This window comes from Onychomys torridus, chromosome 15 (genome assembly GCF_903995425.1).
Source record: "Onychomys torridus chromosome 15, mOncTor1.1, whole genome shotgun sequence".
Lineage (NCBI taxonomy): Eukaryota > Metazoa > Chordata > Mammalia > Rodentia > Cricetidae > Onychomys > Onychomys torridus.
The window spans coordinates 29542973-29615061 of NC_050457.1; the positions used below are offsets into that span (position 1 = coordinate 29542973).

General features: G+C 36.8%; 2 pseudogenes; both read left to right on the top strand.

Annotated features, from left to right (window-relative positions):
• Positions 1-17641: 17641 nt before the first annotated feature.
• Positions 17642-32395, top strand: LOC118596145 (annotated as a pseudogene).
• A 34420-nt stretch (positions 32396-66815) lies between these two features.
• Positions 66816-66927, top strand: LOC118596628 (annotated as a pseudogene).
• Positions 66928-72089: the final 5162 nt, after the last annotated feature.

The following is a 72089-nucleotide window of genomic DNA, read 5'->3' on the forward strand; positions in this document are numbered from 1 at the left end:
AATTTTACATATTTTACTATAATAAAAATTGGTGTGTTTTTCTTTTACCTTCCGTGTGTGTGTGTGTGTGTGTGTGTGTGTGTGTGTGTGAGTGAGAGAGAGAGAGAGAGAGAGAGAGAGAGAGAGAGAGAGAGAGAATGACAGACAGACAGACAGAGAGTTGTAAGTGCTAGTTCTCTTTTACTTCTTTTCTAGATCAGTGATGCTGTACAGCTCAGGAACCTCCCATGTCTAAGTCAAGTGAAACTGAAAATCTCAAGTAGAACTTTTATATTTTTCCTACCTCAAAACCAAGGAAAAAAACAGCTATGCCGCTCACCTGACATGAGTGGGTACTTTACTTTGGATGGATTTGGGAGTGGAGTAGCATACCTCCAGACTTTAAAACATGTACGTTTTAGCAGGATGTTGTCTCATGAACTAGCATAACTAGCTCTCCAGACGTTGAGGCAGAAGGACTGTTCATTGAGGATAGCCTGGACTACCTAGTATGATGCTGTCTCAGAGAGAGAGAGGAGGAATGAAGGATATCGTTACAGGTTGTTTCACATATTGCTAAAATAAACTGGAATGTATATTGATCAAGAAATTAGATTCAGAAAATGAAAATATACATAGTTTTTAAAAATGCAAGGAAGACCAGAATATATAAACTCGTTTTCTCTGCTATGATTATCATTCTTCCTACTTACAGCTCTTAAGTCTGTCTCTCACATATGATTTATCTTCTTTCTGACACCCAGTGACTTTAAGCACATAGGCACATCCAGGCATGCATGTACATATACATCATGCCATCGTGTGTGTGTGTGTGTGTGTGTGTGTTTGTGTGTGTGTGTGTGTAAAAAGAGTACACAGTTACTTTCCTCCCTTACCTCAGTCTCTCTTTTTCCTTTGCACATAACCTAAATGAATAACATCAGTTTTGGAACCTTGTTTTCCAAGCAACACAATGAACCACCTTATAATTTCCTTTGAATCTCTTTTGGTCCCTGAAGTCAGATGTTTTGCAGACCTGATCAACCTATACACTGCTCTTTGCCTCTGTTAACAATAGCTTTGCCAGGTGGATGTTTTTACATAACTTTACCATTCACTAGCTCTTCTGAGGGGATTTAAGAACAGAAGACGTTTTCTTTTTCTTTACAGATTATTTTAATATCTTCCTTGCTGCTTGTTGATGTTCTCACAGAGCATGTTTCATTTGCATCGTGGGCTGCCCTGAAAGTTCCTTTGGGTAGACTTGTTGAGAAACAAACTTTACATTCATCCAAGTTTTGCTTCATTTAAAATTAATTTTACACTCATATTAAACTAATATTTTTACAGTTTTATTGAAAGGGAAGTGATAAGAAACTTACTAAATGAAGTCTTCTATCTTTTTTTTTCTTCAAAAAAAGGAAATGCTAAATTATTTGTGTGTGAACATTCAAAAAAGTATCATCTATTCAGGCTAAGTAACCCTGAGGGCAGGAAGCAATCTATTTGCCAACAATATAAACAGATTAATAGTCCTGCCTAGGTCAATTAAGTTTACCCAAGAGCTATATAGAAATAATTTCACATCTTCATTTTAGCATTAGAATGAATTGAAAATGTATTGCTTGTTTAATGAATACTCCAAGCAGCAGTAGTAATTAATGAAACAGGATTAAGGAAGCATTAAAAAAGAGAGGGAGCAAAGTAGACTTAATATTAAAGTGTTGTTCTGTACCGCTGAGTAATTCAGTAAAAACATTTTTAATTGGTCATAAAAAGATACTAAATATTTATGCTTTCATATCATAGTTTCTGTCTCACAAATAATTAGTTGTTGAATGATACCAAAGAAGAATAATCCAGTGGTGCTGATGCTGGACCATAATCGAACCTGAGTCCATCTGACTTGTTCTCAGGTTCTTTATATGACTAGATTCTAAGCTTCTTTTGATTCAGTTGAACATCTATTTAACAGTCCTTCTTAACAATGAGTTTTATTTATGTTATCATTATTAATGATATAAAAATAAGATACATCTTTAAAGCATTTAAACTTTAAGTTTTCCACAAATGTATGTTTTAAGATTTAAATAATGCCATCTAAGAGGCACAGTTTAGATGTTTTTTATCCATTGTTGAATGATCAAATGTTTGAATTTTATCATCAACTATGGTTCTTTAAACCACTCATTAGATGTGAGTTGGAAATCCCAATTTATAAATCTCTATTTGACAAATATTGATATGAGAACTAATTCAATAGTGGGAAGTTTCTAAAAAGAGACATTCAGGAAACCACAAAAACTTGAAATTCACTGGGTGGTGGTGGCACATGCCTGTAATCCCAGCACTCGGGAGGCAGAGGCAGATGGATCTCTGTGAGTTCAAGGCCAGCCTGATCTACAGAGCTAGTCCAGGACAGGCTCCAAAACTACAGAGAAAGCCTGTCTTGAAAAACAAACAAACAACAACAACAAAAAACCCTTGAAATTCTGCAGAAAATAATATCTGGCCTCTGGAGACAAATAATGGTTTCATGTGACTTTAGCAGAAAGATCAATATGGTTAATAATCACATTTAATGGAATTTTTTCACTTACATGGTTGGACACATAAAATCAAACAGTTTCTGTGTTGCCTTAACTTATTTTGTATCCCTGTATTCGGGCTGCCAGCCTCCAGCAGCACAGGATATGCAAAAACATCCGTTGACATCAAAAAGAACTAAACTTTTTCTCTCTGAGGGGGAGGAAATGAACACACACATTCTGTTGGTAACTTTATCGCTGCATCTTGAAATCTCTTCTGTATTTGTCTTTACACAGTTCTATACATTTTTTCCCAACAGAAAACTCTGGACAATATATAAGTTACATTATGAGGGTCACATTACATTTCTTGAATAAACAATAAGAAGCAGAGCCATTCTAGCAACACATGTGAAATCACATGTTTTCCATGGGACTTGGAATGTTGCACTGACCAGGCAGCTGGGGATGCTGGGAGCAAGTAACCATGGCAAGTGAGTAGGCTGTAATGCAAAGATGGGAGGCAGGTAGGCCTGAGTGTTCTGCACTGCACTTTCTCAAGGGACAGTGACCTTAAAAGCATCCCAGGACCTATAAACATAAACAGTTGGCTGAGCCTAGAGTCTTGTATTATAAAACTGAGATTAGGAGTCCTTGCAGAGAGCGAGAATCTGTGCAAGGAGTTACGTCTTTAATGTTATCAGCTAGAGTTTTGCAAGCAAAGAACTGGCACTAAAGTTGACCTTGATTGAACAACCAGATGTCCTTGTGTGATTCATTTGCAGGGGTACCTAGTCTACTTCGAATTTGCTCTAGGGTCTTAAATCAACTAATTGTGTAAAAAGCTGTCTGTGTAGTTGAGAATACTGTTACTTTCCTATGTCAGCCTGAGCTATGAAAAATACCCTAGTATTATTTCTATTCATCAAAATTATATGGCTTAAGAAGAAATCATGTTTAGACAGTCCACAGAATAAATGCCCATAAGATTGAGATGTAGTCATAGATTACATGTACACATTACATGAAAATTCATGGGAATGGGAAGATTCCACAGCTATTTTTGTACAGGTGAAATTATGAACAGAAGCAACCAGTTTTTAGACTTTGTGGTCCCATAAGCCTTGTACGAAAAGAAGTTTCTCCATCAGAGAATCATTCATCTGGTGGGTTGACATCTGAATTATTAATTGCCATCTTCTATAATATGCCATGGACTGTGGCAATTCTGGGAATAAACATAAATGTAAGAACTACTTACTATATACCAGCCCATGGTTACTGACTAGTGGACATCAATTTCACAGGAATTTGTTTGATCAATTGATTATTCTAGGATGACAACCTGACTTTTTGTGGGTTTTTGGTTTCAGCTTATGTTGATAGTCTTCATGAATTTAAGTTGGAAATAAAATGAGTCATTAAGTTCTATTGATTTTCTTCTAGCATATCAGTCTTAGTTGCCCAGTCTTCTATTTCTTACCATGGCTGCTCTAGCTTAGGCTTTGTCATCTCACATCTATACCTCATTTCCTAAATGATATTTTTATGTTCTTTCTTTATTCTTCACATGATAGGAAAAGTGATGTAATAAAATAATTAATGTCAGATTACTACTTATAATTTCAATGTCTTCTCATTGTACTTACTAAATATAAATTCCAGATTTTCAAAGCCATTCATAAAACCATACAAGACTTGACACTGCCATGATTTAATTTCAATCTTATATCTTGTTCTTCATGTAGCTTGGCTTCACCACTCCAAAATACTAAGTCTCTTTTGATTCCTTTAAAAAAGCCATCTTTCTTGCCAATTCCAAGTTTGTGTTTTATATTGTTTTTCACTCTAGATGGTGTTATCAAAGGTTTTTTAATCAAACTAGAAATAATAATATATCTTAGAAATTTTGAAGACATTTAAATCCATCTTCATTCCCTATCTACAGAATTAGTGATTTGATGTTCTTTTAACAAGCTTGTCATGTGAATTCAATGTGTTGCCCCTGTGTTGGAAAATCATTGCTAATATAAGACTTTTCTTATCAATTTCACTTTTCTCAATTCTATAGAGTCAGTATAGGTTTTCTTTGACACATTCTATGCTTTCAGTTCTCAAGAAGATTATCTAATTCCTGGAGTTAGTATTATTCATGAGCTATATGTAGATTATTAGGCCCCCAGAAACCTCTGGTTTCTTTGTTAAGATGGAAGACAGAAATGCAAATAATAAAGTGCACATATTTATAATGTTTGAGTGATCATAGTTATCTGAATTTTAATCCCTGATGCAAATCATGTTTTAGTGTGATTTCTATCCCTGTGACAGTATTTAAAAGAAAAGACTTTTTAAAAGGAAAGAATTAATTGAGCTCATGGTTTCAGATGTTTTAGTCCATGGTCCCCTATATTGTTGCTTTTGGACTTTTGGAAAGGTAGAACACCATGTGGAGAATACATAGTAACTAGGAACCTGATAGGAAGAGGAAACCTTCATGTCCCCATAAACCCATCAAGAGCACATCCCCTAAGATACTCACTTGCTTCTACTATGCCCTACCTCTTAAAAGTTCAACCAGCTAATTGTAGTGCCATCATCTTGAAACTAAGATGTTAACGTATTTGCTTTTGGAGGTCACTTAACATTCAAACATAACAGATGGGTTCCTAAGAAGACTAGCTGTGAAGAGGACAAGAAAAAGAGGCCTCAATGTCAGGGGGAGGAAAAGTTTATCGCTATTTCTGTTTGTTCATTTGCTTGTTTGTTTCATGAGAGAGACTTGTATATGTTTGCATTCTATGATGTAAAAACTAATAGAGATGATGACCATGGAGGTAATTTGATAGGTTAGGGAAAGTTTGTGATAAATTATCAAGGACTACATTAACAGAACAAAGGGAGAAAGGAAGAAGTCATGGTGTATATAACTTCAAGACAAGGAGGGTAGCAAATAAGATTATGATCAAATCTAAGGAATATTTTCCTCCTCCTTTCTCCCTACTCCTACAATTCTTTATAGATCCAGTGGCTGGATTCTCTTCTCTCTTCATTAATACAGTTTTCCTAAATTTTCTTAGCAAGAAAAATCTAGATGTATAAAAGTTTCCAAAACAACTCATAACCCATAAGACAAAACAAGCCAAAGCAAGAAAGATAGGTAGAGAAAAAGGAAAATGACAATCTTTCTGAGCAAAATTACAAGTTCTTTTCTGAACTACACATCCTATATAGAAGAGTAAAAGTGATGTAGAGCAGGGAGCCATCAGTAGCTTAGATTAGAAAACCATTTCCAAAACTGATTTTCCCTGTTGAAGCACACTGGTATTCCTTTTCAAGCTCAGATAAACAATTTAAGTAGACCTATACCCCCTAAAGAAATACAAGTAGTCATTAAAACTTTCCTAGTCATACATGATGGCACAAGCCTTTGATCTTAGCACTCAGAAGACAGAAGCAGGTGGATATTTGTGAGTTTGAGGTCAGCGTGGTCTACAGAGCTAGTTCCAGGATAGTCAGGGCTACACAGAGAAACCATGTCCTGTGAAAAAAAAGTCTCCCAGCCAATAAAAGCCCAGGACCAAATGGTTTCTACCAGAAGAACTAATACCAATACTCCTCAAATTATGCCATAACATAGAAGCAGAATGAACATTGTCAAATTCTTTTTATGAGGTCACAGTCACCCTTATATCCAAACCACACAAAGAATTTAAAAAAAAGGAAAATTACAAACCAATTTTCTCATGAACATAGATGCAAAAATACTCAAAAAATACTTACAAATTGAATCCAAGAACACATCAAAAAGATCATCCACCAAGATCAAGCAGACTTCATTGCAGAGATGTAGGGATAGTTCAACATATGAAAATCAGTCTATGTAATCCATTATATAAACAAAATAAAAAAAAAACCATGATCATACCTTTACATGCTAAAAAAGCCTTTGGCAAAATTCAATACCCCTTCATGATAAAAGTCTTGTTGGAGTGATCAGGGATCCAAGAAACATACCTAAACATAATAAAAGCAACATACAGGAAGCCGACAACCAACATCAAATTAAATAGAGAGAAACTCAAAGCAATTCCACTGAAATCAGGACTAAGACAAGGCTGTCCACTCTCTCCATATCTATTCATTATAGTACTTGAAGCTCTAGCTAGAGCAATAATACAACTAAAAGACATCAAGGGGATAGAAATTGAAAGGAAGAAGTTAAAGTATAGCTATTTGCATATGATATGATAGTAAAAAATAAGTGACCACAAAAAATTATACCAGAGAACTTCTACAGCTGATAAATTGCTTTAGCCAAGTGGCTGGATACAAGATTTACTCAAAAAATAAATCAGTAGTCCTTATATAAAAACAATTTTAAATGGGCTAACAAAAAAACCAGGGACACATCACCCTTCACAATATCCACAAATAATATAAAATATATTGAGATAAGCCTAACCAGGCAAGTGAAAGACCTGTGTGACAAGAACTTCAAGTCTTTGAAGAAAGAAATTGTAGATTTCAAAAGCTGTAAAGATCTCTCATGCTCATTGATCAGTAGAATTAACATAGAAAAATTTGCCATCTTAACAAAAGCAATCTACAGATTTAATACAATCCTCATTAAAATCCCAATACAATTCTTTATAGACCTTAAAAGAGCAATACTCAACATTATATGGAAAAAAACATAGAACTTATGATAACTAAAGCAATCTTGTATAATATAAGAACTTCCAGAGGTATCACCATCCCCAATTTCAAGATCTACTACACAGCTATAGTAAAAAAACAGCATAGTATTTGTATAAAAACAGACAGGCAGATCAATGGAATTGAATCGGAGTTTCAGATGTAAATCCACACACTTATAGACACCTGATTTTTTTTTTTACAAAGACACCAAAATTATACAATGAAAATAATGAAAGATTTTCAGTTAATGGTGCTGGCATAAAGGGATGTCCACATGTAAATGAATGCAAATAGATCCATATCCATATCTATTACCCTGTACATAATTCAAGTACTGATGGATGAAAGAACTCAACAGAAATTCAGTTAGATTGAACCTATAGAAGAGAAAATGGGAAATAACCTTGAATGCACTGGCACAGGAGATTACCTCCTGAATAGAGCACCAGTAGCACAGACACTAAGATTGACAATTAATAAATGGGACTTAATGAAACTGAAAATGTTCTGTAAGACAAAGGACACTGTCAACAGGACAAAACAGCAGCATACAGAATGGGAAAAATCTTCACCAACTGGGTATATGACATAGGGCTGATTTCCAAAATAAATAAGAAATTCAAGAAACTAGACATCAAAGAACCAAATAGCCCAATTAAAAATTGAGGTACAGATCTAAACAGAATTCTCAACAGAAGAATCTCAAATGGCTGAGAAACACTAAGAAATGTTCAACATCCTTAGCTGTGAGGAAAGTGCAAATCAAAATGACTTTTTATACCTGTTAAATTGGCTATGATCAAAAACACTAATGACAGCTTATATTGGGATGGATGTGGAATAAGGGAAACACTCCTCCACTGCTGGTGGGAGTGCAAACTTATACAATCACTTTGGGAGTAATATGGTGGTGTCTCAGAAATTTGGGAATCTACCCAGCTATACCACTCTTGTGCAATACCCAAAGGATGATCAATCATACCACAAAGACACTTGGTCAACTATGTTCATAGTAGCTTTATTTGTAATAGCCAGAACTGGGAAATAACATAGATGTCCCTCTCCCAAAAATGAGTAAAGAAAATGAGGTACATTTACACAATGGGGTATTATATAGCTTTTAAAATAATACCATAATGAAACCAGAAAGCAAATGGATGGAACTAGAAAAAAAAATTATTCTGAGTGAGGTAACCCAGATCCACAAAGACAAACATTGTATGTAATCACTTATAAATAGATATTAGCTATAAAGGAAAGGATTACCATGCTACAATCCATAGACCTAAGGATGGCCCAAGCAGTGGACACATGGATCTCCCTGTGAAGAGAAAAAAGGAGAGAACTTATGGGTGGACTGGGGTCCGGTGGGCATGGTAACATGAGGGATCAGTTAAGGGGTGGATGCATGGGGAGAGTACTGAAAGAGACCACTAGAAGGGGGTGCATCTCCTGGTCAGGGAGAAATCTGGTGCAAAGGAAACTCCCAGGAATCTCCAAGGATGACCCCAGCTAAGACGTCTAGCAGTAACAGATATGTAGCCTGAACTGGCCATCTCCTATGACTAGGCAAGACTTTCAAGTGGAGGAAATGGGACTCCAATCTAGCCACATAACCTTTGCCCTACAGTCTGTCCTGCTTATTGGGTGTGCTGGGGTAAAGGTGACACATAGATTATGGAAGTGACCATCCAATTACTGGTCTAGCCTGAGACCCAAAGAGTGAGCCCATCTTTGACACTGCCTGGAACACCAGGACCCAAAGGCTGGATGGCATAGACTTAGGATAGAACCAAACAAAACTGGAGGAAAAAAAAATGTCAATGTAATGATGCCTAATGATCTAACAATATTCTGCAATACTCATAGATTGGTGACTACCCCAATTGTCATTAGAGATGCTTCATGCAGCAACTAGTGGAAACAGATGTAAAGACCTAAAGCCAAATATTAGGCTGAGCTTAGGGAACCCTGCTGAAGAGAGGGAGGAAGGATTATAGGAGACAGAGGGGTCAAGGACATTACAAGAAAACCCACAGAAACAACTAAACTGGGAGCTCACAAAGTCTGAACCTACAACCAGGGATCCTGAATGGCACTGCTCTAGGCCCTCTACCTATATGTTACAGTTTTGTGGCTTGATCTGCTTGTGGGATTCCTAACAATGGGAGCAGGGACTGTCTAAAGCTTTGGCTAGCTCTTGAGAATCTATTCCTCATACCCGGTCGCCTTGCCCAGCCTTAATACAAGGCAAGGTGCTTAGTCGTACTACAACTTGATATGTCTACTTTGTTGATATTCGTGGGAGGCCTGCCCCTTTCTGAACAGAAAGAGAGGAGGAATGGTTTGGGGGAAGGAGGTGGGAGGAAAGAATGGGAGGAAAAGAGGGAGGTGAAACTGTTTGGGATGTAAAATAAATAATTTTAAAAAGTGAAAAAAAAAATCATTTCCCAAAATTTTACCTGAAAATTACATCACTTTAAAATGCAAGTAATGGCCAGGTGGCGGTGGCGCTCACCTTTATCCCAGCACTCCGGAGGCAGAGGCAAGTGGATCTCTGAGTTTGAGGCCAGCCTGGTCTACAGAGTGAGTTCTAGGAAATGTGCAAAGCTACACAGAAAAACCATGTCTCGAAAAAAAAAATGCAAGTAATGACTAAAGAAATTATATATTCTACATCAGAGGCAAGTATAAGGTTATCATGGTGAGCTTTTAAACATAGCAATAAAAGTCATCTCTCTGGGTAGGTATCTTTCCAACTTGTTTGTGATATCAGTTTAATACCTATTAAGCAATCACCAGATTCATGACATTTTTATAAATTTTGAAATTCATATTTGCCACCTCCACTTAACCAGTCTATTCTAGCATTGTTAACATTGGGTATTACTCATGGTTTCAATTTAATATTTGATGAGAAATTTCTCTTTCATTTCCACCCATTTCAGAACTGTCTTGAAGAGTCTTACACTGACATCCTCATATAAATTTAGGATTACTTTTGTCTTTTCAAATATTTAATTGCAATTTTAGTTGACAATATTTAAATTGGAATAATAATCAATCTCAAGTTGGTTGGGAAATAACTGGCATATAAACACAACCACTGAACTTTGGAGAGTGGACTATCTTACTGAACTTCATATGCCTAAGAAAAGTTGTATTTCTCTGTTGATTCAGGTAGGACATAGAATGCCCTAGGCATTTTCTTTCATTCTTCTATGCACTGTTCCTCCAAATTACAGTAACTGACCTAAAAGAAATCTATAAAATTTTCTCACAAATTCCTATTACTCATTATGGTCTACCTCATTACCTCGCATAGTAATCTAATGTTTTTCAGAGCTACTCTGGTTTTGACAGTGTATTATGTGTAATATTAACTTGGTTTCTTTTTATCTTTCCTTGTGTAACTAAGTAACATAAATAAGACCACTAAGAAAGTGGGGCAGAACTGATAATTGGCTGTTCTCTTGCACACAGCTCTAGGGTTTAGTCATAAAAATTTAAAACTTCATTCAATATGCCTGTGCTTTGGGTGAATGACCACTTTACAAAGTGATTGGTTACATTGTCAAGACAAGAAATTCCTTCAATGGGTAACTCTGTACAGCATGGCATTAATCTATATAACCTGAATTTACTCATTCACCCTTTATAGTAAGCAATGGAATTTTGTTTTAATTTTTCTTTTAAGTGCATGTGAAATATATTGAACTCAACTATGAGTACATATAGTTTGATATATTTTACACAAATTGGCATGGATGTGAGATGAGTGACCAGACAGAGACAATGAAAATAGCTGATACCCACAGAGGTTGCCCTCTGTGGAATAAGCATTATTCTACTTTCCAGTAGAATAAGTTTCGTCCATCTTTTACTTAGATTGAAAGAATTATGTAGTACTTTCTACTTTCTTGGCATGAAAGACAAAACAATAAACTTTGAAGTGGCTTAAGACATTTCAATTAAATATTTAGAGGCTCATGACTTCACCACTGCTCAGGATGAAGCCACAGATCGCAGAGTAGACGCTTCCTAGCAACAGAGCTCCACACCTTGTCTCTCCTTCTGCACTGCATGTTCTTGTTAGTGACTTACAAGTATAATTAGCTGCATACCTGCTCTGATGCTGTAAGTGGCCTCCTTGTGCATGCAGTTAAACTCACTGGCAAATAGAGCCAATCAAGGTTTATAGGGCTTGAATTTGGTCCCAAGCAAATTAGAATTGGAAACGATTGTGAAATACGTGGAGTCAGTTTTAGACTAAAAATGAGGTGTTCATCAATCTACGAGAGTTTGTGGTAATTGCTTAATCCATTCTCATACTTCTAAGTGTCACATTCTGATATGCAATGAAAGCTGTTTCTGTCGGTTCCCTACTTGGAGTGGGTAGGGAGGATAAGCTCCTTGTTTCTACACCCTTCACAGAAGAGCACTTCTGTCTCTACTTATCCAAATCAACAGTAAAGTGAAGCCTCTTTTACCTCTACCTAACCATGCTGAAAATAAAGTACAGAATATCTGCACATGGCTGACATAGCAGATGGCTGTGCTGGTGGCAAAAGGCCCCATCATCGTTACATACAAGGACTCCGTATTGAGAGGCTAGCTGCAAACTACATTTGCTTTTCTGTGGGCAAGCTCTTTACCTCAGTGTTCTCATCTTTAAAATGGAAACGGAGTGCAGTTTTTTTTCTTCTCTCAGAGCTTTGAGTGTGTTTAAAGGTTATTAGGTAAATAAATTTCCTACAGCAATGGCCAGCAAATCATACTTAAAATAAAAAGATTTGATTTGCAGTTAGTGGTACTTGTTTTAATCAGTTGTTTAGTCCACTCGGTAAAGCAGTTCCTGGTGCTCTGCTCTGCCTCCCTCCAAAGCACAGCTTACCTGCAGACTCAGGGTAGCTCTGATGTTCTCACAGCCAGATACACTAGCTGCCATTGTTAGTTACTGCTGTTAGCACCAGAGCTTGTAGTTCTGGTGGTCCTATCAAGCTGGTGCAGTCACACTTCTTCGATAAGCTGATTAAAATAGACTAATTAGTAGTGAAAGTCATAAAAAGGGAGATTTAATCAATGAGACCACAGTGTGAAAGGGGACAAGAGTTCTAGAGGATACCAAATGCCCACTTTCAGGAGCCTGACATGACTTTGCGGTTTAAATGGGGGTTGAGTATTTTCGCTTCTTCCAAGCATGCAGGTCACACCACGTGAGTAGCATGTCTGCGTTGCAGCATGCAGTAATTCTTCTGTTTCTAGCCATTCTTTCTCTCTACCCTCATACCAACAGACATCTTTATATAACTTCCTAAAGTCTCTCTGTACTCCTTCCAACTGCTTACAAAACAGCTTGGAAAACAGAGTCTGAGTTAACCTTTGGGGGGCCTCATGCTATATCTTCCAATCCGTTTAATAAAAGTGGTTGATTATTTGATTTTTTTTTTTTTTTTGAGACAGAGTTTCTCTGTGTAGTTTAGGTGCCTGTCCTGGATCTCGCTCTGTAGACTAGGCTGGCCTTGAACTCACAGAGATCCACCTGCCTCTGCCTCCTGAGTGCTGGGATTAAAGACATGCACCACCGCCACCTCGCTTATTTGATAATTTTAATGGGTTAATAAATGCCTTGGGGATTGATGATGATACCTCTGGGTACATCTCAAAGTGTGATGTTAAGAGCACCTGTAATGCCAGCAATTAGTCTGGGGCTAAAGGATTGTGATTTCAAGGCCAAGCAAGTGATGGGATCCTGATTTTTGTTGTTGTTGGTTTTTTTGTTTTTTTTTTTTTTTTTTTTTTTGAGAGAATAGTGAGAAAGCATGCTTGAAATGCTTTTAGTTCTCCGACAGAACAAAATGGTTTAAACTTTTTTTCTGCAATTCAAAATCTTAAATTTGCCCTTGGCTTCCCAGTACATGTGGTTTTAGTGGAATTTTTAAATAACACAAGCATGTCAAGGACTAGCTTCTGCACACAGATCACGTCGCTTCAAAGCTGTGCCCTAGGGCTCTATGTTTTTCTGCCTTCTTTGATTGACTGGATGAAATGAGGACCAGCATTTTATGACTTTTCTATCTTTTCCATGATTTCTCCAGGCAGAGAAGTCAGGTGAGGCCAAAATCGGAAGTGTGTTCAAACGGTTCAGCTTGGGCCACTCTGGCCTTCTCCATTCTAATGTGGCAACTCATTTGCATCTGATTCAAGGCTAACCTTATAAAAACTCTTTACAGTCTACACAAAGGTGAAATTATTTTCTGTTGTTTTCTTCCTCACATTATTCTTTAATTTTTATGTGCTACATGGTTTTGAATGTTTAATAGAAGGGAATACTAAATGAAATGCCTCCTAGCAAAAGCAGAATAATTTTCCATAATAATATATTTAAAATTCAGTCTTTAATGGGCATCTAGGTTGTTTCCAGGTTCTGGTTATTACAAATAGTGCTGCTAGGGACATTGTTGAGCATGTATCTTTGTGGTATGATTGAGCACTCCTTGGGTATATGCCCAAGAATGGTATAGCTGGGTCTTGAGGGAGATCGATTCCCAATTTTCTGAGAAATCGCCATACTGATTTCCACAGTGGTTGTACAAGTTTGCATTCCCACCAACAGTGGAGGAGTGTTCCCTTTGCTCCACATCCTCTCCAACATTGACTGTCATTAGTAAAAGATTGGTGATGTCTTTTTATTGCATATGCTAAAATTTAAAACTGTCAATTAAATTAATTTTTATTTTTGCAATGATACCAAATAATATTGTCAACAACATATTGAAACGTTTTCTATGAAAAATGTCTTCCAAGCTTCTGATTTTTGCACTATAGTTAAAAGAAGAACACTTGCAACCATTAACTTTAAAATTTTCAGTTTTCCATTTACTTACTATCTCTCATCAACAAAAATTATATTCCATTATTCCCAAATAAACCTTTAATTTTAATTCTTGAAGTCTTTTGACTAAATGTGTCATGTTACTTCCTGAATACTGCTAGTTCTAATATTTTGAATGAGATGGTTATACCATGAACACTATGATGAAGAGTGTGAAAATTCATGATTGTCTCTGTGTTCAGTTTTGGCTGTAGTTGTACATCATTTGGAAGTCAAAAATTTGCCATACATCCTAGTTTCTTTGAAAAGTCAAAATTGTATTTATTCTCATATAGCTTTGTTTGGTTTCTGAAAGAGCTCACAATTAGTAGGTTTCCTATACACAAATGATAACCATACCCAAGAGACAAATCAGGAAAACATTTTCATTAACAACAAACTCAGATATATCTTAGTATAAGTTTAAACTATCAAGAGGAGAGCTTGTACAATTAAACTTTAAAGCACTGAAAAATAAAATTGAGGATGATATCATAAGAAAGAAAGGCACCCCTTGCTTATGTGGTTGCAGTGAAATTGGCCATCCTACCAAAAGCAATTTATAGATTCAACCAATCCCCATCATGATTTAAGCCTAATTACTCACTGAAATTTACAAAAATATATCTTAAATTTAATATGCAAATATAAAAGACCCAGGCTAGCCTTTCTAAGGCTAAGATAGTTCAGCAATTCTGAAATAAAAGAACAGGTGTAGACAACATTATCCCAGATTTTAATTTATGCTACAATTATAGTAATAAAAACAGTATAGTAGTGGCATAAAAAGAAAAAAAATTGATCAAGGAAACAGAATTGAGGACCCACATATAGTTCCATACTCCTAAAGGTACCTTATCTTTTTGACAGGTAGTCCAACAATATACGTTGGAGAAAAAAAAAAAAAACACCCCCAAGAAAAGGCACTGTTCAAACTGGATGAATACTTGTAGAAAAATTAAGTTAGAATCTTATTTCTCACCCTGAACAAAACTCAACCACAAATGGATCAAGAATTTCAACATAAGACATAAAAATCTGATATCATGAATATGATAAAAGAGAAATTAGGGAACATGCTTTGAATCTTCAGATAGGTGTGCTTCATTTAAAATAAACATAGAGATCAAGAAATTAATAAGTAAATTAGTAAATCAAGGTTTAAAAAATTTCCACTTTTCCTCTAGACTGGTAACACCTGGACTTATAAGTAAAAATTAGTAAGGGACGGGACTATAATGGGGAGATTTCAAAGGAGAGAGATTAAATGTAATGCTATAAAAAGTTAAAGGCAAATGATTTCATAGGAAGTGTTCAATAATGTGTGGGATGTGAAGGCAAGGTACAGGAGTGAATGTGGTGAGTGATAACACTAAAGATATTTTGAAAATGTCATATAGAATATATATATACAGAAATAGGAAGAGTAGTTTAAATGGAGTTATCCTATTATCCTATAATGGAAGAACAGTATCCCAACTAGATGACATGGAAGAATGAACAAAAAGCCCAGTGACAGGGAGGTGCTTCCTGGTTTAAAGTTGTTGACAGGTGTGGATTGGGTCATAAATCCCTTAATGTTACAGGCTATTACTGGTGCTCTAGGTTACCTTTCAGAACTTGACAGTAGGACCCTATTGCTGAAGACACCACACACTTGAAAAAACAAGGAGAATTCAAGCTGATATAAACCTGGAATCTTCATCCCTAATGGGTAGCTTTCATGGTAATGGAATGTGCTATGCATGCTACTAGAGGAGAAAAGGAATCACCAATGTTACCTGAATTGGACCTTGGAATCTACAATGACTTGATTGTCAAGAGACATGCCCACTGGTACAATAATGGCACAAGTGGTGTGGGAGCAACCAACCATTTTATGTTGAGTTTATGTCCCATTCCACAATATAAAACCCATACCTGGGGCGCCATTATTGTGGGAAAGAACCTGTAGGTAGAATAGTTCATATGCCCTAGAGAAGAATCTACTACTATTATTCTGCTAAATGTACATAGTATTAAACTTACTCCTAACATCTTAATGTTATACCCTTAGATTAGTTAGTGCATTTGTCAGCTGTCATTAGAGAAACTTCTATTTGCAGTAGGTAATGATCAACACAGAGATACAAGATGGCTAAAAGTTCAGATTATTAGAAACCGTAGAATGTTAAGCCTTAAATGAAACATATGTTTATTGAACCCTTCTTTCCAATTAATCAGGGGATAACATCAAGTAGCAGCAGTGAAGTTTCATATATGAATTCATACCATTTGAGATAGCAGCATGCCAAAGACCTTCACACACTCAAATCAGGCACAATTCTAGCATGGAGACAGGAGTTGAGTATGAAGTTGCACCCTTAACTATAGAGATATTGACAAATGATAGCTACTAGAAGAGGGAGAATACAGCCAGTTTTCTGTAATAGTATGGTCTCCTGTGAGCTGACCATCCTCCATTGAAGGTCAGATGCTCACAATTGTATAGGAAGAACAAATTGGCCTTCATCATTCAAAAGGTCAAATAGGTCACAGTGGTTGGTTTGAGAAGTGGGGATAGATCCAAAAGGAGTGGCGAGAGGGAATGAATACGATACGATCAAAACATGTATCAAATTCTCAAAGAACTACTAAAAATGACAGAAAAATATTTTAATTTAATATTTCATGTGATTTACTAATGAAAAACCACATATTAAAAATTTGAAGAAATTATGCCTTACCATATTATGTATTTTTACATTGATACTTAACTTGTAGAATTTTTAGTTAAATCCATGTTTTTCCAGACTCTTTGTACATTCTTATTTCCCTTTTCCATTATACAATTATTTCCATTTCCTATATACAATCACAAACTTAACTATATACTGGAATTAAAGACTGAAATGTTAAAGAAAATCAAGGTTTAGAAAATTGCCACTTTTCCTCTACACTGGTAACACCTGGACTTATAAGTAGCAATTTATTTTATTGCTCATCATAAAGTAAAATTACAGGGAAGAGTGTGGTACTGAGATAGCACTGATTATAAGTCAAAGAAAATGAAAGACTGAGAAACAATTTAGATGTATGTGTGACCTGAAGGGAATGAGAAAGGTAATATACCTTGGGTAGCTTTTAATATCAGTAATAAAATTTGAACATTATAAAATGACCATTTCATGCGAGCTAATCATGAGAGTTGCATTTAATTCCTGTGTGTGTATGTGTGTGTGTGTGTGTGTGTGTGTGTGTGTGTGTGTGTGTGTGAGTGAGAGAGAGAGAGAGAGAGAGAGAGAGAGAGAGAGAGGGAGGTGGGGAATCTGATGTACTAGTCAGAAAATATCTTCAAATGTTCGCAGAACACATCACACATAAAGGGCATTAAATGTTCTCTAACAAAATGCAACAGAAGAGCTCTAAATAAAAGAGCCATGTTGTTATAGCTAGTCTTCTATTGCTATGACAAAATCAGCACAACCAGGGTGACTTGTAAACAGATAGGTTTATTTGGCTTACGGTTGGTTACAATGGGATTGAACTAGAGTTCCAATTTCATAGTCTGTGCTGCAGGAAAATGTGGCAGCAAGCGGCAGACAGAGTGGCTGGAGAAAACCTGAGGGATCACACTCTACACTGCCAGCAGGAAGTAAAAAGTGAAGTGGGAATGGTGTTGAAACCCCCAACCCTCCCCAGCAAGACTTCACCTTCTAAATCTACCCAAACAGCACCACCAACTGGGGACAATGTATTCAAACGCCTAAGAGGAGGTACAAGGTACCTCTCATTCAGACCAAGATAAAGACTGTAATGGGTAATTTTAAATTACATACCATACGTCAAGCTACCCAGCAATGAAACAGTTTCTCTTCAGAAGCCTGATGGATTTCTAATTTGTAGAGATCTTAAAAGGCATTATTCTCATCACTACACCAAAAAAGAAGATACCAGAGAAAGAGAGCTTATAGATTCCTGTCATTAAATCTTCCATGTAAATATGGCAAAACTCATAGAGGATTGTCACACTGAATTCCCCCGAAATTCTGGTAAGAAAAATGGAAAGTTATTCCATGATGATTAATTAAATGATGCTTATTATTAAAGTGTTAAATCTATAAAACTAACACACACACACACACACACACACACACATACATACATATATATTACAAACTTTAAAAAAGTCACAAGATGAGGGCTGTCAAGCTAAGGTTCACAACCAAAGGACAAAACTCACAAGGTGATTCCAAAATGAATATGTAAAAGCAAATTAAGTAAAAACAGATTTGTAAACAGAGAAAGGTAATTTGGGGTGATGGAAGGTTTAAACAGAGATTGGGATAGAGGAATGGGAGACATGAAGGGGAAGGATGGTTAACCAAAATTAAGGATACATAAAATAAAAGCATATAGAATCTTCTTATTTTTGAAGCCAATTAAAATGTAAGTTTTAAAAGCTATTTATGAGGAAGAGATCCTGCATACCTAGATAACACTAATCTTAAAAGCCAGGAGTAGCATAATACAATCCCACGAGTTGTTGAACAGGGAGTTCTCAGGTCCCCAAGATATAGTCTCCTGCTACCATTCTTTATTTCCACAAGAATTAGTTGAAATTGTCCTATTGTTAGAAATACCATGCACCTTGGCTTCAAGATACAGAGAAATTAAGTTAGAAATGATCTGGAAACTTCTTCCTCTCTGGCTGTCTTTCATAGCACCAAAAATTATTACATGGGTTGCTGAGGGAATAAACAAATCAATGGTCTTACCCAGCCATGAAACTATGATGAGCACCACCAACCTTTTGAGGTAAGACATGCATACCTACAAAATCATGGCATAACTGTTATGGGGCTAACCAACCGATCTTCTCGCTGCACAGAAGGAATTAATATATAGTATAGAAAACATGGTCAAAACCCATGGTTAAAGAGGTCTTTGACCCTACAGGAAAATTTAGTGTTATAACAGGAGAAATTAGTGCTGTTATCCAGATAAAGTATCACAGTTCTGTGTTGCCTTCTAAATATTTGTGTATATCCCTCAACAAATGTTATTTCTGGACTCAATCAAGTACACTTCTCTTTGCACTGAATGTCAGTGAATTCAGAGACAATGGCTGCTTAGGATTCTGAGAGTGAGTGGTAAGAGTTGAGTGCTCAGTCCTAAACAGGGCAGTATACCACTTCCTATGTGGCTCAGGTATCACCATGGATGAGGGTGCAGAAAGAATGTAAGAGTGAGAAGACAGAGAGAAGAATGATGAAATACTGTCTTCTGGACATGTCAGCCAATACTGTCATGCAGTTATGACTTCACAAAACTTACATCTGTATGAAATTGGTATACACACGTCTGCAGACTTTCAACAGTCAATTCTGAATGTATAGTGTTCATAGGACACTACACTGTCTAAGAAACTCAGGCTTCTGATGGATTCAGTAATTGTTTAGAGTTATATACCCACTGAAAATTCTGCGAGTCCTCAATGAACAGCTGCAAACCCATGTTCACAGATTATCCTGGTTAAATTTAGTGGGTCTGAAAAAAAGTTTGAAAGGTAATGGTAGGAAAATAATGGGCTTGAGCATAAAAGGAGTGGGAGGGAGACTAGAAAGAGTGAGGGATTACTGTAAGCATGCACAATATACATATAGGAAAATATTTTTAAAAACTGTGTTGGTTTGAACGGATTGGTAACAAAATCAGCATCATCCATAATGCAGGCATTATGGTATTGCTTTAAGGGAAAGAAATAAAACACACTTTCCCTTGGAGCAATTCAACCAAAGGCCAGTGTAGATTAGAATTCTCTACTCTGAATGCTGTGTCTTCATGGGTCTTCTCTCATTCCTTGTCTGTCTCTATATATGAGTATGAATCTGTGCTGCATGAAGCTGTATTGTGGATCTGTCTCTCTCCCTGTGTAGGTACCTACAAAGGGCTTTTGCTCTGTATTTATTGAAGAGCACAGAAAGCATCACTATTCACACTGAAGTACCACTAAATGACTTTGGACTATAAGCAAGAGAAAAATACATGCATTGCACTAAGTCAACCCTTAAAAGTTATTTTCAGAGTAGCTAAACCTGTCTAAACAGAACTAAACATATTTTTAAAACAGAACTCTCAAAAGATATAAATTCCAGAACACTAAGGCTATTAGGTTGTGTTTTATTTCCTCAAATCATATTCCAACGTTTAAGCCATGTGTATAATAGCAAACTACCCCCATCTTGGTACCACATTAATGTCAGAGAAAACTGACGTTCCTGCAGCTGTTAGGTAGCAAATCAGAGAGGATGTAATGCATAATAAGGCTAATATCCAATTTCCTCTGCCTCATCATTGGTTTCTGTTGTTTTTAAACCTGGACAGCCCCCATTCCCTAGTTGTACATCTAACACTCTGTTGGGGAGTGCTGTGGCTAAATACACCAGCATGTCAAAAGAATGTTGCTCAGACTCCAGAATTCCAGAATAGTTTAAATAATTTTTCATGATACAAAACTAATTTCAATCATTTGCATGAGACAATTTACTTCGAATACTTTCTTTTGTCTATTTTAAAATTCTAAAGTTCATTTCAGATGTGACTCTGAATTAACTATGAATTTCTAGAATGATATTACCCCATATTATTTAGTGAAAAATATGACTATGCAATTATGATAATTGTGATAATAATATATTCTATTAACATTATTTGAACAACTGCAAATAAAATCAGCGTTTTTTAAACTGCTAAGATTCAATATTTATATTTGATCCAGGTTAATTTCTTCTTGGCTGACTTGCAAAAGCACAAAATAATTATTCTAAGAGATAACTTTTTTAATCATAGTTTCAAAGAAGATTATTTAAGATTTAAAACCAGTGTCCTTAATCTTAAAACAGATAGCAGATACTACTGATAGCTAAAGAACAAATGTTACTAGACTTAATGTGGAAAAAAAAGTAGGACATATTTAACTGCTTTTCAAACCTTAACTACAGTTAAATTGTAGTCTATGGAAATTATGAAAAGCAAATCACAGACTCAAGGCTCTTGAACCTTACAGTCACTTTTATCCATCATTCTGCTCATGGTTTTATGAGATTGCTCTTTTCACATACGGCTTAGCTATTGCTTTAACCTTGAACATTTCTTTGGAAATAAATGACCATGCTTGAAATACAAACATTAAAGCAAACTAAATAATAATGTGAGGTTTCACAATTTTACTAATTTTTAAAAAGAAAGTTAATTTGCATGTGCCATACTAAATCCCTAACCTCATGTCCTCTTGGATATATGGTTTGCAATCTGGTCACTTTCATAATTTTAAGGAATTTTTAAATACATTGTCTTGAAGAAGTTTGCTTAGAATATGATCCTTGTACGACTCAACAATACAAGGATTTCATTACCACTTTCACTTGAGGTGAGAAAGGAATACACAGACCATAGAGAACAGTCTTTGGAACTGTTGTTTTAGAAGCATGGAGTGTAGGAATTACATTTTGAGCCCAGGAGCCAAAATCACCACCTCATTGACACATGTCACGGCTTGTTCTTATTTTTGGTGTTTGGATTTCAGAAGTTTCTGTCCACAGCATCTGTTATTTTGTGAATTGAGGGAAAGAACCATATGTACTTACTTCTCATTTGGGCCTTTGCCTTTTGAGGTTCATTTTCACTCTTGTTTTGTTTTGTCTGTAATCTTTCCTATTCAACAGTCCTAAAGTTCACAGCTTTACTAGCTTTTTGGTGAAAGGCTACTTTAGTTTGTCTGTGTGCTTCGGCTCTCTACCTCTTCTCATGTATCCCCTTTCTACCCGCTTTTTTCCTTTCTCTCTGTCTCTACTTTACTATTCTGCTTTGTCCTCCTGTTTGTGTACACCCAATCGATTGTTTCATTTTAATCCTGGCCCATTCATTCAGTCTCTGGGAAAAGAATCCTTCATATCTCTCACTGTTGATGTTTGATAACCTGGAAACATTGTGGATTCTATTTCCCAATCTATATAGTTTTGTTTCTCCTAGTCAGCTGTCATGGGACTACTTTGTTTCATTTTGAAGATTCATATCATTTGTGACTTGAACTGTAAATCTCTCTGCCTCACATCTCATCCATTCCACGTTGCCTCAACAGAGAGGGCAATGGTTACAGCACAACAAGATTACATATTAATTTTGATGTTAAATCCTTTAGTTATCTCTTGTCTTCCCTCCATAAAACACACCTTTGATTATTCTAAATCCATGATTCTAGTAATTCTACTTTTTACCCTTTGAACATGCTCATTCCACAACCCACAGTGACTGTCTCTTTGTTTAAATGTGCACAGTTACCACTTCTTCGAGAGTAAGCACTGTGTTGGGTAGATACTGTCCCCTCCTTCTATGATAATGAATACAAAAGGGGCATCTGTCGGAGTCGTGGAGAGTAAAGATGACAGTTCAGTCATTAATCATTGTTCTCTATCATATATTTTTGCTTTATGGTTTCTGTTTTATTTTCCTAAAACACAATTTGTTTGTTTGTTTGTTTACTTTTACTCTTTCTTTCTCTCTGTCTCTGTCTCTCTCTGTCTCTGTCTGTCTGTCTGTCTGTCTGTCTGTCTCTCTCTCTCTCTGTGTGTGTGTGTGTGTGTGTGTGTATGTACGTATGTATTCTTGTATGTATGATGTGATATATATGTCCCATAAGTATACCAGGTGTATATGGGTACAGGAAATTGGGGCAGAAGACAATTTGCCAGAATCAGTACTCTTCCTCCATGGTGTGGGTCCTGGGTATCAAACTGAGGTCATCGGGCTTGGCAGCAAGTGCATTTACCTGTTGAACCAACTACCTGGCCCCTGGCTTTGTTGTTTTAACAGTTTAGAGGGTACTGACTAATTAGGAGAGTTAGTGTGAAGTAATAGTCTAGACTCTGAGAGATATTAAATAGGTATATCTGTAGAAGTCACATTTCCTAAATAAACCGAGAATGTGTCTAGCATCCTTTTGTTTCTTCAGGAACTGGTATTGAATTCCTTTAACTAAGAATAGATTATAAGAATTTTTAGTATGTTAAATAAATAGGGATGAGAATTTTGAGCTGATTTGACTGAGAAAATGAAGAAAATATATTTACTTCATATTTTTATAATAATCTACTAAAGTTTGTCCTTTCATGAAATATATCATTCAACATTTTTAGCATAGCATTCCTCTGAAAACAACATTGGACACTGTGAATGTAAGTTATTACTAATTGTTTAAACGCTTCTCAAATTGCAGTGAACAATACTTCAGAGTTGTTGAGGCTGGTGACAGGTTTAGTCCTGTATGCCTTTAATGAGTTACTGAGTGTGGGTCACATCCAGTCTGGACAGTAACAAAATGTCTCCTTCCAGTGTTGTCTACATTCCAGAGTCAGATACTTGGGCGAGTTTCTTAGTACCTCTCCGTCTCTGAGTCCATTCAGTGCTGTGGAATAAGACTTAGATGGTCAAAGCAATCCATTTAGAATATATTCTTACTCTCTCTTTCCTCTTTTTTCCTTGAGTGTCTCTTTGTTAGTTTGGCTGGTTGTTTTTAGAAGGGGTCTCAACTACATAGCTTAGGACAGCCTCAAAATCATGATAATACAGCCCAGCATTACAAATCCTAGGATTACAGGTACAGCCATCATGCTCAGCTATGACTTTAAAAAATGACACTGTTTCCCACATATAACAACATACACATTTATTAAATTTCTAGTTTATTCAGCTTTAATAGTCATATTCAGCCACATATCCAATACCCAATGATAATACAGAACACTTCCATCACCTTAGAACACCCACTCAACACCATTTCTTCTTAACTCTGATGCTGTCCTTTATTTTTGGATACCAACTAAGAGTGTGTCTTAGATGGAATCACTTAGTAAGAAAAAGAAACAATGCTTTAAAATCCAGCCTAAAACTCCACCTAAAGATTGGACTTATATTACCTCAGGGTGTCTGTAACTGTAACCATGATTTGACAATGAGCTATGAACTGTGACATTGGCTTGCATTTTATTAAAATATGCCAATACTGATTTCCAGATGCAAAATATCATACTCTAGTAACATTCAGAACTTGTATATACTTTTAATTTTTGGGGGGAATTTTGTAGACAAGTAGTGTGTTATATGTTTTCTACCCTTCCATCTCTCATTCACTTCCTCCAACACAACTTTCCCCTTTAAATTTATGACTTTTTTCTTTGTTATTTTTCATGTGTATTGTGGTATTCGAACATAATTGGACCTCATAATCTCATAGGGAGTGGTGGTATTGAAGTTGTGCCTTTGTTGGAGGAAGAGTGTCACTGTGGGGGCAAACTTTGAGGTTTCCTATGCTCAGGATATCACCCAGCATCTCAGTCTACTTCCTGTTGCCTACAAGATGTAAGACTCTCAGATACTTCTTCAGTAACATGTCTGCCTTCATGCTGTTGTGCTCCCTACCATGACAATAATGGACTGAACCTCTAAAACTGTAAGCAAGCCACTCCAATTAAATGGTTTTTCTTTATAAGAGTTGTCATGGTCCTGGTTTCTCTTCACAGCAATAAAAACCCTAACTAAGACATGTATGCTTATGTACATGTTTATATATTACATTATGTATATATATATCAGTTAATATAAATATAAGCTGCTGAATCTATTTATTATTGCTCATATGTACATGTGTGTAGAGATGACCACTTGAGATTGGATGACCTAACAAGAGTACATCTCTGGAAGAGACAGATTCTTCTTCTCTTAACAACCATTAATAGACTATAGCTCTTCATCTAGGGGTAGGGTAGTGTGAGATTTTTCTCATCAACAAAGGCATTTTCAACTAGTGTTGTTGTTCAAGTCTTGTTAGGGCCACCATATTTTTGTGGTTTCATAAGGGCATCTTCCCTGTCCTACCTAGAAGACAATGTCTAAAAGCAGGTGCTGTGATCCTCTGCCCTCTATTCTGTGATATTATCCTGAGCCTTAGGTACAGGACTTGTGTTGTTGATATATCAAATGGGATTGGGCACTCCACAATTAGTTGTTATCTACTTTTTGAGCAGTTGAGTCTTTCTGTAATGGTCTCTGTCTGCTACAAAAAGAAGTTTCTTTAATTAGAAATGAGAGTTACACTTATCTGTGACTACAAGGATAAGTATGTATAATAATGTTAAGATTTACACCGACTGGAGTCAGGGATTTAGCTCAGTGGTAGAGTGCTTGCCTAGCAAGCACAAGGCCCTGGGTTTGGTCCTCAGCTCAAAGAAAAAAAAAAAAAAAGATTTACACCAACTGAAAAAAGTGGCCAGCCAGCAGTTTTATCTCCTCTAGGTCTATGGTCTTATCAGCCAGGTGTAGTTTATTAGTTTTACAGTTTCAGACAAGAATTCCCTCATATATATTGGGGCTTCTGTCAAACTAAAATGCTGTTAGTTACCTCTAAGACACAGGTGCCACTATTGTATCCTTGGGACTGTCTTGCTGACTGGTGGTTCACAGGCTTTATAGATGGAGATGACTATTGGCTGCTTTTTTTTTTCCCTCTGGACAACCTGCATAGAACCTTTGGATAGTATGAGAGGCCATCCTTAGGCAGGGGTCTGCCAGGTCGGATCCAGCTTGATTCCGTCAATTGTAATCAAGTGTCTGAAGTGTACAGGTTCTTCAGCAATAGAGTATTAGCTTCAAGTAGAACTTTTATGGTTTTTTTTTTTTTTTAGGTTTTGATGATTTGTATGTTGTACTGGTCTTTATCTCATCATTTGATAAAAACATATACTTTTAATGACATTCCTGGACAAAGACATGGAAGCAGAGCATGAGAGGACAATGTGATTGTTTCAATCTTGGGTACACTAAAATTCATATGAAACCTAAAATTTACCACCTCAGTAGAAAGTACACATTTCTCCTATCACCTAAAGAAAATCAAGTTTGAAAATTCCCAAGCATATGCTCTACTCTATTAGCAATATTGATCAGTCTAGTTTGTCTGTTAACAATACAACCATTAATCTTAAACCAAGTTAAATTCATTGTTTTGTGCAGATATAAGTGTATTACAGAGAAGGTAGGTTCATAGGGAATTCTGAGTGGAGTTATGAGTTCTTCTGTACTGCTATCTTAGAACCCAAGTTCCTTTCTTGCAACTTAGTAACATAGCAAGAAATTATTTATCTATCCTATTTGACATAAAATTTGCCAGTAATTCTGTCCTGCCTGGAAAAAAATGACTTGTAACATGAAAGTCCAGAAGATGATTTGGTGGATCAATTTTAAATCATGATTCTTTTCAACTTCTGGAAGTGCAATTCCCTGGATAAATCTTCTGGGTGTGAATTCAATTAGTATCTTGACCTTGCCTCAGTGCCCTGAAATGCATTTAACCCAGGCCACCAGCATTTAATTTTACTGCTCTTATTGATCCTCAATACAAACTTTGCAGTGTGCACTTATTCAAGGTCCATTTTGTACATAGTATTCTTGGAAATCCTAATTTCTCAGTGGCTGTCCTGGGATAGCACCTGTCACAGTACCATTTGTATCCAGCCAATTGACATGTAAGTACATATATTAATTTTGGGACTTTCTGGTCATAGTTCTGATAACTGATTTAGATTCCCTGGACATTTTTCAATCAACTTTGTAGCAATATTACCTAAAGAAAAGAATATTTAAATGAAAAAAAAGATGAACAGTTCAGCTTAGAAAGAAAGGAAAATCAATCAATATGAGAAACTAGATAGAGTCAATTACTATAGAAGCCAGTTGAAAACAATACTGAAACTATGGCCACTGTTTGATTATGCTGTGATTGGTCTTGATTATTAAACTCTTAGCCAATGGGAATTTTCACCCTGGAATAGAGAAAGAGTCATGCATCATCAGGATGTGGGGAGCAAGAACTGAGAGCCTCATATGAAATGCAGATCTTTATGAAATGTCATAGTTGGTGAATGATAGAGAAGATTGTATTGTACTAAGGGAAAATCTTATAGAACCTTGCTTCCTCAGCAAATGCAGAGATGCATAGATGACTTTTTTGCATGGACTAGTGTGCTAAATGCCAAAAGCATGAAATGTAAGAGCTACTGAATACATTGGGGAACATTGTAAGCATATGACAGTATTTGCAGCATTATCCTACTTTAATGCCATTGCCACTAGGTGTTGAGATGGGAGTATCTGTCATTTCAGTTTGTGGTGTGTATTTGTGGTGGTTCATAGTCACTTCCAGACCCAGTTAAGCGCTGTCTAGCTTGCCACCCTTAATGTGGCTTCAAAGGATGTTCCTAACAAACCAGAACGCTGACTTGAGTTACACTGGCCAGGAAGCTGAGGAGACAGAGATGATACTGTGAAAAGAGGCAGAAACAATGTATACAAGGCAAAATAAAATATAGAATACATTGATTGGGCTATCCAAACACATGGAAAATTCTTCTAATGATGATTGGCATCATAAAACTGTGAGAAAATTCCCCTTGAGTTAGTCAACACAGATATTCTGTCTTAACAAGAATATTTTATATATTTATGCGATTACCTAAGTGTAAAAACACCAGAGTTTTCCAATCATTAGTAAGAATTGTATGAAAGTGTTAATTACCACTACCTGTATATAAAGTACATAACAGTTTATAAAGTGACTGTGTCTGTATATACATGATTAGTATGCTTTAGGAATCCTATATATAGATTGAATGTAAGCAAACTTTATACATCCAATTATGACAGACTTTGTAATTTCCTAATGAAATTCCCAGATATTTATATCATTAATTTTCTTCTGTGTCACGGAGTTTGTGGACAAAAGTCCTACATATATTCATCAATAGGATTCTTTCGTTGAAATCTAACTTTAAACCATGGTGGTCTGATAGAACAAAGGAAGTCATTCCAATTGTTTTGTATCTGTTGAGATATGCTTTGTGGCCAAGTATGTGGTCAATTTTAGCGTAGGTTCCATGGGGTGCTGAGAAGAAGGTATATTCTTCTTTGTTTGGGTGGAATGTTCTGTAGCTATCAATTAAGTCCATTTGAGCCATAACATCAGTTAAGACCATTATGTCTCTGTTAAGTTTCAATTTGGCTGGTCTGTCTAGAGGTGAAAGTGGGGTGTTGAAGTCTCCCACTATTAATATGTGGGGTTTTATATGTGATTTAAGCTTTAGTAATGTTTGTTTTACATATGTGCATGCTGTTGTGTTTGGGGCATAAATGTTCAGAATTGAGACTTCATCTTGGTGGATCTTTCCTGTGATGAGTATGTAATGTCCTTCATCATCTCTTTTGATTGATTTTAGTTTGAAGTCTATTTTCCTGGGTATTAAGGTGGCTACACCAGGTTGTTTCTTATACCATTTGATTGGAAAGTCTTTTCCTAGCCCTTTATTCTTAAGATGTGTCTGTCTTTGAATTTGAGGTGTGTTTCTTGTATGCAGCAGAAATATGGATCCTGTTTTTGTATCCATTCTGTTAGTCTGTGTCTTTTTATAGGTGAATTAAGTCCATTGATATTAATGGATATTAATGACCAGTGATTGTTTATTCCTGTAATTATTTTTATTATTTGGTGGTAGTGTGTGTGTGTGTGTGTGTGTGTGTGTGTGTGTGTGTGTGTGTGTACTTCTCTTCTTTGGGGTTTACTGCTGTGGTGTTATCTATTGCCTGTGTTTTCATGGGTGTATCTGCCTCCCTTAGGTTGGAGTTTTCCTTCTAGTGCTTTCTGTAGGGCTGGGTTTGTGGATAAGTATTGTTTAAATCTGGTTTTTTCTTGGAAGATCTTGTTCACTCCATCTATGATGATTGAGAGTTTTGCTGGGTATATTAGTCTAGGCTGGCATCCATGGTCTCTTAGTGTCTGCATTATATCTGTCCAGGTCCTTCTGGCTTTCAAAGTCTCCATTGAGAAATTGGGTGTTATTCTGATGGGTTTGCCTTTATAAGTCACTTGGTCTTTTTTGTTTGCTGCCCTTAATATTCTTTCTTTATTTGTACATTTAGTTGTTTAATTATTAAGTAGTGAGTGGACTTTTTTGGGGGGTCTAGTCTGTTTGGTTTTCTATAGGCTTCTTGTATCTTCATAGGCATTTTGTTCTTTAAGGTGGGAAAGTTTTCTTCTATGATCTTGTTAAATATATTTTCTGTGCCTTTGAGTTGGTATTCTTCTCCTTCCTCTATCCCTATTATTTGTAGGTTTGGTCTTTCCATGGTGTCCCAAATTTCTTGGACATTTTGGGTCATGACTTTGTTGGTTTTAGTGTTTTCTTTGACTGATGAATCAATTTCTTCTACCATATCTTCAATACCAGAGATCCTCTCTTCCATCTCTTGCATTCTGTTGGTTATACTTGCATCTGAAGTTCCTGTTTGTTTACTCAGATTTTCTCTTTCTAGCATTCCTTCTGCTAGTGTCTTCTTCTTCTTTTTTTTTTTAATTTCCCTCTTCAGGTCTTTGACTGTTTCCCTTGCTTTTTCCTGATTTTCTTTCAGGGACTTATTGTTTTCTTCTGCTTTAATTGTCTTTTCCTCTAGTTTTTTTTTTTTTTATAGCATTCTTCCCATTTTTGTTTGTCTGTTCTTCCACTTTATTTTTTATTTCTTCTATATAAAGCTCTAGCCTCTTCATGATGTTACTTATAAGGTTGTTTTCTTCTTCTTCCATTCTGTGATGTTCAGGTCTAGCTGTTGGAGAAGGGCTAGGTTCTGGTGATGCTGTATTGCTCTTTATTTTGTTGTATGTACTTCTGCCTTAGTGTCTGCCCATCTCTTCATGGGTTTGTTTTTGGTCTTATCAGTGTATTTGGTCCAGACAGCTAGGGGGCTATACTCTGAGTCTCAGGAAGTCCCTGGGATCTCCTTATCTTGTCCAGATGGGAGTTCCAGGACAGGATGGAAGCTCTGGTCCAGATGGGAGTTCTGGGGCAGATGGGAGCTAGGGGGCTTTCTGGTCCAGATGGGAGATCCGGGACAGGATGGAATACTGAACACTGATCTCTAAGTCTCCGGAAGTGGCATGGGTCTCCAGCAGATTGGTGTGGGGGCAAGGCGTTGAGGTTGTAGTGTCCACTGGAGGGTCTCTCTGGTCTCTGGTCCAGATGGGAGTTGCAGGGTGCATGGAAGCTGGGGGCTGGTCTCTGAGTCTCAGGAAGTGATTATGGTCTTGGGCAAATAGGTGTGGGGGCAGGGTGTGGAGACTGCAGGGTCTTCCTGCAGTCTTGGTAAAAGGGGAGCCTTCCCACTGCGCCTGCTGATTGGCCATAAACTGGGGCCAATTTGGGCATTTCCTCTCAGAATGCTGCCCAGGAGTGGGACCCAGGGGCGGTTGCCTCTCCGACTATAACCCCAGGCACTCACCTCTGGTCCAGATGGGAATTCCTGGGCCGATGGAAGCAGGGGGCTGTTCTCTGAGTCTGAGGAAGTGGCTGGGGTCTCCAGCAGATGGGTGTGGGAGCAGGGTATGAAGACTGCAGGGTCTTGCGAAAAGGGGAGCCTTCCCACAGGGCCCACTGGTTGGCCGGAAACGGGGGGGGGGGCAAGTTGGGCAGATCCTCCCAGGATGGTGCTCAGGGGTGGGACCCAGGAGCAGTTGCCTCTCTGACTTTAACCCCAGGCACTCACCTATGGTCCAGATAGGAGTTTTCCATAGGTTTTGTGTAGAACCACTGAGGCACAGCTACTTCTTCTCAACCAAAATTATAGAATCTGAGTTCTATCTCTTGCCCTGGATAGAGATATGAAGTTGTAAATTACCTCAACAATTATATGTTATTTTCCCCCTTTTAAGAGTTAACCCAGCTAAATCCCGGTGTGTGTATGTGTGTGTGTGTGTAATTTGCGCAAATTTCACATCTTTTTTTTTCCAGCATTACTTTATAATCACATCATATATATGTGCATGTATTGGAACTTCTGGAAAAAAATAAGGACTATAGTAGTATAGTCAAGTCAATACTGAAATCTTGCCTTTTATTTTCTTACCAAACAATCAAAACTAAGATAATAACTGAATTAGTAATAATTACAGACACCAAAAATATTACATTTCACACACACACACACACACACACACACACACACACACACACGTTTCCAAGTAGACATGTATTTCTTAATGTTTGGATTCCATTTGTCATTGTATTTCAATTGTTGATCATGACCTACTCATGGGTCACAAAATTAATTTAGTGTATTTCTGTAATATTTATATGAGATGGAAAGTATAATAGGATAAATTATATCATAACATACCAAAGGCATTAATAAAATTTATTGAAGTTTTGTTTTGATTATATGCATAAGAAAATATATTCATAGGTATTCTAAGATCAATGTAAAATAAATTTCTTTCTGTGGCAAATTAAATTTTAAAAATATTAAAATACTCACTCATTGAATGCATTTTAGACTTAGTAGATTTTTAATAAATTAATATACTGGATACTATTATAGTCTGAAATAACCGGATGATGTCAAATGATTTACTTGGAAATATGAGTTTAAAATATAGTATGTAATTGAGTTTTGCATATGGATAATTTTATTTGAAGAAATGCACTGAGTAACTATTGAATGTGTAAGAGATATTGGAATTCATTGAGATATTTCCAAAATGTTTTAAAATATATCTCACTCTTTTCTGATTTTTCCAGGATTGAACAGCCACAAGTAGCAAAGACTTTTGGGACATACTGAGGTGGTACAGGAAATCCCCAACACAGGCCAGCTCAACCAGCACAGTTTCTTGAAATGGTGGAGTTGAGGACCACCCTGAAGATGGACAGTATGCCCCTCAGAAGGACAAACGCCTCTTGGGCAACACCAGGCTTAACTCTATTCCTAGTCCCATGTTATTGGTGTGCATCCTGGGGACCAGCAGCACTGTGATGAAGCCAAGGCTGTGGATAGACCCCCACATGGATTGTGAGGTGCTGAAGAAGCTTAATAAGAACAAGAAGTTGTTCTAAAAGCCTGGCCAAGAAGTATGATGCCATTTTGGTCTCTGAGTCTCTGATCAAGCAGAGCCTGTGTATTCTAAGCCTAGGCCTAAAGAAGGCTGCCAAGTTCCTCTCCCTGTTGACATACAGTGAAAACATGGTGGCCAAAGTCAATGAGGTAAAATCCATGATCAAGTTCCAGATGAAGAAGGTGCTGTGTCTGACTGTTGCTATTGGCCACATGAGGATGAAAAACCATGAGTTGGTCTACAACACCCACCTGGCTGTCAATTTCTTGGTGTCCTTGCTCAAGAAGAACTGACAAAGTATCCAGTACAATATCTTTGTACATCAAGAACACCACCAGCAAGCCCTAGTGCCTGGGCTAGGATGCCCCAGTAAACATTAGTGCTACAAATAAAATAGATAGATAGATAGATAGATAGATAGATAGATAGATAGATACATAGATAGATACATAGATAGATACATAGATACATAGATATATAGATACATAGATAGATACATAAATAGATAAATAGATACATGATACATATAATAATCCATTTGTATGTCTCTTTAAACCTTGAGTCCCTCCATTGGAAAGCAGTAATATGGCATATGAGTACATGGCCTTATTCATTCTTTTTTCACCTGCTTCTTATTTAATTAATACATCCACACTATCCTTTGTTCAGGAGACAGAGTACTGTGCATGAGGAGACACTTTGATCTTCATAGAGCTTTTGCAATGAGAAAAATGAAATAATAAATATAACAAATAATGAATCTTAAGTAATCAAATTCTAGGAAAAAAAAGGAATATGATTACAAAAGGATACAGTTCCAAATGAAGGAGAAGCTATTCTCAACTATATTTTGTTTTACATGTGTGAGACAATATTTGGTTAATTAGTGTATTAAGGTATATCCATTGCTTAATAATAGAAGAACAACTCTGTGTCATAGAATAAGAGATCTACTACAGGGCTTTAAAAACCTGCATATGGCTGGGCAGTGGTGGCGCACGCCTTTAATCCCAGCACTTGGGAGGCAGAGTCAGGTGGATCTCTGTGAGTTCGAGGCCAGCCTGGGCTACCAAGTGAGTTCCAGGAAAGGTGTAAAGCTACACAGAGAAACGCTGTCTCAAGAAACCAAAAACAAACAACCAAAAAAGAAAAAGAAAAAAAAAAAGAAAGAAAAAAGAAAAAAAAAGGTTGTTACCTCTCCTACATTATCAAGTTGAAAGAAATGGATCTAAAGTTCAATAACTAAAACTGATAATGATGGCTTGCACCTAGAATCCTAGTACTATGGAAGTTGAAACAGGAGGTTTGACATGAGTTTGATGTCAGCATAGACTACAAGGTGAATTGTAGGCTACAGAGTCTGGGCTACAGCGCGAAACCCTGTCAAGTGAAATAAAATAGAAATCTCAGTAATTTAATAAACATTTAATTTTGCCAAATGTTATTATTCTAATATTTTCTGCAATATGAAATTTTGACCAAGATGTAAGTTGACAGATGTAAAACAACAAAATCATTGTAGCAATACGTCAGGTAAACATATTTGTAGAAATTGTAGAAATGTTAGGCAGATATCTAAGACACATTTTTAATTTTTTTCTGCATAGTCACTTATAATTCCTAAGATTTCTCCTTCTCAGTAAAGGCTAATCTTTATGAATATTTGTGATTTTAACATCTATTTTTTTCTTAAATCAGTATTTCTGGGAACACAAATGAGACCCTAACTGAAAGTAAAAATCAGTGTATATTTAGAATATCTGTTATGTTCATATTGTCTGCACATTTAGAAGAGTATAATGATAAAATATGCCAGAAAAGTGGATATAGTGAAGGATATTTCTCTCTTCTAGAATCACATATTTGCAGAAGCAATATCTGCTTGAGCTCTGAAAAATAAGAGACCATTCTCTCAAAGATCCTGGATTAAGTCAGAAGATGTTAGGAACTCTGAAACAGGAATGAGTTTGTCAGGGTCCAAGGCGAGGATGAAGAAATTGCAACTAATTCTGTGAAGATAAGCAATGAAAGGAGAGATTTGATAAGAAGCTGAGTGACAAGTCAGCCAGCTTATCGTAAACTAATATGATGTATGTGGAATTTTATTGTGGTCCATGGGATAGCTATTGAAGCATTAGAACAAAAGAAATACAATCATATCTCAATGACTTAAATAAATATTAATGCAATACTCAAAAATTAGTCTGGCAAAAATACGGGTAAAATCCAGAGAAACATGTAGATGTTGTTTCATTGCATATTTTCTTTGTTTGTTTGTGTTTGTTGTGATGGCAGATAAGCTGTGGAGCCATTAAATAACTACAGGATAACATTTGTAACTATTATCATAAAACATGTATTCCTTTTCCTTTCCATGATTGACAATATACTAGATATTTTCCATACACTATCTTAACAAAGCCCTTAGAAAAATCTATCCATGATACTAAAATCAAGTAAACATAATTTTTTAAATGCGTTTAGGTTGGTTCTGGAGGTGTGGAATGGTTGTGGGCAAAAATCATCTTTTCATTCTTTTTGAGATATGAATATGGGCATGTGCCATGTTATGAAAGAAACATGGAATATTATGGCATATTCAGCTGTTAAAACCATATGAAAATAGGACTTAAGTTAGAATGATAGAATGGGAAAAGACCAAGTCTTTAATTAGGATAATAGCTGTCTAAGAATTTATTTAAAATGTAAGATAACAGGGTGGGAGAGATGGCTCAGCAGTTAGGAGCACTTGTGCTTGCAGAACAAAAGACACACATGGTATACATACATACATACATACATACATACATACATACATACATACATGCAAACTACTCATACACGTTAATATTTTATATCAATTCTTTTAAAAGCTCTCAGTGGCTTCCCAATGTTACAGGGCAACACATGCAAAGTCTTGTATAATGTTACCTTCCTCTTCACTTCAGATCTCTGTTCCCAGTGCCTTTTCCTTTACCTGAAGAAGTTCATCTGCATTAGTTCCTTACATTTTTTCAATGCTACAGACAGGCCCATTCATCTGCTTTCCATCTGCCATTCTCCCTTCCTAGGAAGTTTTTCCAAGGATCATTTGTGTGATTCTTTCACTTATTCTGATCTCTTCTTGGGGATCTATCTCAGATATCTTCTCTCTTGAAGCCAGCTTAAACGATTATTTTTTTTCACATTTCATCCATTAACGTGCTGACTCTCCTTCGATCAGGTGTATACATTTTTGTTAATGTCTCCCAAATGTGTTTCTGATATCACTACAATATCCCAATCACCTGGACTCATTCCAGGCACATAGTTAACAGTAAGCAAATATCTTCGGATAAATAAACTAATGAATGCTATAAAACAGATGGAAAACCATCTTTTTTTGTCACTGAGCAGAATTTCTACATAGTGACTTCCCAGCTCTGCTCCACAGAGAACCAAGAATGCTGACCTTGTACAGTTTCTTTGTCCTTTCTGTTCTCCTGAACATGGCTAGAAACTTGCGTGCTCCTCAATTATTGTTTGACTTTAGATCATTATCTCATCTTTCCTTATTTCCTTTCTACATTTTTTCTTCATGCAAATTAGATGGCTTTAACTATTTTTCAAATCTTACCAGTTATGAATTCATGAAATTATTTACATTAAAAGCAGTCAACTGGTGGATGAGGTTTTTGTAATGCTACCCAAACTCAATAACTGAGCATCTACCTTTGTCCCCAAGTGCCTTCCATGTACCTTATAAGATCTTTTTAAAAACTAATCCCCTACTGCTATCAGAATGACTTAGTACATTGAGCAATAAAATATTTTATGCTTATTAAAATTGAAGGCTGACAACCTACATTCATTTCTTGAGGTGGAAATGAAAAAAATATATATATATAAAATACAACCAAACTTCTGAAGGCCGGTAGGAACCAAGAAACTATGGCCATTATAGGGCCACTCTGTTACAAACCAGAGGACCTCTGAAGTGGAGACTTTGGAAAAGTGCTTGGGCTTACACCACTCTTGAATGAAACCCACAGAAATACCTCTACAGCTCTCAGGTTTTACCATAGGCTTCTGCTCAGGGAATGTTTTTAAGCTGAATAAGCTGAAAGCCATGTTATACTGAAGATATAAGATAACCTATAAGTTAGAAACTTTTCAGGCATGTCCAATCTGCTGACATTGTAGGACAAATGTTGTCATCTACAAAGCACACTGTCAAGTCAAAAAATACTAAGAAACAATCATGCTTTAAGTAAGCCTGTTATTTTGTATTAAGATTCATTCATATCATCATGAGATACACATGACTACAGGCCACAGGTTGGACATGCCTACTAGGTTTTACTCAGAAGATAACTTCATGTTTTTCACTTATTAAACAAACTTCTATACATTAAAGACTTGCTAGGACTGAAGAGATGGCTCAGTGGTAAAGGATGCTGACTGCTTTTCCAGTCCCCAGTTCAGTCCCCAGCACCCATGTTGGGTGACTCACAACTGTCTATAACTGCTGCTGGTGGGGATCTTATGGCTTCCTCTGGCCTCCTTGGTTACCCACACATGCTGCATACACAGAGAAACACACACACATACACTTACACATAAATGAAAACAAAAAAAAAATTTTTTTAAAAGAAGTTGCTCCAGTTACTTTCTGACCACATGCCATTATATTTTCCAAAGCTACAACAAAAACAAAATGACCTTGTTCACAATGTAAATCTGTTCAGTTATCATAGCTAAATGTAATAATTTCCATGTCTTTAACCTGAATTTATCTTCAGTTTTGTAATTCAGATGGTAAGGATGATCTTTCTGGCTAACAGGCAACTTTCATTTCACTCTATGCCCTATTCTGTTGTGTATATACACAGAGAAAAATGATTCCCTCTCACTGTGACCTCAGTGTATGATTGATTTTGCCCTAATTACACTCTTTCTTCCACATACAGTGGCAGTGGGAGTTATACATTCAGCATATAAATATAGATGGACACGATTCAATATATAGAACTCACGAAGTGTGGGCTTAGACAGAAGAGGGGCTTGACTTGGTTTCAGTTTATCTTGTGAATAAAATTCCTTATAATGTTTTTGTGCTGTTTTCCTTTATAGGAATTATCAATGTAGAAATTCACCTTTATTATTCTTTATCATGTTGAATTTTAACATTTTGCATTTGTGATTGCATTGAAGCAATCACTTTAGAGAAATTTAGATTTTTCAGACTACTATCCTAGTACCAATTTTTCAAAGCCCCTTCAGAGTTAACTCCTACGTTCTATCTCAAGTAAGAATGAACATCGCTAAACAGAAATTACTGTTCCTGGATCCCAAAGTAACATACCAAAGAGTAAAAATGTTTGAGAATCCTTGGCTAGATGGCAACTGTAAGCATAATCAAAATGGGAAAGCAACTTGCATGCTAAAGTAAAATTAGCATTTTGCATAATGATGAACATTTTAATAGCTCAGTGAATCCATCTTAGAGACAAACATTATTTTCCCCTCAAACTAGACCCTCTGAAAGAGTGTGTTCCTTTCATCACTTTTCCTGAAAGGGTGGCATTATGGACAGCAGAAAATTAAGCCCATTAACCATGAATGTGCTCAGAGCTTCAGACCCACACCTGTCTCATTCTCTCATCTAACAAATGTGTGTACATAAATGCCCATCAAACCAACCAGATGTGCTTTACCAGAAACTGCAAAAGAATTATGAGGACTCATGAACACCTGTTCTCAATGCTTTGATGTCAGAGCTTCACGATCCAAGATTGTGTTTAACAAAAGTTTAGCCTTAAAGATGTTTAGGGATGAATTTTTTTGAAAGATACCGTCCTTGTACCTATTAAGCCTGGCAGATGACAAAGAAAACTGTAACATGGCACAAGTCCAAATCGAAAGACTTATCAAATCAGTCATCTTTAGTGAACTGATTCATCTTGGAGTTAGTCACTACACATTGTTTGCTTTTCTCATTTCTCAGAAGTCTACTTATTTAGAAGGACCTGAAAATGTGTAGAAAATGAATAAACTTTAGTAACTGCATATTAGATAATGAAACATAAGTGTTATGAAATGCATATGGAACTCATGGAGTCATTACAGTACTGATTTTGATAGCAACACTTACATGCCCATTTATATAGGTGAGAGGAAAGAAAATCAAGTACATTTGTGTCAACATGATAATGCTATATGTTAATTAACTAAGATGATAATTTCATAAATAGTATGTGTGTGTGTACATGTGAAATATATGACATTATACATTCATATATGTAACTTTCGTCTTACTCCAATGTATCTTTTTGGAGATATATCTTTGTGGAGACCTAGGTAAATGGAGGTGGATTTGGGATTTTGCAGAAGGAATATGAAAAGAAAGAAAAGTCTTTGTATTAAAAAATATCACTTTTCTGTAGACTTTGTTGGCTTGAAAATAAGGCAACTTTCAAAGAAAATAAATTCTCTAAATTTTAGCTATCTCATTGAATAGATGAAAACATAATAAATTAGTTTGGGATAAATGGAATGCTGGGCGTGCAAGATATGGTAGACAAAATGCAATCATACCTTCTTCAGCTTTGGTAGGCTGTGCAGAGAGAAAACCAACAGGAGCTGGGTGACAGATGTGAGAGATGCTGACTGTCACACTGTCTCCTGATTGTCACAGTTCCCAGTGAGGAGTTGAGGGATGAATGGAGGACAAAGAAACATTTTATCCTCCCAGGATCTGGAAAGATAGCCCTGTGCTTGTTACTTAAGGGTGAATTTCAATATATTATTTGGAGTTCAGTATGCCTTTGCTTCAACATCTCTTTAGGACTGACTTGTTCCTAAATATGAAACATTATTTAGTATGTCCCATGTACATTTAGACACCAATCAAAATGCAGTGTTATGAGCAGAATTCCAATGGTAAGTTTTTATAACAAGCCTTCTCATTCTACTTTCTCAAACCCATACAACCTCTGGAAAAACTCTGCATCTGCTTGTTGAAACTGTGTGAGATCATAGAAACAACATGAAATTTCAATAATATCACCACAAAACAAAAACTGCTTTTCTATTTTATGCAACTACTTATTATTCAGTTTGAGAGAGAAAATACACTGAAACTTTCATGTTCTCTATAGTAAGAAGATAATATTATCTTTGCACGACTAATATGGGGTAACTATAATGTATGCCAAGTGCCTAAGCATGAGACTCATTCAGTAAACACAAAGTTTCTATTACTACTGCAGCAGCCTAAACTTATTAGTGTCTCATTTCATGTATCTCCACAGATAAAAGATGAGGAACCTGCCAGGATAATTTTAAAAGCCCAGTAATCATGAAACAAAATTATCATATGGCATACACAGTGATTTGAATGATAATGGCGCCTCTAGGCTCATATGTTTGCATGTGCTTAGTCACCCAGGGGGTAGAACTGTTTAAAAGGATTAGAAGGATTAGAGGGTGTGGCCTTGTTGGAGAAAGTGCTTCATTGGGAGTGGGCTTTAAGGTTTTAAAAATCCACTTTAGACCCAGATACACACTCTCTCTCCCTTCCCCCCTCCCTTCTCTCCCCCCTCTCTCCTCACTCTCCCTCTGTTTACAGATTAGGCAGGATAAAGCTCTCTGCTATTTTTTTGAACACCACCATGCTCTTCATCATGATAATAATGTATTAACCCTCTGAAATTTTAAGCAAGCACCCAGTGTAGTAATTTCCTTTGTGAGAGTTGCCTTGGTCATGGAGTTTCTCACAGCAATAGAACAATGACTAAGACACCATGGCCTTATTAAAAAAACTCTCAGTGAAAGAAAACATTTAGAGAGCCCACACATTATTACTATACCTTCTGTTTTATGACACTACCATTAACAATGTTATTAAATGATAATAATTAAGATGGACTCAGTCTTTCATCAAAAGCTGGCTTTCACAGATAATATTTTGTAATAAAAGGGTTTCCATAAGATGATAATAACTCCTTTATTGTAAGACTTCCTACTGTGAATTTAATGATATGCAGAAGGATTAAATCAGCTGAGTGCTTTCCTACACTGATGAATAGAAAGCTCCTTGATAATTTTTTAACAGTACTTCAGTGTGCTCACTTTAATTTTGACAGATTCCCCTCAATATGATATTAATTTAATATTGATAAATAATATTTTCGTGTGAATTAATGAAACAATGGCTGATTTAGTTTTTAAAAGCTTCAAGTCTGGGATGTGCTCTCACAGAATCATTGACTTATTTACAGAGTTTCACTAGACTATATAGCAAGAGATACTACTCTAAATATCTACTCTTCACTAATTTTAGTCATTAATGTGACCTTTAGTAAACAAATTAACTTTACTGAGTTTTTATTAAATTATTTGAGCTATCATACATAGATAATATATCCCTATATTTTATTTTTTTAGAGAGTAACTTTGATCTGGCAAGATGAAATAACTTAATAAAAGAGCTAGTTAATGAAAGCTGTATTTCTCCAAATCATCACACAGAAAATTAGTGACATCTCTCAAGTTTATTACTTCAAATCCTGACTGTAAACATACATACAAGTTTCCACATATTAGACTAAAGAAAACATGCTTAGACATTAGAAAAACAAAAAACAAAAAACAAAAAAACAAAAACCAAGTTGCCAAATGGAGATTTACTTCAAAATTTCCCATGTACAGAATCTGGAGCAAGTCAGTAAGCAGTGATCCTCCATGGCCTGTGTCAGTTCCTGCCTACAGATTCCTGTCTTGAATTCATGTACTGCTTTCCTTTGATGATGGACTGTGATAGGGAATTGGCAGCAGAAATAAACCCTTTCCTTCCCTAGTTGCTACTAAGTAGATACCAATTGGGCTTTGCTATAATTGACCTAACCATGTTGTTTTGGGGAGAATTGTGGAGGTGTTTGTAATTTTTTTTTAGTGGAAAAGCTATTGAGTAATCAGATTAATGAGCTGTTCTGTGGGAGCTTTGAGATGAGGATGCTGAAAGAGAAGCAAGTGGTGGAGACCTGTCTAGTCAAGTTTCAGAGGGAAGAAAAGACTATCAAAGTCATTTATATGGTTTTTTTAAGTAAAGAATATGTAGTTCTAGTCAGTTGGCACTGAAGAATCAGTAGTATTAACAAGAGACCAGAACCACCAAAGTGAAACCTTTGCCTTGCTGGGACAATGGATGCTGTTCAGCTGGAGCTGAAAAAACAGTGATGATTGAGAAGAAATCAAGAGGTGAACTCTTCTAGAAAGTGTTTCCTCACAGTAAGCACACAGAAGCTGCCGTCCAAAGAGGCCCCAAAATTTTTCCTTCTGCTGTCATCCACACTTGCAAGTTTCCCAGGTAGCATGGTTTTGAAAACATGAGGAGATGGTGGAGAGAAGTTGAAGCTTGGCATATGTGGCAGGGTCAGAGTTCCTGAAGAGAGGTTGTTCATGGAGATGCAGTCCAGCTGCAGTAAGAGACTTAGTATTTCCAGATGCCAGTAGAACTGAATGACCATCAAGAACAGCAGCAGATAGGGAGTGAAGCTGCCCTGAGACCGTTTGACAAGCCACATGGACTGTGAACTGTGAACTGCAGAGCTCAGGAAATGAAACTGTATGGAATCCAAAGGATCATAAATGTGTTTCATACTTCAAGCACTAAACATTTTGCACTTGAATTTTTGTTTTCTTTGATTTGGTCATGATTATGCCCCATTCTTTCCTCTTAGAGTAAAAAAGTATATAATTCATCTTGATTTTATAGGAGCCTATGATGAAGACACTTTGAACTTTGCAAGAATTTGAGAAAGTTTTGGGAATTTTACACAGATTTTTGGAATTTTGTAGATATGCTGGGTATTTTATTTTTTATTTTTATTTTTTATTATATTTGTTTTTTAATTTTATATATCAGCCATGGGTTCCCCTGTCCTCCCCACTCCCACCTCTGCCCCTGCCTTCCCCCCAGCCCCTCCCCTCCATTCCCATCTCCTCCAGGGCAAAGACTCCCCTGGGGATTTAGCTCAACTTGGTAGAATCAGTACCAGCAGGTCCAGACCCCTCCTTCCAGGCTGAGCAAAGTGTCCCTGTGTAAGCCCAAGGTTCCAAACAGCCAGCTCATGCACTAAGGACAGGTCTGGGTCCCACTGCCTGGATGCCTCCCAAACAGTTCAAGCTATTCAGTTGTCTCACTTATCCAGAGGAACTGACCCAGTTGGGGGCTCCACAGCTTTTGGTTCATAATCCACGTGTTTCTATTAGTTTGGCTATTTGTCCCTGTGCTTTTTCCAATCTTGGTCTCAACAATTCACACTCTTACAATTCCCCCCTCTTTCTCGACAATTGGATGGAAATACAAATCAAAATGACTCTGAGATACCACCTTACACCTTCAGAATAGCTAAGATAAAAAACACTGAAGACAGCTTATGCTGGAGAGGATGTGGAGCAAGGGGAACTCTCCTCCACTGATGGTGGGAATGCAAGCTTGTACAGCCACTTTGGACATCAATATGGTGCTTCCTTAGAAAATTGGGAATCCATCTCCCCCAAGACCCAGCTATAGCACTCTTGGGCATATACCCAAGGAATGCTCAACCATACCACAAGGGCATTTATTTTTATTTTTTAAGGAATTCTCCATTTATTTTACACATCAACCACAGGTCCCCCTCTCTTCCCTTCTCCCACCCCTCCAGTCCTCACCCCCAAACCCCCATTTCTTCCTCCAACATGGGGAGTTAGCAGAGCTTGGCACATTCAGTCAAGGCAGGTCTAAGCCCCTTCCCCCTGCATCAAGGCTGTGCAAGGTGGATATTTTAAAGAGAGTGGACTTATCAAGTGTTTGAATTTTTAAAGGCTGTGGGACTTTATACTATTCAATGCTTCTCATTGTCATATTGATATTAATATGAGATCTTGTGGATAAGTAAAAAGGAGAGGTTAGGGTTTAACAGTGATGTGTTTATGTATCAAGTTGACATAGGCTCCATTGTGCTGGCTACTTATTTTTCTTTTTTAATTGCTGTCCACGTTATATTTTGTTTGTTTTTCATTTTTCTTTATTAAGATGATTTCTACTTACTCCAATGCTATCCACAGACCCCCCTCCTCCCTCCTCCTAGCCCCCAGCTCTCTTTCCCAAGCCACGCCACATCCCCACATCTCCCAAATAGAGGTCTCCCATGGAGAGTAAGCAGAGCCCAGCACACTGAGCCTAGGCAGGTCCAAGCCCCTTCCTACTGTACCAAGGCTGTGCAAGGTGTCACACCACAGGCACTGGATTCCATAGACCAGGGACAGATCCTGATCTCCCTGCCTGGGTGCCCCCAGACAGGGTTTCTCTGTGTAGCTTTGCACCTTTCCTGGATCTCTCTCTGTAGACCAGGCTGGACTCGAACTCGCAGAGATCTGCCTGCCTCTGCCTCCCGAGTACTGGGATTAAAGGCGTGTGCCACCATTGCCTGGCAGTTTATTTATGTATTTATGTTTATATACAATGTTCTGCCAGAAGAGGGTGCCAGATCTCATTATAGATAGTTGTGATCTACCATATGGATGCTAGGAATTGAACTTAGGACCTCTGGAAGAGCTGCCAGTGTTCTTAACTTCTGAGCCATCTCTCCAGCCTTCCAAAATATATTGTAATACCTTTTCAATATATTTTCAATCATGCTGTACCCCACTTGACTCCACTTAATTCATTTTAAAAATTTATGATGCAAACTATGTTCTCAGGGCATAGTGTGTCAAATTAAGTCAATAACAGAGCAATATTTTGAGAGTCTTCATATTTCTAAATAACCTGTGCTATAAGAAGGAGAAAAATAAAAAATGTAATTTGATGAAATTAAAATACTATATAACAAAAGTAATGGGTTGCAGAGAACATAGTGTTGACAAACAACTGTAACTCACAGAGACTGCAAGCAGGAAGGCAAAGTTGAATGAATATTTGGGGAAATACTTGGGTAGCTTCTTGAGACGTATAGGAGATGATTAGCATAAGACTCAGCAGTGGCACTAGCAATATCACCCAAAGAAAAAAAAATAATGAACCTGAATTTATTTTAAAAACTATTAGATAATGAGGATCTTAATTGCATATTTGCTATGGGGGAGTCTTAGTGAGAGAGAGATGCTTGGATAATTAAAGCATGTTAATGGTTTGGGATTTGAGAGTTGGAATCATTCATCTCTGCATGTATTGGAACATAGCTGAAAATATGAGGTATTTTCTTGTTTTTATCATGGAATTCCTATCTCTAAATGATGATATATTGATTTTTTATGAAAATTTGTAGTCTTGAGGTTATCAGTCTTATGCACATTTTGACATAAGTATTTATCAAAGTATTTAAGCCTATACATAACTATTGATACTAGGCTGCTGTTACATTATTTTAAAGAAAATTAATGTATAATTTGTGGACTCAAGAGAGAAAACTAACATTAATAAAAACATTTCTTGAAATTTAAAATTGAAAATTTTATAATTAAGTCAACCATGAAGGATATATGTTCTTTAGAAATATCTTATTGTTTATTTTAAATTTTGGTGTGACTAATTATCATCAATTTTGTATCCTTCAAGTGTCAAATTATGGATGAATATACTTAAAATATAAAATTCTAGTATTTCTTAAAAATCACTTCTGTATATGTGATACCCAAACTATTAAATTCCTGTAATTTTTCTAATTATTTATGACTAGTTTGGAAATGCTTCATTAAACTACTTACAGCCAGATCTACTTTGAATTCCTCTCTTTTATTTTATTCCTATAATAGTGTTCATTAATATTTAAACATTATAAACGCATGATGTAAAGATGTGTCCCTTAACTAAAGTAATTTATTGAGAATTCTTAGGTTTTTCTAACCAATAATGACTTTGTTAATCACTGCTAGTCACAACAAGGAATACTACTCTATTATTAGATATTCAAGTAACTCAATTAAAAGCATTGCCTTATTTTATAATTTATGATGATACAGAATACATACTGTGAAATAAGCCATTGAGAGTGGCTTTTTCATGATAATACAATAGCTAGAAACACTTCCTGTATGATAGTGGTATAATATGATTATGGCGTAGGTTGGAAAGATGGCTCAGCAGTTAAGAGCATTTACTGCCCTGGCAGAGAAGCTGATTCAGTTTCCAGCTCCCATAGTCTGTAACTCCAAGACCAGATGATCTAGCACACTCTCTGGCTCCTATGAGCACCAATCACACAGTTGGTGTACACACTCATGAAGGCAAGACACTCTTACACATGAAATAAAATAAATATGCCTTTCAAAGTTATATGTGGCATTATGATGAAATTTTTAAAAGTCAAGCTATAGTTCTAGGTAATTTAACTATTATAATCAGAAAAGGGAATGTGACAGATATTTTTAATACCTCATGTTTCTGGGTTCCAACTATGCCCATAGAATGAACTAAAAATCTAAAGTTTAATGTTCACTCATAGAATGTATCTACCAAATCTGTGGTTTGTGTGTGTCTCCCACAAAACTTTCATGTGTTGAAATTGGTTGCTGTGACATTGTTGGGAAGGTTCTCTAGGCTTTGGGAGGTAGTGTCAGGTGGGGAGAGTGGGTGAGCAGGCATAAATCCTTGGGACTGCCTTGTCTCTGGTTCTTTCTTTGCCTTTTTCTTGCTCTCTGCTTCCTGTCTACAACTATGTAAATGAGCTCTTCTGCCACACATTACTGCTGCCATGATGTTCTACAGAATTGTATGGAGCCAAGAACTATAGGCTGAATGCTTTCAAACCCAGAGCCAAAATATTCTTTCTTGGTAGAGATATATGGTCACCTCATCTTTGTAGAGTAGGTGTATCCATCCCTTAAGTTATATCAGGTGTTTGTTTCAGTTATAGAAATGATAGATCTGATATGTCAACAAATCAATAGTTTCTCTGCTAACTAATATTGAGAATTTAAATGTTCAATGGAATAAAACTTGTTGATTTCATTTCAATGCATATGATTTGTCACCTCCAGCATTTATCTTAATCAAACTAATATTTTTCTTTCCTATCAGCTAACCTCTGATACTATTTGAGAGCTGAAGAACAATTTGTGTGTTAGTCTAATATTCCATCAAAGAGAAACTTTTCATAATAACGTATGATAAAAGTAATACAAAATCTTATGACAACTCATATGTGTAATGTCTACTGTGCCTTTGATGGCCTGGACAGAACAATATCAAACATATTCATTTTTATTGCCATAGCTTTGTTCTGAATTCTTGGAATGTTTTAGAGGTTAAGACAAAGGTTGCAACTAGAACACCAGATACTCACTAGGAATCACCACTGTGCATACAAGTAAAAGCATGATATTGGGCAGTAGTGGCATACACCTTTAATCCCAGCACTTGGGAGGCAGAGGCAAGTGGATCTCTGTGAGTTCCAGGAAAGGCATCTGGGCTACAGAGTGAATTCCAGGAAAGGTGCAAAGATACCCAGAGAAACCTTGTCTCAAAAATAAAAAAACAAAATCTATTTTTTAAAAAAAGCATGATATTTAGACTATCAACATTCAGTTTGAGGGATTAAAGCAGAAAACAATCTAAAGGATTAAAAAACTGTTCATTGTGTTACATGAAGTGTCAGATTTACTGGATGGTTGAATAAAAATGCATAGTGATTGTTTTTTGGGATAGCATTTACATTTTAAAATTTAGAATATTTTTATATTTTAAAACTTTGCTTTATAAAAGGACTGTCAAGGTGATACAACAGACAACAGGCAAAGGCATTTGCCACTAATCTGACAGCATGAGTTCAGTCTCAGGAAGCTACAGGTTTGAAGGGGAAGGTTTGTTCTCTGACTGTCTCTGACTACACAGACAAAGTAGCATGCGTGCATGTACACACATACAAAAGCACACACACAAAAAAAAATTTCAGTGAAAGCTGTGAAAATTTTTAAACCACTTCAGAATTAAAAAAAAAAAAAAGCTTTAGAATTAAAAAAAAAGTTTTCAGGTCTTACTTCTGTACATGTGACATCTCCTGTATTGTCCTCAGATGCTAATCACACACTGGCAAAAGTCATTGTTTTCTGTGATGATGAATTTCAATCTCAGCATTATGAAAGCTAAACTTACCTGGGAGGTACCTCTCACTCTGGGCATGCCTGTCTGTGATTGTCCTAGCAAGGTTAACTGAGATAGGAAGACTCACGGACTCTGCAAGGCACCATTTCAAAGATAAGGGTCCTGAACTACAGAAAATGGAGGATGTGACCTGATCACTAGCATTCGTGGCTCTCTGCCTCCTGATTGAATGCCCAGTGATCAGCTGCTCTAACCTCCTGCTGCATTAGCTTCCCTGCCATAGTGAACTGTGACCTCAAACTGTGACCCCAAATAAATCCCTTCTAAGGTGTGTTTCTTTTCTGAAGATAGTTTATCTCAGGAATGAAAAGGTAAGGAATTGTGTCCCTAATGTGATAAATCTGAACATGTGGTTTTTTTAGAACTTTGGAACAGTTTAGGGACTGGAGTATTTTGTACTTTGGACTAGAAAGACCATGATATTCTCGAAGCAGAGCTTAATGGGTTCTTCTGAAAGAAACATGGAAGACAAGAAGACTGAGAGAGTAAAGGCTGAGTTAACAGCAACTTTATGGGACTAGTATAGGGTCGATTCATGTGATATGTTGACCAAGAATCTGGCTTTATTCTGGCTATGTTCTAAGAACTTGAGTGAAGTTAAATGTAAATAAAAGCAATAAACCAAATTTTTTTCGGGGGGGGGGGCATTGGAAATTACAAAATGGAAAGGCCTCAAATTGGTGCTAAGAAAGCAACTCTAAGTATTTAGGAGAAGAGTATCACTGAATGGTAGCATCCTATGCTGCACTAAGATATAAGAAAGGTTTCCTGAGGCTTCATTGTTATGAAGATCATGCACATGAAAGAAGAAAGCAAAGAATGAAGGGTCCCCTATTCCTCAAAATAAAGAACTGTCTCAGAAGAGTTTCCCCAGAGTTAGCACACATAAGTTGATGCAGTTCAAGGAGGCTAGGCTACACCTCCAGTCAACAGCAGAATTAGGTACAGATGTCCTTTTGGCGCTAGTTTTTCAGGCATAGGAAATGAAAATTTGTGGCGATCATAGAGTCTTGCTCTATCTTTTCAGACAGCATCACTCAGAGTGTGGTAAGGTCAGAGTTCCTGGAAGAAGGCCACGAGGTATCACTGTGAGAAGATGTGGAGATGAAGCTCCAGCTTCAGTAGAGACTCTGGGATATTGGAGATGCCAGAACCACAAAACGTCCACCAATAAAAACTTCAGGGATGGAGAAGAACAGGCCACAGAGACTCTGTATGCTCCAGGTTGCCAAGATGCAATAAGGAGGTTAATTATCAATGAAGATGCTGTTTTTATATCCCTGTGTTTTTAAATAGTAGAAGACAGAAAGTTAATTTATCTTTTAGTTCTAATTGTCCTTTATAATGTCTTTCTCTGTCCTCATGTCAGAGTTGTATAATAAGAATTGTTTGAAATAAAAGAAGTTTTTTATGTAAAGATTAAAATTTAACTATAAAGTGTATTCTGCTAGATACAGACTATTACCTAATTACTGTGTCCTTCGTAGTTGCAGAAAATATTTTTATGTGTGATTTTTGGCACTTTTGCTTTAAAAATCATGGAACTTGCTAGTTTAAACTCCTACATCTTCCCATGAATAAGTATGTCCATACTCCTACTGAGAACATGGACACATATGTGAAGAATCCTTGATCTACAACTTGGCACATGGCACTTTTATTCTATAAAATGAATTATACAGTACCTTCATACCACTTGGAAACTTCCTTAGCACACAAATAATTAGAAACTCAGGTACTTTTTTGTTTCAGTCTCTTGGACAAGGATACTACAATGGCAATCATTTTTATGAAGGGAAATATTAAATAAGTGTATTGGAATCTGGGGAAAAAAATAGCTAGTACTAGAGTTTCCTTTGGGGTTGGATTCTTACTTTATAAAAGGCCTCGCTGTCCTTTGAGGGCTAAAGGCATTGTGCTTTGGTGTGGGTTACTCAGAGACAATTAAAGAAATAAAAAAAAATTGCCCTTTAATTGAAATTAAAGGACGAGTTAATGCAGAAAAAGGAGAGGAAAGGCTGAACTAAAGTGTCAATAAATGAGTGACAAGCCTCATAACCTAGATCCTGAGCTCTTTAATAAACCAATTAGGCCAGAAAAGACTTTTTAGAAAAGAAATAGTCAAAGAAATTAGAATTTAAAATTTTCAATTTTTACATATATTGTTTTAAAAATTATTTTTATTTGTGTTAGTATGTGTGTGTGTGTGTGTGTGTGTGTGTGTGTGTGTATCACAGACCTACTCCAAAAATGCCAAACTTCCTAGTCCTTCCCAAAGAATTCTACCAAGGGAGTACCAAAATCAAAGATATGAGTCCATGAACTATCCTAATCGCTAATAATGTTGATGTTTTTAGAACCTATATTATGAACAGGTACTATACCAGGGACTTGAAATTATTGACTCATTTACTTAATGAAAGGACTTATTAGTGAGAACACTTATTTAACCCAATTTTAGATGTAGAATTTATATCTCAGTGGTTATTGAAGTTAATAGTTGCTTATTAAAGGTACACTGTTTTTTGAGGATGTGGCCATTGGTAGATTTTCTATGAAATAGTGAATGCCATACCTGTGCACATAAAGGCATTACTTACAGATTTGATTAGTTACCAGAATAAAAGAGACATGAAGTTGGGATGGCATGTTGGGGAGGACATTGTAGAAGTTAAAGGAGACAAAATTGAGGGTATGTATCATTTTTCATTGTATACATGAATGAAAAATTTCAAAAATAAGAGATTTTTTTAAATCAACAAAGCATTTTTATTCCCTTTCCTTCATAACACCAGGCTACAGATTCAATGCAATCCTCATCAAAATCCCAACACAATTCTTCACAGACCTGGAAAGAATAATACTCAACTTCATATGGAAAGACAAAAACCCCAGGATAGACAAAAGACTCCTGTACAATAAAACAACCTCTGGAGGCATCACAATCCCCGACCTCAAGCTCTACTATAGAGCTACAGTAAGAAAAACAGCTTGGTACTGGCATAAAAACCAACATGTGGACCAATGGAATCAAACTGAAGACCCTGACATTAATCTGCACACGTATGAACATATAATTTTTGACAAAGAAGCCAAAACGGTACAATGGAAAAAAGAAAGCCTCTTCAACAAATGGTGCTGGCATAACTGGATGTCAACATGTAGAAGGCTAAAAATAGATCCATATCTGTCACTGTGTACATAACTTAAGTCCCAGTGGATCAAAGACCTCAACATAAATCCAGTTACTCTGAACCTGATAGAAGACAAAGTAGGAAGTACTCTTGAACGCATTGGCACTGGAGATCACTTTCTAAATATAACACCAGTAGCACAGACACTGAGAGAAACAATCAATCAGTGGGACCTGTTGAAACTGAGAAGCTTTTGTAGAGCAAAGGAAATGGCCAACAAAACAAAGCGACAGCCTACACAATGGGAAAAGGTCTTCACCAACCCCACATCTCACAGAGGGCTGATATCCAGAATATATAAAGAACTCAAGAAATTAGACATCAAAATGCCCAACAGTCCAATTAAGAAATGGGCTATAGAACTAAACAGAATTCTCAACAGAGGAAGTTCAAATGGCTGAAAGACATTTAAGGAATTGTTCAACATCCCTAATTATCTGGGAAATGCAAATCAAAACGATTCTGAGATACCACCTTACACCTGTCAGAATGGCTAAGATCAAAAGCACAGAAGACAGCTTATGCTGGAGAGGATGTGGAGCAAGGGGAACTCTCCTCCACCGTTGGTGGGAATGAAAGCTTGTACAGCCACTTTGGAAATCAATATGGCACTTTCTTAGAAAATTGGGAAACCATCTCCCACAAGACCCAGCTATAGCACTCTTGGGCATATACCCAAGGAATGCTCAATCATACCACAAAGGCACATGCTCAGTTATGTTCATAGCAGCATTGTTTGTAATAGCCAGAACTTGGAAACAACCTAGATGGCCTTCAACTGAAGAATGGATAAATAAAATGTGGTACATATATACAATGGAGTATTACTAAGCAGAGAAAAACAATGACATCATGAGTTTTGCAGGCAAATGGATGGATCTAGAAAAAGTCATCCTGAGTGAGGTAACCCAGACTCAGAAAGACAAACATGGTATGTACTCACTCATAGTAGGATACTAGATGTAAAACAAAGGATGAATAGACTGCTACTCACAACTCCAGGGAGACTACCTAGGAAACAGGACCCTAAGAAAGACACAGGGATCCCCCAATGACAGAAAAATGGATGAGACCTACATGAGCAAACTGTATGTGGGATGGTGGTGGTAATGAAGGGCAAGGATCGAGGGAAAGAGAGTTTAGGGGAGCAGGGGATCCCAGCTGGATCAAGAACAGAGAGGGAGAATAAGGAAAAAGAGACCATGATAAATGAAGAACCCATGGGAATAGGAAGAAGCAAAGTTCTAGAGAGGTCCCCAGAAATCCACAAAGATACCTCCACAATAGACTACTGGCAATGGCCAAGAGAAAGCTCAAACTGACCTAGTCTGGTAATCAGATGGCCAAACACCCTAACTGTTGTGCTAAAACTCTCATCCAATGACGGCCAGGCCCCAGGTGGAGCTCCAGGAGTCCAGTTGGTGAGAAAGAGGAGGGATTGTATGAGTAAGAATTGTTGAGACCAAGATTGGAAAAAGCACAGGGACAAATAGCCAAACTAGTGTAAACACATGAATTATGAACCAATAGCTGAAGAGCCCCCAACTGGATTGGGCCCTCTGGATAAGTGAGACAGTCAATTAGCTTGAACTGTTTGGAAGGCACCCAGGCAGTGGGACCTGGACCTGACTTTAGTGCATCAGCTGGCTGTTTGGAACCTGGGACCTATGCAGGGACACATTGCTCAGTCTGGGAGGAGGGGGACTGGATCTTCCTGGACCAAATCAACCAGGTTGAGGTGAATCCCCAGGGGAGTCCTTACCTGGAGAAGATCGGAATGGGGGGTGGTCTGGGGAGAGGGTGGGGAGGCTGGAGGAGGGAGGACAGGGGAATCTGTGGCTGATATGTAAAATTAAATTAAATGAAGGACATGTCTCTTAAAAGGCCAGGGCGGGACTAGAGGACATCTAAGTTTACTGTAGCAATGGCCTAAATGTGAAAAAAAAAATTGAGCTAACTTAAATCTTCTGAGATTAATTTTATTCTTTAAAAATAGAGTACATTATTCTTTTAGTTTTCAAGCAACGTTTTGGAAATTTCCTTACAAGCATTTTGGCCTTGGGAAAGGACATCTTGGTTTGCACCTTGAGTTTTTCTTTAATAATTTTGTAGCCTTTAGCAAAATTCATCCTTCCCCCAGCCACATTTTCCTGCCCTGCAAATTAAATGTAAAACACAATGCCCTTAGTTTGTTATGAGTTTTCATTGGTTTTATGCACACAAAGTACCTACTGCCAAAGAGAAGTTAAAGGAAAAACGCATTCCTTGTAGAACATAAATGAACACTTTCCAGGATGACCTTTAGTGATCAGTACAAGAAATGTGGTTGTATGGGATGCAAAGTCTCTATATTATTTTTCTAAATGACCCCAGTCTCCAATATGCTTCTGTTTTGCTTAATAGGAGATAACTTGCCCTTGAGATCAGATGACCCATCTGAATGTTGTAAGTGAATTGAAAGAAAAGTTTTAATGAGAAAACAAATCTCTGTGGCAATTAAGTAGATAATTTAATAAGTCTAAGTCTTCAATAATAAGCAGACATCAAAAATACAGTCTTAGAGAGATAATGCCAGTATACATTCAGTGTCTCAAAATACTCTCATGCAATCATCAGTATTGGAAAGTTAATGTCAATATATTATTGTCACCTAATCTACAGATATCCAATTTTTCCTGATCATCCTAAAATATTAACATTTATTTCAGTATAATGGACATGTAAAACATTACTTATGTCTTGATGGATATATACAAGTCAATGAGGCCATCATCAAAATCAAGAGAGTGAACGTGTATACCATGCTTGAAATTTTCTCATTCATCTTCATAAACTCTGTCATGTCCTTGCTCTTCCCCTCTAAATAAATACTCTCCCCTCCAAAAGCAACTACAGAACTTCCAAAAAACAAATTCAGTTTTTCATTGCATTTTAGGTTTGCATTCGGATAATTATATATTTCCTTTTCACTTTTAACATTATGATGAAGGATATCCAAATAGAAAAGTAAATTTAAAATCCTGCAATAAACCCTTAAATGGCAGCGAGTGTTATATATTATTGTATCTAACATTTAAAAATCTAATTATGATGTTTCTTCATCTACTCATTGGAGACATGGTTGTACAGCTTTTATTTTTTGTAATGGCTATTTGTTTTTGTTTTTGTTTTTTGGAGCTAAGGACCAAACCCAGGGCCTTGCACTTGCTAGGCAAGCACTCTACCACTGAGCTAAATCCCCAACTTCGCCTGTTTGTTTTTTATAGCAGCACATTATTGGCCTCCTGATATGCCTGGGAAGTAAGCAATTCTCTTCAATTTTCTGAAATGCTTGGAGTGTTTCAATTTATTTAATTAAGAAGCTGTTACAATTCACCATTGATGCTTTCTGCATCTGCAGTTTTGTTGTTGGATATTTTTACCTACAATTTCAATTCCTCTCGTAGTTTACATTTCTTTTACAGTTGCATGGCTATCCGTCTTTATTTCTCTTTTTAGCACCTACTAATTTTGCAAAATAGCAGGTTTCAGCATCTCTAACTATTTCTCCTTTAGTGAAATGTGTTACTGTTTGTCAGGGAATGTATGTCATCTGATACTGAATCTATCATCATAGTTTTAAGTGTAGCATTTTATTATCCTTAATAATTTGTCCTTTTTTTTTTCCCTTGTTGGTCTTGCTGTATTTTATTGATGCTTTCAAATACCACATTTAGTTTTGTTGATTTTTCTTTTGGGATGTCTTGCTTGCTTTATTAATTTTTTAACCAGAATACTACCATTGTTTCTCCCTTGGACTTTCTTATGTCTGAGCCATCAGTAATTGCCACCCACTCTGAGGAAGGGTTTATACACCGGGTTGATCATTCCAGGATGTGCCTCACAGACCTGCACATTGATATGGGTATGTCTCTTATTCGATTTCAGATCTGATCAAACTTACAACAAAATTAACCATCACAAAGATCTTTGTTATTTATAATATAGATATTTAGTACTCTACTAGCCACAACAAATCCCGTGGTAGTCTTACATTATCTCTTTTAGCAAAAAAAAAAAAAAATATTTCTTTGATTTCTATTTTCCCTATGTATTATTTGGATATGATAAAATTTCCAAATATTTGAAGACTTCTCAATTACCCTTTTTTTTCACAAGAGAATTACTAATCTAATGACATTTTAATCAAAGAAATTTCTTTTATGAATTGAATAATTCTAATTTATGCAAACTTGTTTGATGGCTAGAACATGCACTAAATTGGTAAATTACTCCCTGTGCACTTGAAAAAATTTGTATGCTGCTAATATTGGGGGGAACTCTTCTACAGAAGATGCCAACTAGTTTTGGTAAGTGGTATTTTTCAAGTTGTCTATGGGTTCCCTGCTTTCTTCAATATTTCTCTGTCAGTTTTTCAGAGGATAGCATTAGGATCTCTCACTGTAATTCCTTCATGTATTCAACAACTGTTTTATTAGTGGCATAAACCTTTATGACTATTATATCCCCTAACTAAAAAATATTTTTATCATTATGAAATGATCCTCTTTATCCTTACTACAAATGTTACTGTCCTGACAGTACCATGCTCTGATCCTTTGTCATACATATCTGCTGTGAGACACTCTGAATGAATCTTGTCTAGTGAAAAGACATACTTCTCATCACACATCTGACACTGTGCCAAAAGAGCTGCTCTACTCCCTCATCTCTGAATGAATTTCTGTCTGTTAAAGCTTCTTAATGCTTCAAAATTCCAGGTTGCCCCTCCCTTCTTGCTACATCAGTATTTATAATTCTTACTGCCCTGCCATACAGAACACTTGTACAAGTGTTCTCTTCCCACAACCCACGCTAGACTGGCATTTGCCTCATCACACTTGGGCTCCAGGTTCCTTCACCAGTCTGACCATCCTCATGGTACTTAGGCTCCCACACTACGTGCTAACATTTCACTAACAACATCTGTATAGAGAGAAATAGACACAGAGCCTTTAACTTCAACACAGCTGTATTAAATGCTTTTCTGAGGCTATTACAGCTCCTACATCTCCAATTGAATTGCTGATTGCTGTATTGAGTCTTAACAAATGGCTTTGAATACAGCCACTTAGGAAGAGGGGAGCAAAAGAAGAGGAAGCCAATGCACCCATCTTCATGCTTGACAATTTTTTTCTTTTTGTTATTTTTTATATTTGTGTTTTAATTTTAAACATCAGCCATGGGTTCCCCTGTCTTCCCCCCTCCCATCCCCGTCCCTGCCCCCACCTTCCCCCCAGCCCCTCCCCTCCATTCCCATCTCCTCCAGAGCCAAGACTCCCCTGGGGACTGACAAATTTTGTTCCAAGATTTTAGTCTAGATGAGAGACAAGAATTTTTAAAACTATTTTGCCAAGGCAAACTGTTTCTGTATAATCATCGGGATCAGATTTTAAATGCAGGGTAAAGATATGGAGTACAGAAAACAGATTTCCCCAAATGTTTCTATTCTGGAATTAGATCTATAGTGGAACAAAGAGGAATTCCAGGGGAAAGCAATAAATAAGTGTGACCTTAAGCATTAAATAAGAAAATGAAAACAAGATATGAGAATGGTCATTGCACTCTGAGAGAAATTAGGATGTTTCCAGGAAAATAACTTAACTCAGGGACAAATTGTTTGGTATCTTCATTGTTGAATCTTACATAGCGCATTCCTAAGTAAAGCAAGATCGAAATAAGTGTTTAAGCTTTCATTTTGATCATGTTGATGGGATATTTAAACTCTCTTGCACATTAAACACACCATTCATATTGTGGATAATGAAATCTATTTGTAGGACTGATATCCACAGTATAAATGAATGTAACTCATCTTCAACTAATATTCCACAAGATTTCCCCATTTTTATATAAATAAAAATGAAAGGTTTTAACTTTAACATAGTAAAATTATATACAATAAGAACAATTATCAAGTAAGAATTATATTCACATTGTCTAACCCATTTCATTTGTGTCTGGAAAGTTTAGAAAAAATACTTCATTATCTATCCTATCTTAGTGAATCCAAAGTTTTATACCTAATTTACTTTCTATACTAAGGAAAACTGCAACTCTAATTATTTAGTCTTTAACTCCATGAAAGATCCCAGAAGGATGTAATATTACCTAACAATGGAGACATTCCTCTGCAATGTTGGGGCATCCATCTTTAGTCTACAAGCCTAGAGTATCTAGTAGACTTTTTAGTGAAGCAGAAAATTTGAAGGACTTTCCCACTTGGTACTGGCAAAGTTCATCAATCACTTTTCTCTGTGTTCTGCAGAATATCTGGCAGACTCTTCTACGAAGCAGGAAGCTTGAAAGACTATCCTGCCTTGTCTTGGCAGAGTTCGTCAGTCACTTTCCTCTGTGTCCTGCAGAATGTCTGGCAGACTCTTCTGTGAAGCAGGAATCTTGAAGGACTGCCCTGCCTTATTTTGGCAAAATTCAACAATCTTTCTCCTATGTACCACTTGTCCAGTCTATATAGCATACTGTCAGCAGTCAAGTCATGAACAATTTGTTGCTCAAATAGCTAGCTTAGCCACAATGAAAAAAAAAAACTGCATAAGGATTTTCTTCAATGACCATCATCCTTTTATGAAATAAATTTGTGCTACCAAGAGCAAATTTGTTTCATTGTCATGAAATACTTTAGGTTATTAAACATCCTAAATGCTTTATTCTATTCATTTTTGAAGAGTTTAAAAACCATCTACCTGTCTAAAATATATCTGTTTGACCTTGAAAACATACCTAATGTGGCTACAAGTTTGATTATTATAGATTATCTACTCATCTCATTTCTTAATTATACATTGAATCTTTAAATGAACTGCATAAGCACAATACCCCAAACAAAAGTAGAAACGTATATTCAGTATAACAAAAATAACTTTAAATTTGTATCACTATACCAAAATCCACACCAATGTAAAATATCTGAGATAAATAATTGCCTTTTTATCCTATATTCTCCTAAATGATAACAAATATCCACAAACCACCAAATAGCCAAAGGCTGTCCACCCGTTCTCTTGCAAATGTGAGTTCCATGTTCCCCAGACTGCTTTCTGTTGTCTGTGGGTACATTCTAAAGGTAATATTTAGGGGCCCCTGAGAAAACTGAGATAATGGCCAAGTATATACAAAAAAGAGACAGTAAAGGTAGTATAAAAAATAAACCATGTAAAGGTGGATATTACACAGAGAATCTGGATTGTGTTGTCTTTGGCATTGTTAACTGCAGAAAAACATTTGATTGTAAAAGCTGTTGAGTTAAGCCAAGATGTATATTTTAAAGGTAACTTGACTTCAAAATTTGAATGTAAGAATATTTTGCTTTGGAAATGAAGCTCTGCTTTTGTTTCCACAGGAAGCTAGAGGCTATGGATTTGTTCCAGATTAAGATACATCAGGTTTGACCAGCCAAGACCACCTGAAAGGTCTCTGATGACACCATGGCCTAGATGATCCAACATCCAGAAAGGTTTCAAGGCAACTGGCTGAGACAATACAGCCTCACCGACTACCCCATAAGCCTCAAATTTTCTTTGTGTCCCCATAAGATACAGTGCCCCCTCCAACAGGAAGTAGTAAGAGAAGCTATGCCCAAATTCCCAAATATACCAAGCTGGCTTTGGAGATGGAATTGACTCACTCCTTCTCTAAACCCAAACAATTGCTAAAAGAAAAGGTTAAGAGATTCTTTTGTCCCATATCAGAAGAACCCTCTGGTGTGGGACAGAGAAAAACCAATATTTTTATTTAATCAGGTTGATTATAAATGTGATCTCTTTCTAAAGAAGAAAAGGGGATATGATATAGATATGATAGGATGAAAGGGTGGATTATTGAATCTACTTTCAAAGAGAGACTTGTTTAAAATGTTTTACATTGCTATGGATTTTAGTTTATTGATAAAAATTTAAGGTCAATTTTGTTATACTGTGTGTATATTTTTACTCTTGTTTAAGCTATTATGTTTATACAACTCATTTGAATTGTAATGGAACAACTAGTCTTCTATAATAGTCAAACATATAGTCATATTAAGTTTTCTAGGTATATATAGATATATTTCAGATAGATAGGTAATCTTCAAATATTTCAAAGACCTACAGAATACGGCATTTAAAATGTTTTTAAAATTTAGACTTTCTGGACAGTAAGACATGTCTGCTCCTGGCAGCACTGATTTACTTCAGAGAAGAGGATGGGCATTGAAGACACTCCATATGGAGTTTATCTTCTTCTTGGAAAAAAATAGCCAGGATAAAAGGCGTGTGTGCCACCATTTTCTGACCTCTATATCTAGTGGCTGTTCTGTTCTCTGACCCCAGATAAGTTTATTAGGGTGCACAATATTTTGGGGAACACAATATCACCACACAGAGGCATGATGGGTAATGAGAAGTACTGATAAAGAGAGAAGCAGAACATCTATAGAGATGAGATGTTTTCTTCCGCCGGGGGCTCCACAGCCTTTGGTTCATAATTCATGTGCTTCCATTTATTTGGCTATTTGTCCCTGTGTTTTTTCCAGTCTTGGTCTCAACAATTCACGCTCTTATAGTCCCTCCTCTTTCTCAACAATTGGACTCCTGGAGCTCCACCTGGGGCCTGGCTGAGGATCTCTGCATCCACTTCCATCAGTTATTGGATGAGAGTTCCAGCATGACAGTTAGGGTGTTTGGCTATCTGATCACCAGACTAGGTCAGATCAGGCTTTCTTTCCACCATTGCCAGAATTTTAAGTCATAAATATTCATACAAAATATACACTTGTATAGAATATAGCTGGTCAATAAAATAGACAAATATTAATATTCTTTTTAAAAAGAATATTTATTCATTTACCTATTTTTATTGTGTGCCATTAGTTTTTTTGAATGTGCTGTCTTTTTGTGTACATGTTGAGGTACAGGTAGTGGGCAATTTTTCATTGACATATTGAGGTTGTTGATAATAAAAATAATTTGTGTTCTGATCCATAAATTATTTTTATGATTATTGTCACTTGGAAACATTTTTTTCTTTGTCACAATTTTCCCTCCTATGACTCTGATGTTGCATGGCATGTTAAAAATAGGCACACCCTGTAGGTATAAAAACAAATTACAACGTGATTTCTTAAAGTCACACAAGCACAGCTAGGTAAGAACTTGGAAAACAGAGTCTTTATTTGAGTTTGTTATGTGTCAATTTAAGTTTTGATTATTAGTTAAAGGAATATGACAGTATGACAGTGATCAACCAAAACCAACATATGTGTTTATAAATAGAATTTGTATAAACATATACCTTAGAAATTCATAATTACATACATTCACACATGCCTGTATAATACAGACTTATATGTGAGTTTGAGTTTCAAAATTAGTATACCTACATGACATAGTAGTTTCCCTATATTTATAATAGAGCTTCAGGGTAATGTTAAAAAGGGTACCAGGAACTTACTTATAAATTAGTGGTCAGACCAGTTTCTGTTGTTTTGCTTGAATATGAAAGAGGCAAAAAATGTATAAATAATCTAATTTCTCTAGGTGTTAACAGACTTGGAATTTCCTTCCACAACAAGTTAACAGATTCCTTCCAAACATTAGTGTATGTAGAAAAGGCCACTGTATGGGCTTATTTGTTTTCCAAACCTTAAACCACAGGGAGCAGTTTTGATACAAGTAGCTATGCATGATGCAAAGCACAATATAAAAGTTAATGAACTAAGGAAGTGTTTATATGCCAACTTCTTGCTAGGCAAAGACCAATGGTGTGAACCAAAACAATAATTTAAGTCTTGTAATCTGAGAAACAGCATGTTGACCACTGCTACTTCTATGAAATTATTAAAGCTGGAGAACCCAACCTAACTTCTCTTCTGTACTGTTTCTGTTACATGGAAATGAATACTAATCTCTTCCTACATTTAAATATTCATTCTTTGCAAGGAGGTTATCTCTTATGAGCTTTGGTGAAAGACAGAGAGGCTTTAAGACATATTTGATTTTTTATGAGCTTATAGGGAGTGGAAGAAGAGAGAAAGAAAACATATAAAATAAGATACCGGGAGGGTAGCTTTCCCTTAAGATCCATCAGATTTTTTGACATGCTCTTGTTTCTAATAGACTCAGAATGCCCCTAAGATGGAAGGAAAAATATTAACATAACCTGGATATCCCTAAAATCATTATTTTACAGTTATGTCAAGAACAGATTGGCTGAAAATACATGTTATCTAAGACAGATACAGATAAACCTAGAGAACACAGATTTATTAGTAATTGTGAATTCCATTACTTCTACAGTGTGCATGTGAGTTTCACATGAAAACATTCCAAAAGACTAGAAGACCCAGGAAGAGACATGCTCTAATCATGCTGTGGGAGGACACAGGCTGAGCCTGTATTCATTCTCTGCATTGCTGAATGCCAGTCCTTCATCCTCACTCTTTTGTCTATTTAGATTTTTACTTCACTTCAACACCATCAGAGACAAGTTGTCATAGACATTTTCTCTTCACTCTATCTTCCATCCTTTCTCCACACTGATATGTAATGCTCATATAACGAAACACTGCTTTGGAAGGTGTTTGCAGAGAATGTCTGGCTCTTAGTATAGTTGATTTCTTTTAGGTTACATTTAATGGAGTGGTATGGGGGTAAGAAGAATGTAAACATCAACTCTCTTTGTAAATAACAGCAGTCTGCATATTTCTAATGTCAGAATGTCCATTTGAATACTCCAGTTGTAACAGGTTATGTGGCTGAGTAGAAAAACAAGAGGTCAAGTGGAACCAGTTTAGCTAGGATCATCTTCAGAATCTTCTGGCAAGGTCTATTGTGTTCAACAGTATGTGAAATTAGTACTCCTTACTAAAAATGCTTTGAAATCTGGTGTAACCAATGACTACTTTCTTTCATATTCTTCTTCTTCCTAGATACTCTTCAGCCATTGATACCAAAGCGTATTTTCTTGTCCATTTTTTTTTTTTCATCTAAAAGAACATCTTGCTGCAGTGTCATGTGTGACATTAAAGGGGAAACTGTGACTATGTGAACTTGCATGGAGGCACAGGAAGCAGGATACTCATCATCAAAGGAAGGATACAAATTATAAATTACCTTGAAATCCTGTGTTCATCTCAGTTGTTTGTTTAAATCAAGTGGCTGAATGCTTGAGCATTATTGGAGAAGTACCATTTCAGGCAAAGGTGTTATATAGTTTTTTTACTGAAATGTCCATACTAGGTGAACAGAACTCAGTAAAATGATTAAAGAATTGACCAATTGTCAGAGGCTGAGAATAATCATGAGAAATAAAAATTCTCTTAAGGACACAAACATTCATAAAGTGGACTCAACTTAAGCATCTTCCAAAAAAAGAGAGTCTCAATGTTGTTCATTGAAAGTCATTATTCAAGTATGACCATTCTTTCTTTCCTTTTCTCCCTCATTTCCATGCTAAAGGGGTCAGACATCCCCATGAGCTAGGTAGAGGTAGGTACAGAAGTAACAGAAGGGGAAAAACACATTTGCTAAACATATCTTTTCTTTTCTGTAGAAATGAAGTCCCAGTCTATATTAATGTTTAGCCAAGAAAAGATGAAGTTCTTTTGTATGATCTCCACATTTCCACATCCATAACCTTTGATTTTAAATAATGTTTAATTATGTCAGAGTGAACAGAGAGACTGTAGGTTTTGATTAATAAAGAGAATATCCACTTTTGAACAAATTTAAATAAACAGTGAGAAATAAATGAAAGATCTTCAGAAACAGAAGGAAAAAAAAACTATGGGATACAGATGGGATGTTTATGATCTCATCACAGAATGCTGTTAATCTTAATTGTAGAGAGTTAACATTCTTAACTTTCTTTTTATTTATTATTTATGTCTTTCATATCATGTCTCCACATCACATCTCCCTATCTCACCCATCTCACTGCCCCCAGAAAAATAAAATAAAATAAAACTTAACAGAAGGGGAAAGATAAAAAGGGGAGAAAAGGAGACTCTCATCATAGAAGCGGCAGTGTGATACAGTGAGTCACACAGCATACCCTTTTATTCATACATTTCTATGTGCAGGAGTTCATCCCAAAGAGTTTTTCTCCTTCTGTTTCTGTGGATCTTTGTTTGTACTCTACCCATGGAAAAACACTCTGCAATGCAGAAGATGAAGATTTAACTGAATAAGCCCTGTCAAAGACTGAGTTTCTGCATGCTCCAATTATGTCAGTATCTACTGGATCTAAGAGCTCAGAATATCATTTAGTCACATCTTGTCTCTTGATTTTCCAATAATAACACAAACAGACTTAAGAAACAAGGAAAGAAAGATCTTAAAAGAGGTGAGATAATAGAACACAAAAAAATTATGAAGGGGAAATGGGGGAAAAGGGAGAGACTCAAATAAGGTAGTTTAGAGGGTAGAGCAGAAGAGAGGAGAGGGGTGGGTAGCTGAAACACTAAAGGTACTTGAAACTCTCAAAAGGAAACTTCATTTTTCATAAGGTCCCATACAGTTTAGTTGAAGTTAATCAACATGGGGATTAATATTCCTCCCAGAAGTCATAAGTTGTCAGAACCCAAACAAATGAAAAATAACTACACAAATCAAACGAAAAATAAAGGCCACTTCCACATATGGAATATCCCCCTTTGAGTAGTTGATCAAGGGAGTCAAGTATTTTATAGGGGTATATCAAACCCCTATAAACAGTACAGGTTATTGCCATTTCTCTTGCTTTTCCACAACTTGATACCAAGACCCTGTTCTAAAGATACCATACACTGATGTTACAGGACATAGAGAAAATAAGCCACTATGGTGTGTAAACTTATCTGATTTCCTAATACTGGAATGTGCCCATGCAGAGTGTTGGGGGAGAAAACTTTTCAAAAATCTTACTCATCTATAAACTCTGGGAGCTACACTAATCATCAGCCTGATAAGAAATGCCCCTTGGTGCCACAGTGGTATTATTATGGAACTAACCAATTGCTTTCTGATTTAAAGATTTAAAACCTTCTCCATAGAAGGAAAACTCATGCCTGCTATTGTAGATCTGGCCAAGAACCCACAGTTAGAGAGCTTATAGGATCTAGGGAAAAATTATTATTATTTTTCTAAACAGTTTTAGTTCAAAATTCTTTCTAAATACTGGTCTTTATACCCATAGAGTAAATCTGCTCTCAATTCTTGTGAGAGACACCTTTTTTCAGGACAGTGTTTTTCTGAACAAAAAATGACCTTTGACTTCAAGAAAGTGCTTGTGGTTGTCTGCACAAGGCTTGTACAACATTAATCCAGTCAACAGTCCATGATGGGTGAGGGATGTAACTGAAACCATCTACCAGAAATTAAGAAGCTCTTATAAATTGTCCATTGCTGAGAGAAGGAAAGTCAGATTTCTTCAGGAATGTGACCCAGCTAGATTGACCATATACTCCATTGAATGGCTTCATTTCCACAAGCTTTGGGTAGCATTTTTTTATTCTGTGGGCTATTGAAATAAAGAAAGGAAAGAAGGAAGGATGAGAGGAAGGGAGGGAGAGAGGAAGTGAAGGAGAGAGTGAGGAACAAAGGAGGGAGGGGAGAAAAAAGGAAGGAGGGAGGGGGAGAAAGAGATAGAGAGAACAGAAAGAAAGAAAGGAAGGAAGGAAGGAAGGGAGGAAGGAAGGAAGGAAGGAAGGGAGGAAGGGAGGGAAGGAGGGAAGGAAGGAAGGAAGAAAGAAAGAAAGAAAGAAAAGAAAGAAAGAAAGGAAGAAAGAAAGAAAGAAAGTAAGCAGATGACATGAGGTTGGGAATAAACGTGGTTTGGGGGACCATCAAGGAAAATTTTGGTATGGTACATGGAATTAATATGATCAAAATATTTTGTTTCCACATTTGATATTTTCAATAAATAAATAAAAATAGTGAAATATTCATATTCTGTAAGCCATATTTGTTTAGTATATTAGATACATATTTACTATGAATAATTTAGAAAGCAAATATAAACCAAATAATTAGACTTCCATTAGTGTCTCCAGGGTTGGTTAATTAATTACTATATTTCAGCATTCAAGACAGACACAAACTTATCCTGTCCTTCAGAGTAATATGCAATTCCCATGATGATATGTGAATCAGTTCCCAAAGCTCCAAATCTGCCTTAGGTCACCACTCTTTGCGTTTTTCATACCGAATACTTAATTCTATCACATTTATATTTTATTATCTGTTAAACTGTTTTCTCTTACATTGTCAAAAAGAATTCTAAATGACTTGACATGGTTCTCAGTTGTGTGCACTCTCCTCTCTTCTGAGTGTGGGTAGATTTCATCAGTACAAGGAGATATCCTTCCCATAATCATGTTGCATGACAAGGTATATAGTAGATCATGCATGTGGATGTATCCAACCATTAGCTTTTCAAATAATTTCCTGCCTGGTTTCAAAAGTGTAGGAGATATCCTAAATATGGAAAGTTTCAACATATCATGTTTATGTTTAAAGGGAGAGGAACCACATGGTAAGTAATTTTGGGGACTTTGGGGGGTCAGGTCTAATCTGACTATTAGCAAGAAAACAAGGTTCCATTTCTCCCCTCTTAGTGATATGGTTTCCTTCATAACCTATCAGATTTCTAAGTCCCCAAGTTAGAGACCAGCCAAGATGACATTTTGAACCCTATGAGATGTTCTACAAAGAACTCAATTGGCCTTGTCTGTATTTCTGATATTAAAAAACTATGAGCTTACAAAAAGATAGTGTTTCAAACTGCTAATTTTACATAGCAATGAGAGAAATGATATACTGTCTACATAAAATGTATCTTATAACTTCCTTAAAAACAAAGTCTTATTTATGATCATTAACCCAGGACTCCTCACAGTACTTGGCAAAATAAATATTTGTTGAAAACCTGGATTCATAGAAGAACTTGATGAACTTGTGACAAGGTGCTATATGTAAAAGTTGGTAACTATACATTTTAGTATCAATGCGTTTTAGCTTCTTTTATGTTGTTGTGATAAACTATTCTGCTAAAAGCAATTGAGGGAGAAGGTATTGATTTTCATTTACAGTCACAGAGGGATACAGTCCATCATGGCATCCAGGCAGGAAAGCACTGTAGTATGAACAAGAGGCTGACTGATCATATTGCATACAAACAAAGAATGCAGAGAGAAAGAAAAGGGACAGACTATGAAACTCAATGGCTCATGTAAGTCCAGGTAAGCTTTTACCTTCTAAGGCTGCTGGTCTCAACCTGTAGGTCAAGACTCCTTGGGGGGGGTAATCAAAGGACCCTTTCACAAGGGTCACATATCAGATATTTATATTATGATTCATAACATTACAGTTATGAAGTACCAACAAAAATAATTTTATGGTTCAGTGTCACCACAGCTTGAGAACTGTATAAAAGGGTCACAACACTAGGAAGGTTGAGAATCATTGTCCTAAATGTTTCACAACCTTCCCAAACACCAGCAGCAGCTGGGGACCCAGTATGCCATGTGAGCCTATTAGAGACATTTATCAGTCAATCCACAGCACATTGTGAGGAGTTGCTTTCTAAAATGGCACATAGACTTTATCTGTGTGCCACATCTCACCAACTCCAATAAATGTCCTTGGATACTAGGAACATTTCTTGAATACTAACATTAGGCTGTTATTCTCTGACCTCACACACCTGTCCTCAGCTGTGTCTAGAGAGAAAGTATCCTTGATATATGCAGGAGTTTTCTGGGGTAATAGAGGTGGAAACTTACAGCTTTATAATGACTGTGGATTAAGGCTGAGCCCTTGACTTCTGTGCCTGAGGTCCATGTAGTTTTTTTTTAATTAATTAGTTAATTATATTTTCCCAGTCCTGTCACAGTTTTCCCTCCCTCCTTTCCTCCCAGTACATCCCCCAACATTCACTCTTCACCCCGCCTCCACTTCCACTCTTCGTTTCTCTTCAGAAAAGGATAGGCCTCTCATGTATTTCAGACAGCCATGACATATCAAGTTGCAGTAAGGCTCTAAGCACCTCCTCTCCTACTGAGGCTGGATGATGCAACCCAATAGGAGGAGACGGTCCAAAAAGCAAGTGACAGAGTCAGAGACAGCCCCTGATCCAGCCAAAATTGAAGCCTCCAGGAGAACAAGTGTCCAGGAGGACACTGACAAGACCTAGCTACAAAACTATAATATGTACAAAAGGCCAAGTCAGTCCCATGTAAGTTCTCTGGTTGGCAGTCCAGTCTCTGTGAGCTCCTATGAGCCCAGGTTAGTTGATTCTCTGTTTTTGTTTCATTTTGTTTTGTTTGTGATGACCTTGGCCTCTCTAGCTCTCACAATCATTCCTCTCCCTCTTCCACAGGAGACACCTAAGGTTTGGCTATGAGTCTCTGCATCTGTTTGCATCTGTTGCTGAGTGTATGGAAGGAGAGAAACTTAGCACTCCCCTGGACAATGATGGAAGAGGCCCTTGGGCCTAACTACATGCTTATGGTTAAGGCATTGTCACCTACTCCATGTAGTTTTTAAAGTAAACTTTTGAAAAAAATGAAAGAAAACCCAAAACATTGTTAAATTGTGTCTTTAAGTATTCTCATATGTAAAAATTTCCATTAAGTGATCTGTGTTGTCTGAATTCAGATGTACATTGGGAATTTCCAAAGGCTTTTTTTTTTTTTTTTAAATTCCACTAAGACTGTTGACAAATCTCAGTGAACAGTCTATTTCATCAGGAACTTGGGAACATAGAAGAAGAAAAATATCTAAATGGCATAAAGAGTAGATGAAAGAGAAGGAGGAAGAGGAGGAGGGTAAGAAGAAACGTGAAAGGGAATAGAAAGAGGAAAAATCTTAAAAACACAAATCAAAAACATTACTTAACCACACAACTACAGAGAGAAATCATAAGGTCTTGTGCTAAGGTATTACTTATAAAAGTAATCCCCAGAAAAAATCATGGAATACATTGAAGATTTACATACTATTTGCCATACAAAGAAGGTTTATAAATATAGAACTAATGTCCTCCCATAATTGAATAAGTTCCGAGGCTATGTGGATCAAAGTAATATAAGGCAGAAGAATACGTCAGGACCAGGCACATATTAGTTACTTAAAGATTACCTAGCAAGATAATCACCTTCTCAGAATGATGGTTGCATGGGACATTTAATAACTGTTAATTGCTCATATTTGAATATGGACTACAGAAGAATCTTTTCAATTTTCTTAGAACTATAAATGGCTGTGTCCAAAAAGACCAAGAAACAATATATGCAGTAGAATTCTTCAATAACATTAGGACTGTTGGGTAAAGTCACCTCATCTTTCTTGACAATTAATTATAAGGAAGCCATGACAGAAAGTAACTTCAAACAAACCCTGTAGTGCTTATACCATGTGAATGAAATAAATTGCCATGTTTTTCACCAATGCAGCTAAGGTCACAAGGCCTCAACACTGCAGTAGGAAAGCTGTCCCCACTCCACTGCACTCAGGAGAGAATGCCCCACACCTCATCATGGGCATAGGAGAGGAGGCAGTCCCAATGGCCCTGACCAACCAGTTCATCTACCATCCAGACCCACATCCTGGGTCTTGGGTTGGTCCACCCTAACATCTATCCCATCTATGACCTACTGGAGCTTGTGAAGGGACTGGCTGGTACTTGAGGATCTCTATGACTCAGGATAACATCAGGATATCCTTGAGGGGTTCAGTGAGGGTCCAGTGATGATGGTGTGCCAGAGGCCTTGAACCAGACCAATAGTTCTTTGCAATGAATATTTTGCTGGTGGGACTGATTGGACAGAACAGTATTCTGTGTGACACACCTCAGCTCCTGATGCCACTAGGATGAATGAAGAAGTGTTGGAAAGATGGAGGATAAAGGTAAGTTTGTTTGTTTTGTTTTGCTTTTAATTAATTTGTGGGGCATATTGCAGAGGTGAGGGGAAGATATAAATGGACTGGGAGGTGAGCAAGATTGGGGTTCATGATGCAAAGTTCCCATACAATCAATAAAGAATTATGTTTAAAAATTAAAATTTGTAGGAAATTATGATATTTGGGGAGAACCACTTGATAAGAAACATAATAAAACCTTCCCCAGGCATCTGAATTCAAGGTTTAGAAGCTTCAAAAGCTCTTTCCATTTTTTCCAAGACTGAACACTTCCATCTTGGAAACTCTTTAAGATATGAGAGTTAATGGGGAGCTAAAACAGCAGAACACTCTGAGAAGTCAAAACATTCAATCCTCAGGGGAACTCATTAGGCTTAGGAAGTAAACAACTCGAGAACTCTAGGGCAACACCAACCAAGAGTCCATGACCTTGGTAGAAAGCAAGAGGGGTACATGGAAGAGGGTGAGTGGGAGGGGGAAATAATGTATTATAATTTCAAAAATATTATAAAAAGGCTTCAGGAAATTCCTGAAACTGACCAGATTCCTTAGGCCTCTCCTTCCTCATGTACACATGCGCCATGAGGGCTGCTTAGAGGCACACTCAGACAAGCAACACTCCCTGCAAGAAGCAGATACAAGCTAAGATGCTTTACTGAAAGAAACAGGGGTCTACCCAGCTGCCTGGAAGGAGTTCAGAATACTGAACTACCTGGAAAGGACACTCAACAACATACTGAGCTGTCAAAAGGCGGTATACAGAGCACTGGAGGGTTCCAGCTTCAATGAACTATCACCCATGTTGGAGTGCGCTTTGATTATGCAGTTGTCTGATTCATTTCTGCTCCTGTAAGAATACATCACCCATATTCTCATAAATTACCTCCAAACTCAGTGATTCACCAGTTGGATTTTGGTAGCATCCTTAATTTGGTTTGTCATTGGTTCCCTATCTGGGATGAGTAGATGTTTGGTCATGTCTTCCCAGGAATAGTGTCATACAACACTTTCAGGTAGAGATTTGTGGAGGATGAGTCCTTAGTAAGAAGGATGCTCTCCACAGTAAGTAGGAGCTCAAATGTATTTTAAATTTTTCTTTATTATTTTTAAGTGTATTTGTGTGAGGCTATGTGAGTTTATGTGTACCATGTATATGCAAGTGCCTGCACAGGCCACTGGAGTTACAGGTGGTTGTGAGCTGCCAAATGTAGGTGCTGGGAACTGTACCTGGGTCATCTGCAAAGGCAGTAAATACTCTTAACTGCTAACCAACCACACCCAAAAATTGGTTTTGAAATGCTTCAAGGAAAATAATAAATCTGTAACCATGTTTAGCCTTTTAAAATTAAAAGTATATGGGTAATCAAAGAGGCAGTTTTTAACTTGTTTTTCTAAGCTTTTTTATTTTACACATTCCACACTAAGACATGATACAATTTACACTTAACAATGACATGTACTGTGCTTATATTTTGTGTGTACTCTTAACAAATAAAGTTTGTCCAAAGATCTGAGGACAAAGACAGCCACTAGATTAAACACAGAGGCCAGGCAGTGGTGGCATACACCTTTAATCCCAGCACTAGGGAGGTTGAGACAGGAAGTGATATGGCTGGGCAGAGAAAAGAATATAAAGCGGGAGGAGACAGGAGTTCAGTGCCCTTTCCACTGGTACTCTTTCGACTGAGGACTCAGGGGCATTCAGTCAGAGGATTCATGGAGTAGGCAAGGTGAAAAGTGACTGTGACTTGTTCCTTTGTCTCTCTGATCTTTCAGCATTTGCTTCAATATCTGGCTTCAGTTATTATTTTTATTATAAGACCGTTTTAAGATTCCTGCAACAATGTACACATACAAAAGCATAAGCCCAACACACTGTCATTCTCATGAAATCTCTCTTCCTCTTTTTAAAGCAACCTTGGATATGCTAGAAATGTTTCCAGAAAGCCTTTTATCCTCATAGTGGGTTCCTATACTACAAAATTCCACACTGGCCTTTTCTCCAGTACAAGGTGTCCTATGAATGGCAGTAACTTTTATTGCATGGCTTTATCTCAAGTGGTTGAGAATATTCGATATCTCTGCCTGCAATGGTAACTACCACCCTTCAAGAGAAAGTGCAAATCAGTCTCATTGATACAGGTTAGAGCCTGAGATTGTCTCTAACTTCCTACTGAACAACTACAGTATACTAAAATGTATTACTAGATTGTAAAATGTTTTAATGTACCTCTGTTTCCAGAAATAACTTTATTTCATGCAGTAACTCAAATCCATGCTCTGAATATGCCCTTGACCTTCTAAACTTTATCACATCCATGTGATTAAGAGTTCCTCCCTCCACTTTGAGCAAATAAATTAGTTTTACTTGGGATAGCCCTCTACAAAGTCATTTGTCCACTCTTATCCACCTACATGCTGTGGAATAATTCTTTTGCACACAGCGAAGATGTTTTGCTCTCACTGGGTTAATAAGCAGAAAGAAGTTAGGCAGGAGAATCAGACTGAGAGAACACAGGGGAAGAAGGAGGGCAGAGTCGCCAGCCAGGTGCAGAGGAAGCAAGAGATGAATATGCCTAAAAAAAAAAAAAAAAAAAAGGTGCCACTGCATGGTAGAGAGTAGAAAAAATACATGGGCTAATTTAAGTGGTAAGAACTAGATAATAACAAGCCTAAGTTATCAGCTGAGCATTAATAAGTAATTAATTAATTACTAATTAAGTCTCTGTGTGGTTATGTGGGGAGTCAGGGGTCCTGACAAAAAACTCCACCTACACTAACATTCCAATCTTACCCATCCATTACTCTATCATTGCAGCTCCTGGGCAGCGAGAGGGTTTCTATTCCACTCTATTGTCAATTCATTTTCTCATAGGCTACCTTACTCATTAAAAAATGTCTTTAAGACATTCAATCAAATTGATTCCTCAGTTAATTCAGAAACTTTTCAGTGCCTAGCTATCTTTACCGAAACACTGAAAATGATTCAGGGCAAAAGAGACAGAACATCAGATAGTCCACATTGGGGAAATGTAGTCTGTTCTATAAAGAGCCAGATTTTTACTCCTACTCAATCAAATTAAAAAATATTTTTTTTTAGCATTCATGTGAGATAAGCAGAATTTCTCATTTAATTCCCAATATTTTACATATTTCACAGTAAATACCATCTCTTCATTGTTCATTGTTACGCTTGGACTACCTTCAGCAGCCCCAGGAAATCAAAGGCAGTGCTAGGCCTGAAGGCTACCAATTTCCCTGACATTCTCGATATCAACTAAGAAGTTGATTACCTGACATGGTTTGTGGGGTGGGGCGTGGTGTGCAGGGAGAGAGCCAGTTTACTGACAAGCAAGGGTGTTCTTCTCTGTGGAGTTAACTACCACCCCTTTGTAATCAGTTTCTCCCACTGAACATAATTTAAGAACTTTTAATAGGCTTCCTCTATGGGCCAAAGACAGCAATGGGGGAAATGCAGATGCAACTGAAAGTCCCTTTTAATCGTGATGCACCATGCTTTGGTGCAAGGGTTTATGAGTATTGATGGTTAGTCCAAGCTCAGCAAGCATCATGACTTCCTCTGCTCTCACCTGTACTGCTGCAGGCATCATCTGACCGCACAGCAAGCAGAAATGCAGCACATGAAGGAGTGGGAGGTTTGATTCCTGTGAAACTGGACACAGAGTTCTGGAAGAGTGCGGCATGCGCAGAACTTCTTACAGCTCCTACTGGATTAATCGGAGGTGCTCTTATATGGAATAGTCCCACCAGACAGAAATAGGAAA